The sequence below is a fragment of the Vigna umbellata genome, chromosome 1 (genome assembly GCF_029865625.1).
Source record: "Vigna umbellata cultivar VRB3 chromosome 1, Vumbellata_1.0, whole genome shotgun sequence".
In the NCBI taxonomy this organism is placed as follows: Eukaryota; Viridiplantae; Streptophyta; class Magnoliopsida; order Fabales; family Fabaceae; genus Vigna; species Vigna umbellata.
Window position 1 is genome coordinate 87,277,383 of NC_142165.1, and position 60,948 is coordinate 87,338,330.

Consider the following 60,948-nt stretch of genomic DNA (forward strand, 5'->3'; position numbering starts at 1 on the left):
TAAAATATAAACAGTTCCAAATAAAGTTAATTTAAAATGGAGAGCAGACCATAAAGCCCAGAGTATGGTCGCGTCTGATGAAGTGGACTTTGAAGCTGCAATCTTGTCTTTACAAGCCAAACAGGATTTGTGCACAGGCAAACCTGGTGAAAGGTAATGGAAACCAAAATAACTGGAAGTTTAGTTTTGACCCCTTACAGGTTTGTGCCACAGTATGTTTGACAGGCATTGGAATCCTATGTATCCAATTATCAAAGATAAGTAGGGTCACAAAGATAGGCACGTAGATAAGTAAATGGTAAACTTAATTATACTAGTTTCATTCTCACAACATTTCAAACAACAATTTTCAGTGCCAAATTCATCAATACAGCTCGCCAAAAGTAATTCATTGTGGATTTAGTTACTCTGAAGTGAAGCTAAACTAAGGGATTCACTTTACAGAGAAAACTACGGTGTTACATCCATCAACCAGAAATAAAATCAAGGGAACAGATTTAAATGATTTCATATTTAACTGCACATTTGCTGATTTGCAAATCACCTTTTTCCCATTAAAGTGAATCCCTTGCTTTGGATGATTAAAATCCTTTCATCTCTCCCACATCCTAATAGTGACAAAATTTAAAAATAGAAAACCTCGGGTGGCAACAAATGCCAGCAGGGTTGTGCAACATAATCACTAAGAATTATATGTGGATTTTATATTTGGATTTTTCTCACATACCAAACCTCCTGCTTCAGCAGCTGAGGCAAGATGAAGACCTGGGCTCAATTTCCCTTCCCCGTTCCTTGCATATCTTTGTTTGGCTTTATCATAGCTGCAAGTCAAAAAAGTTTTGGTACTATGACTTTGGTCTTCTCAGAAAGCAAGCGGATGGGTCAGTAACCACTCTAACTATAATAATTAATCACTCAATTCTGGAAGGTAAAAAAATTTAAAGGGAGGATAATCATCTGGCAGGATTAACATCTGTGAATTTGTAGAAATTGTTTGATGTTAAATGAAACTGCTAAAGACGGTAGACTAGGAAATGATGACATGCTGATTTGTGTTGGGTCTTTTTAGGAGGGATACAATGGAGGGATTTGACACCAATAAGTTATAAACAGATTCATATCAGAGATTACAACTCCATTTCTAACTCAAAACTCTAAGACAATAGGTTTGTGGGTGTAGGCACTAATGAGTCATTATGAGCAAATCCACCTAAGAGATTACAATACCACCTCCAATCCAAAATCTTAAGACAATAGGTTTATAGATTCTCTTACTAATATGTTACTCAACTTTCTCATTTTTATTCGATGTGAAATTTAAACTCATACTTAGATATCTAACATTGTATTTGTGACCAAGAAAAGTAATCTAGATATGATTTTTCTCCTGTATGAATGAATGAGTAGGCCACAAAGAAGATTTTCGAATTCATATTGAAACGAGTTCAAATTTAATTACAGAAGGTGCATATATGCACAAAACACCAGAACGAAACATCAAAGAGTTAGACATCTATATAATATTATTCTCTCCTAGTGAGGGTTAGTTATATATAACCGGTTTAAAAGTTCACTTCGATGCAATACTTATTGATGGAATTTAGTACTTACAAAAAGAAATATAAACCCCACGAAATAGTGGACCCGAGAGTCCCAGGAAGAAAGCCTGCATATAACCCTCTTAATCCCTGCAAGATAAAGCATGGCATATATGTAGTATATTCATACTAAGGCACACACACAAAGTACCAAAAAAAAAACAGAATATCCTCTGATTACAATTTGCAACCGATGTTAATTTTTTCAACACGAAACCCATCAACAATACGTGGAATGAACGAACATTGAGCAACAATCCCAGCCGCATTCATGTTAAAATTCGTCAAAGTAAGACCATGGACAAGGTGAAAAGTGATGTCCAACGAAAATAGGCAACCATTCATTAACAAATAAAATTGAAAAGTGAGAACCCACCCTTCCCCCATCCCTCGTCTTGCTAACTTTGAAACATAGACATTTAAAAATGGTTGTTTCACAAATGTTAGACCCATACCCTATTGGATACTTTCTATATTCTATTGAAGTTCTTTAATGTCTTCAAATTTTAGCATTCCACATTTGAATCTCACTGTGCACAACATACCTTCAGATGTCTAACACATTTGGATTCGAGGGGCAAAAGGGAATTTTAGCTAGCTCAGCGCAAGAGGGAAGCATGGCAACGGCTCCACCAAACCAAAAAAGGAGGAAAAGTGCAAGGATCAAAATAACCAATTCACAATTAAAGGATTTTGAGTGATCCAAGCACTAGTGTTTAGCATTCTATTAGAGAGAGAAAAAGGGGTGGAAGAAGTGATGTTGATCCTCTCTTTCTGAAATATTCTTTTATTATTTCCTTATTTTTACTATCTTTGTAAGTACAGTCGCCTTCTTCACTGTAATCCACATCCGACACATCAATAATATGTACAAAGATTCATATTCATTCTTAGTTTACTATTGCATTCATTAGCACTGTTACAATCGCAGGTCGTGTAATAATCTTAGTAAGCTTCTCTTCACTTTTCAGGAATACCAGAAACCATTGTACTGATTTTATCATATTCGTCAGATTTATTCGTGCTGCTGAACTTCAACTACACTGTTCAGAAAGTAAAAGGAGCCATGTAATAACTCTATATATATTAAGTTTAGAAGGTTCAGCAATCAACAACATTTAACTGCATGATTGTCTAAATTTTACCACAAATTCGCAAGTCTTACATATCACGTACATATAAGAACTTTAATTACTCAAAAAAACACTCCGATATTAAAATTTCCAAAGTGATTTTGTTCAACCTATTAAACTTTGATTAAAAAATAGTTTTTTATTAATACGAACCAGTTAAGAAACTTTACTTGTCTAAAAAACTTCACTCAAGTGATGCAATGCCATGTAATTTTCTCGAATTAATTTTTTTAAGCATCCTTCCTTAACTTTATATAACTCGCCTAAGCACCAGCGTCGTATATACTTAAGAGCACATGAAAAGCTTCCGGAATTTCATTAATTAAAAAAGAAGTTTGACAATTCAATCCTTAACTGAGAAACAACATTCGCGTTGATCGATTAGGAAATGACAAACCTCAGAGCGCGCAATGGTGAAAACGGCGTGAGCAGTGTTCTTGTAACTGGGAAGATGAGAAACTCGACCATCATTAACTGCAGAGTCAAGCAATACTTCTAAGAATGGAAGGCACGAAAAATCAGAAATAGTAGTTTACATGAGAAGAGAAAGAGGGAGAGAGAACCTTGGAACCTAGTGCGAACAACATCGAGTGGATACATAACGGCAACGGTGGCGAATCCGGCGGCAGCGCCCGCGGTGGCGTTCTCCCACTGCCATTTATGGCGCTTGGGCGCTTCCGTTGACATTTATATAGTATGGAAAACTTCAGATTCAGAGTTGAATTGATTGAGACTGCGACACTCAACTGTATCTGGATTTTGTTTGTTAGAGCGTCTCTCTCTCAACGAACTTGTGTTTTTGTCACGTGCAAAACATCAGAACTTATTTGGTGATCATTTGTACTTCTATGCGTAAAAAAAATAGTATAACATATTATATATGTAGAATGATCATATGATTATACAAAAAACAAATGAATTTTTATACTTATAAAAAATAAAAATTAAAAAAATAATGTCCAATGAATATAAAAAACTTATCTATATTAAAATGTTAAAAAAAATTCTGTTATTTTTATACAAACAAGTTTTTACACACATTTTATCCTATTATTTTATCTTTTCATTTTTTACTTATTTTAAAATTATAAAAAAAATAATAATTAAAATATCTGTAAAACTGAATTATCTAGATGTTAAAAAACAATTTCCTAAAAAGAGCTCGAATTAAAATATTTTAGATTGATAGATATATTGTTGTGTACGACCCACAACATAAGGTTGATTTGAATTTATCCAATAACAATTTGTTAAAATTAACAACGATTTGAGTGTTCTATCTTTTCAATTACATTTTATGTTTTCAAAGTACATAAAAACAATGATTATATCACCCTCTTTAAGTTCAGAATTAAAGAAATTGAGTTTATATGTGTTTTCTACCATCACTTATATGGAAAGGAGTTGTTGAATTAATAAATAATTTTAATTTCATCAATAAATTTGATATATAAATTATATCTTATATATATATATATATATATATATATATATATATATATATATATATATATATATATATATATATTAGTTATAAATAATGTTAAATTTTATCTTTATTAAAAATAATATTTTATTTTGTATAATGCATCAACATTGCACCACGGTTGAGTTAAAAACTAATTCATTAAATTTAGATTATAAATATTTTATTTGGCTTAATTTCTTTTGTAGATTTTTTATCTAATTTTCATATAAATATAAATAAAATTTTAAGCATGATTAAAGCTAATCAATTAATTAAATATCTATTTTATAAAGATTTATCATTATCAACTTCAAAATAATACTAATTACTCTTTTTTTTTATATTCTTACGATTCACTTATAATAGAAATGAAAAAAAAAGTAATTAACAAAATATTACAAACATTTTATTAAATTAAAAAATATATTTTCTTAAACAAAATCCTTAAACAACACTTAAAATAGGTAGTATAAAATCATTTTTTATGCATAATTTCGACCTCTATTTTTCTTTTTTCTTTTTATCATTGATTTGAGTTGTGACGAATAGATCATTTGTACAAGATGAACTTGATATACACAATATATCAATGAGAAATTTTAGTTTTTGTATCTCGTAATTTCTTTCTCCACCTCAATAAGAGAAAAAACAAATTTCTCAAATTATATAAACTTTTCACCATATTTTTATTCTTCTTACACCTTTATAGTTCAAGCAATTGTCATTTATCAGTTAGCCAACGTAAGTATTATTACATTTCTCTAGTTCATCTAGCCAACTTTATTAAAGTAGGTTTTCTTCTTTTTTTTTCTATCTTTACATTTCTAGGTTGATATTTATTTATGTGGTAAGAAATGAGTTTGTTGTTGAAAATCCAAATGTGAGTCTGAATTTTATATTGAATAGAAATGAAAAAATAAAGTACTATATAAAAATGAAGATCCATTATATTTATTAACTCGATAATTAGTCTGTGTTTTTTGAGTGAACATCTTCCTCAATAAACTTAACATTTGTTTGTAATAACATAATAAGTGTTATTCTTATAGGATATCGGGGAGTTAAAATTGGTGTCACATGCATGAAAGATGTCAAATGAGTAGAATGATGTTATAGTAGAGAATTTATGTTTGTTGGCCTTATAGAGTACTAGTTATGAGATGATAAAGAAAGGGTTCTTGTTTATGTTTATTGAGAGGGATTAAAGAGACCAACAACTCTTATCTCTAAATTGGTGAGAGATTACAAACATATTATGATATGTTCTCACTCCTTCACATTTCTATAATGGAAGATTTTCACATGTAGTTTAGGTGTAACTATGGTAATATGTGTTTAAGTAGAATTGCTTTGAGTAAAGTATGATGATGTGTTTACAAAAGCTAGAAAATGTTGTGGCAAACACTTAGTTTTGTTAAAACAGGTCACTCGACCCAATCCAGTTCGACCTACTACAGATTGACTACTTGATGAGTCAACCTAACCCGACTCACTTATTAGCGAGTAAAAAAAATTTGAATTTGACCCCACCCATCACGAGTTGGTGGGTTAAATAAGTTAGCTCACTAGCTCATTTAATTACACGTTTTTTTTTTCAATTAAAAAAATAACAAAAAATTTCTAATTTAAATCTAAATAAAGAGGAAAGGTCTTAAATTATATTTATGATCAATCAAATATAATATTTCATTCATATAAAGATATCACAAACTCTTCTCAACAAAATTTTTAGTAACTTCATAATGCTTCAAATTTGTTTTTGTATAAAAATTGAGTTACTAAGTATAGATTTGTGAGTTTTTCATATTATCTAATTATTCCATACAAAAAATAATTTCATACAAGTCTCTGTTTCAATATTTGTAAAATGACTATCCCAATAAAAAAATACTTATTACAAAAATTAGGTGGGTTTATGAGTCAATCCAGCTTTACCACAATCCGAATTCAAAATTGATCCATATCAAAATTTCAAAAAGTTTTTCAACCCAACTTAAGCTGTGATAGACCAATTTGGCTAATGGATTTTAGCCCATTTTAACAACACAGTCACGCTTATACATGTCACTACTTTAATGGTTTAGATTTGTTTGATATTACGTTGCAAATGTAATTGTTTTGATACATTGGTCAATACTCAATATTGTAATAGGTGTGAATATATAAACACTTTTCTAACATCATTTTCAAGGATATTAGTTTGACTTATGTTAAGGATCATTCTTGTACTGACAAATATGTGGTAGATCAGGCATTATCTGTTCTTAAAGAAATCAGGTTCTAGCTTGATGGTTTGACCTTAAATGTGTTCAAGTGAAGGTTGTATGAATAACATCACACCGACAAACCATTTGAGTGGAAATCCATGCCTTTAGGTACATTTGCTTAGGAACTCACAAACATCTTCATTTGTCTAAATGTGTTGCACTAATATTGTACATGCAAATCATTCTTCACCCACTTCCGTCCCACAAATTTGTCTTATAAGAGGGGAGTTACTGCTAGTTAAATGAAAGGTGGCTACATTTTGTTAATCACCTAATTATGAATCTAACAAAGGGGCGCGTCTAGTTGCATGTGTGGTCGTATACATGAAATGGTATCAATCTAACATTCACACTTCAATTGGTCGTATACACGCCTCACTATCGAAAATAGATTCCATATTACCAAACACCTCATGATATATTATCAGGCTGCAATTTAAAACAAAATTAACTGGCACTAAAAGGTTTCTAATGGATTCTCAAAATCAAAGCAATCGAGTGCTAACACACAACTCTGAATTTACCCTTGTTATTTGCTTCCACAATTATGGCCTATTTGTTGAGTGACTTTGAAGAAAAAGATCGAAATGATAAAGAAGAATGAAAGAGAACGAATTTTTTATAGTTTGCGAAAGGAGATGAGAGAAAACAGCTACGTGTAAGAGAATATGAAACTCATTCTAGCTGCTTAGCTTCCCTCCTCGCAAAACAAATCTGTTTTCAGAGATGGTCTACCTAAGCAATTCTGAAAAGGATGAAATTAAACCGAAATGAGGTGCAGTTGATAGGAATCTATCAAAACCACATAAAATAAAAGGAGATAAACAACAATGAGAAAATAAGATCTATTCCACAAAAACTGCAAACAACAGCCATGAGAAGCCTAAACTAAGGAGGCAGCATTGGGGGAATAAGTGTTTAACTTCAATTCTAGTTGTCCATTACAAATGATTGCGTGGCCATGGTAGTCCAGTAGATCAGCACGTAACATGTATATGATTCAAAAATGATTCCACTGTCATAAACCAATTCTACAATACATGCTAAAAAAACAATGAACAAAATTCAAGGCAAAAAAGTGGCTCAGTTAATGGAGAAATAACAACAAAAGAGTAGTGAGGTTTGGTCACCAAACTTTTCAAATACAATAAAGGACAACAGCTGAGAGTGAAAAAGTAAGCATCAAAGCAAAAATACTAACCAGAGATTGAGATTGCCAAAGACAAGACCAATGTAGTAAAATTTTCATCAAAATATACATAGAATAACCCTATACACCATCATCAAGACATACATATTGATTCAACCAGACACCCCACTTTATGTTGTCACAGATATTTCCATGTATAATTCATTGCTAATTGATAGTTCCATACAAGTCCGGTCATTTAACACATGCTATCCTCAAAGTAAAATCCATTTTGAGGAATGCTTGAGAAGTGCAATTGAATCCTGGTATTAAAAAAAGTTTCTTATAATACAATTCGACATACACGATAAAATATATGGTTCCTTTTTCATAGAAAGGGGGACTGTAAAATATTCGAGCTTCCACAAAATTGAGGATACAACCAATGAATAACACTAACCCAGGCGCTGCTGAAGACTATGAAGAAGGTTTGGGGCTTGGATCGTTCTGTTTGTAGAGATTATTATATTGTTCGAGTTCCTCATAATATATATCCCAAACGCATCGGACGCAGCCGCTTCCGCAACAATCGCCGGGCTCCGGCTTCTCCGGTGGCGGCGGAATCTCCTTGGGCGGATTGGGATTGTTGTCATCAACGAGGGCGTGGGGTTTGGGTTGGATTGGGTGCGGCGCGGGCGTATTTGCGGCTCGCGAGGGTTCCGCCATGCGATGGGGCTGGAGAAAGAAGGGTTGCGTGCGTTGAAGGGGAAATTTGGTGAGGGCGGTGTTGAAGGGAAGGAGCTTCTGGGTGAAATCGCAATGTGCTGTTCTCATTGTCTACGGCGCCGCCACCGTCTCATTCTCTTTTGGGATTGGGATTTGGGATGAATGAAGTCCACAACGACCAAGATTGGAAGCTGTCGTTTTAAGCAGTCTTTGCGCGTTTCGCTCTTTATTTGTCTGTTTTTTCTGACTTTTTTCTTTCGTACAGTAGGGATTATAAAAATTGAAAAATAAAAGTAAAAGCTAACACGGGTTTAATAGATTAAAATTTAAATATATAAAAACAAACACAGAATTTATTTAAGTTTAAAGGCTTACTTCTTTTCTTAATTTTTTTTTATACTCGATTTTAAAAATTGAATACATTTAATCCCTATTATAAAAATTGTATAAATAAAATCGTATAGATTAAGTTCATAATAACGACGTATTTTTTCTTTTTTTTCTCTGTAGTCCAACTTTTTACCCTGTAAGTATTTTCTCTCTTCTCTCCTCTCGTGTTAATTAATTCTTATCATAATTATTATTTTTTTATAACACATTTAAAGTACATACTAAAATGTGAGTGTAACATTGTTTGATTTTTTTTAAATATTTACAATTAATTTGTTATGATCGTATTTCACTTTTATTTCTTCTTATTATAATATAGTGAGTTAAAATTTATTAACTACACAGGATAAATTTAAATGTTGTGGATTTACTATATATTTTATACATCAAGATGAATTAAATTAACTTTTTTACACTAAATAAATGAAATAATGAATTAAAAATCCTTGTATAAATCTTAAATCTAATATTGTAAAAGACAATAAATATCAAATTTAAAATTTATTATTAAAATTCATTTTTATTTGAGAGAAAAAAATTGAAATAAATTTAAAGAATAACGGGTCATAATATTTTTAAAATAAGATTTTAAACATAAAATAAGTAGTATATACAGTAATTGCGTAATTTTTTTACAATATTTAAACTTCGTTTTAATAATTATCAGCATTGTACAAAAGTTATACTCACGATGCCTATCTATTAAACTAAAAAGCATGTCCTAAAAATTACAAATATATATAAACACGTCTATAGTAACATTAATTTATTTATTATGTGATAATTAATTATTAATATAAACAGTTATCATTCAAATATTTAAAATTTTCTATAAATATAAAATCCGTATTTTAAAGAAACTGAATGGAAAATAAACTACATTGAATATGTATATTGGTAAATATTTAAATTTGTTAATATTCATAATTAATATCGTCTATGTTTTTTTTTTATCTGATGCAGTGAGTGACTTTTGTTTTCTATAGTTTTCTATACGCCAGGATAGATCGTCTATGTTTCTATATGTCATGCAATTTATATATTAAGTGAATAAAAATCATTATTATATAATTAAGAAAAGATGAAAATCAGGGAGAGATTCATTGATTGTTATTACCTAATGTTCCGTCTGCTATGTGTTCTACAAAATTGATCTCTTGACCAAGATGAAAATCAACATCCTTAAAATGACAAAACACTAATTGTAATTAATAATTCAAAGGATCAAAAGCTGAATAATACAATAGAACACTGCAGAACAAAAAACTCGATAACAAAGGAGAGAAGAGGAAAAGTACGCCAGATAAGCATGAAATTAACAACGATATTGTCAACTTAACGGAGAGAACTTTATTCATATAATTTTCATAACATAGGAACCCAATATCTTCATTTATAAAACCAGATATAAAACAGAAATTCATCTCTTAACATGAAGACGAAGTAACCATTTAAACCATTTATTTATTTATTATTATTATTATTATTTAGTTTTACACATCACGCATAATCTCGTATTGGTCTGCACAGACACACATGTATATTATGTCTTAATCTTATAAATATATTACATAATATTTTTAAATTAACTTAAGTTATTCTTACGCTTATTATTATTATTTTAAGCAGTTATCAAAGAATTAAAAAATAAAGGCTATAAATATATATCCATTTATTAATTCTTTTTTATGTAAATAATTTTTGGTTCTGTTTATTTTATCAATCAATTTTTTGGTAACCATGTTAAAGACCAAGAAGAGGAAAAAACCATGAAGGAAAATGAAAAAACTCAGTCATTCCTTGTAGTCGGTTTAAGCAATTTTAGAACGTTTTCATACACAATAAATGTTATTGAAGAAGCAGGAGCGTTCTTCAACAGGTTTGCCGTAATTCCTCTGTAATAACCTCGGATACCTTCAAATCTGCAAGAACAGAAAAAAATATATAAAGGCAAGAAAAATAGTTCAATTTGAAATTATCAAGTTTCTCCGGTGCATAGTTGTCAATAGAGAGATGTAAACTAAATCTGGGTGAGCTTTAATGTGTAGTTATGTACCGTGCAGTTTCTTTCACAACATGCCAAGTGTCCATATATCTTGGAACACCATCACCACTAGGCCGTTGCTGCAGAGTCAGGAATTTCAGAACAACTCAGAGAAAGATGCAGTGATGCACATTTAATAGAATGGAAACACACAATGTATCTTTGAAAGGACAAAGCAGTACCTGCAATCGGGCTCGCATAACCTGAAAGAAAGGGGGTGAAAGAATGCCTCATAAGAAAGCAACTTCATCAATTACTGAAATATCAATTTCAAGGACTATATAAGATATACCTACTTTAAAAGAGGGGACAGACAGTTGTACCTGAAATGGATAAGTTAGCAGTATCGCAGCAAGTTTTGATGTTGCTCCAAGAACAGCATAATCAACAGAATTCTGGGAAAAATAATACAAGGTAAAAACATTTCAACTGTAAGCGTTGGATAAGAAGAATGTTTAATTGTTTATAACACAAAATCAATGGCAATCATTTGTAAACATTAGATAACAGTAAGTTAAGAGTACGAGGCTCAGACATATCTTATAAAGCTATAAACTTGAAACAAATAAAATGTAGGATATGCATAAAGCTACATTTCTCCATTTAAATGTCCCTGAATACTACATAGCCATTTGAAAATGGTGAATAAAAGCTGAGGTAACTAATATCAGCTAAAATATAGTAAAACCAAAAAAGTATACAATCAAGTCAAAATTATAGATCCCCTACTGACGTGCAGGAACTATCAGAGTCATGATCCATGACACGCATCATTTTGCTCTACCCAACTACCAGCCATGACAATAGAAGAATGACTTAGAGAGCAATGCATGTGATTAGAAAGGTCATTCATCAAAATAATCATTTGAAAAATGTAAATAGTCCAATGCATGTGAGCTCCAGAGTTAAATGGATCCAAGGTCCTCTAACTTACCAGCAATTTATCTGGGTTTTGATTATGTACTGTACTTCTCTCACTCTTAAAATCAACAATAACTTTACGTAGTTCCTCATATGCTGTGAACTGAATAGCACCATGAGAAACCTGTTGAGGCATAATGAAAAGCTGATAAGTATGATCTTAAGACTTTTGTCAATACTTGATATAATTGAAATAGGCATCGGAATTTTAAAATTGGCTTTCCACGCCCTAGAGTAAAGTAGCAACCTAACAATGGTTTTAGTGAATATAACTAAAAAACTTAAGCAAAAAGTTATCATAAGCTAAAGCTTTAATATAATTAGTTTTCAGATACAAATGCATGGAACTTTGTTATTACTAATATCCTGGTAAGGAAAGAGTAAACAAATTTAAATAAATATGCAATCCACCCAATGAATTAGATTTAATGACAAGCAGATTCGTCCTTTACTTTTAAGCTTAACACTATTCCAGCCACATTTTGTGCTAGGTACATTCTATTACCATGTTATCGCTGGTAATGAAGTGAAATTTTCTAAATTTAGGAATTTTAAGAAAAAAATTCCAATCTCAAATAATTTAGAGGAATGGTCAACATATGGTTAAAACAAGAATTTCCTTCACGTGGTTAAAAGCTATTTAGTTAAATGTTTCTAAGTTGTACATATTTTGGATAACGATTCCCAAAATAAAATTTGCTCAAAATTTCATGATGATATTGTATTCTGAAAAGTAAGGTTTTGGTGTATACTAAATTACACCAAATTTAGGAGAATTTTAATATAAAGTTTGAAAATAAAATGTACACAACCTGAAATTTGGGGTAGTTGCAACTTCTCACCTTAAACTTTTAAACTGTCAGAAACATCCCAACAGATCCCTTCGTCCTACTGCCACTAAGTAACACAGAATGTTTGTCATGCGATGATCACCTACCATGATCACCAAAATACATTGGCACTGGCATTATACTTAAACATAACAAGCATATATTAAATGTCATTGGGAAAAAAAATTCAGGAAGTGAGTTTTGTACCCTTTTATTTTAGTTGTACTTTTGGTCCCTAAAGAATATTGTCAATATTGCTTTATCAAATCCTCAACCCACTAATCTCTTCATAGCTCCAAAGTTCAACAAACTTTAGAAAAATTGCATCCACTCTCAAGATTACATACCTTAAGTTTCCATGAAGCTACAGGTAAAATAATAATTCTAATTTCACTCATGATTTGTACTTGAATAATTCCCACCTGACTGCTACACAACAAGGGAAAAAGGGTAGATGGACAATGGGAATTTTGTGAAGAAATTTTTAATCGTGTCCTCGCATAGAATATGTGTGAAGGCTGGAGATGATACAGCAAATCATTTGCTGATAAGTTAATGATCATGTAGCAATCACACAATAAACACATCCTTAGTAACTTACCAGCAATTTAATGGAAGGATCTGGGATCCGTTGTGATGTTTTTAATATTGTATAATAGTAGGAAGCACCCATACCTCTACAGAATATTGTGTTAGCATATGAGACAGATTCCAGACATGTGTCAGACACTTGTCAATTATATTGCAATTAAAATATATTTTGATTTAAACACTTCTTGGACACAGTTTGCGTGCAAGTAGAGTGTGTATGGTGATACCTATTCGTGACTAAACACTTACTTAACACAACTATAAGAAAAAAAGTAAAATGAAATAATATAATCAACTTAATTTATAAATATTAAATGGCTCATAATTTTTTGTGAGGTTTCTTTTTTTTGTGTGTGTGTGTGTGTGTCCCCATGTCCTATACTTCAGTCATTAGACATGTCAAGTCCCATGTCATGTACGGTGTCCTTGTCAAGTTGGTTATCAAAATAATGTTAATTGGAGATTCAGAGTTCATAGGGGCCAGTTGCAAAGGAGTAGTGTTCATGTTAAATTTACAACTAAAAATTTGAAGTGCCAAGATTGACAGTAAAGAAAACAAGAGCCAGCAACATACCAGAAACAGGCTGGGAACAATCCCTTTGTAAAATGCTCTAAATCCTTCTTCCCTCAGTATGGTCTTAAAGGCATCTGAAATTGCATTTTAAAATACAATTTCACAACTAGTTAGTAAATCATATATTGATGAATATAACCACAATAGACAAAACATGCTAACATATATAGTGATCATGAGACCGTCACATGCCAAAAAACATAGTAACCCACAGTTATCAAAAGGAAGCATCAATAATAGTTTCTGATAGTCTTTGGGGTTTGGCAGATAAAAGTGTTCTTAGTGGCTAGTTGCAAACGACACAATGTTGAATATAGTTTGGAGAACAAAGACCTAGACTTTTTTTAGATTGTTTACCTTTACGTAAGCACAACCCATGCATTATACTTAATTTGATTAAAATTTTAAGTTCTGAGATTGATAGGTAAAATAACAAAGAACCAGCATCATACCAGAAATAGACCAGGAACAATCCCTCTGTAAAGTGCACTAAATCCTTCCTCCCTCATTATGGTTCTAAATGCATCTGATATTTAATTTTTACAGATAAAGATTTTCATGACTGGTTAGCAATTTATATTGTGAAGAACATAACTATAATAAACAAAATGGCACAGTGACTATAATGTTTTAGGTAGTTGAGTGAAACATAACCATCCTTGTCCACAGATCAAAAAAGAAAAAACAAAGTCAACTTATGCACCTAACTCTCACATCTTGATCATTCTTTTCCTTTCTTAAAATAAGTGAAATCATCTATAACTAATTAAGGTTGAAAACTAATTCTTTAACTAGTCTCAGAATTATAGTAAGTTACTCAGCAAAAATATAGTTTTCTTTTCTTTTTCTGTACAGCAGTAGTATAGGCATAACTGTCGCTATAGTAGTATGATGGTCTCTCTATCTTCCTAACTAATTCTAATTTAGATTTATTATAGTTAGTTAGAGCTCCATATACTTGATTGTATTCAGTTAGGTTTGTGACAAATTAGTTAGCTAAATATAATAGATTGATTGCAGTCAGTTACTCTTGGGTTACCAATTAGTTTTACATGGAATCTAAATCTCTTATTCATTCTGTGTCTCAACCTTAATAAACATCGTCCAAGACAATGCAATAAAACAAATAGGATGAAAGAACATGCTTAATACTAGTTACTAATGAATCACTGAATACACATAATAGAAATATAGAATTGGTCATGATTCCAAGACCATTTTTGGGTGACAGAGATAGATGCTCTCTGTCAAATACTTCTCAAATTCAACTTTTAGATACTAATTTCAAAAAGAATTTAGAGTAAGGTGACTAAGATTAAGAATAGTCTAATGTAAAAGATAATAATTAAACTATGTATTATAGCTAACATCTAGAGTCAAAGCACAAATAATATGAATGCTGTAAAATCTAAAATCCCAAGGTAAAAAGTTAAAATAATAAAGTTAATTTTAAGATGGAGAGCTGACCATAAATCCCAGAGTATGGACGTGTCTGATGAAGTGGAGTTTGAAGCTGCAATCTCGTTTTTACTAGCCAGACAGGATTTGTGCACAAGGAAACCTGCAAAGGAAATGGAAACAAAATTAACAAGATTTAGTTGAAATCCCATCCCACACAAATATGTGCCACAATAATTTTGGCAGGCTTTGAAATCCTAATCATACAACTCTGCAAGCTACACAAGATCACGATGGATAAGAAACTTGAAAACTTAAGTGCTTTAGTTCCATCATCACAAAAAGTTCAAAGAGTAATTTTTACTAGCAAATTCACCAAATACAGTTTACCTAAAGTACTTCATTGTGGTTTTTATTCCTCCAAAGTGAATCTAAATTGACGGGATCACTTTAGAGAGTCTTAGAATGTGAGTTTTAAGCCTAAGTCATCTTCACAAAATCAAAATCGTTTGCATATATATATATATATATATATATATTTATTATAATTTGGTCGGTCTCGAGTCGAACATGGAGAAAAGTAATATATCCATCAACAAGAAAGAAAATAAAGGGAATAGATTTAAATGATTTCATATTTTATTATATTTACATGTATTTTATCACAATCTCAATTGTTGATTTTCAAATCAATGGCCATATCATCTCCCCTTTCCCTTTAAAGTGAATCACTTGCTTTGGATATGACAAATTTCTTCAATGTATCACATTTCATCTCTCATACAGCCCAGTAGTGACAAAATTTACAAAGCAAAACCTAAGGGGCAACAAAATTCAAGCAGTGTTGTACAACACACTCATCTAGAGTCATATATGTGGCTTTCTATTCATAAGATTGGGATTTTTCTCACTTACCAAACCTCCTGCTTCAGCAGCTGAGGCAAGATGAAGACCTGGGCTCAACTTCCCCTCCCTGTTCCTTGCATATCTTTGTTTGGCTTTGTCATAACTGCAATATAAAAAAAAGGTTTGGTACACTGACTTTGGTCTTCTAGCAAAGCAAGCAGATGGACCAGTAACCACTTAATGATAATAATTAATCACTCAATTCTGGCAGGTAAAAATTTAAGACAGGGAGGATAATCCTTTGGCAGGATATATAAATTGAATTTACAGAAGTTGTTTAGTGTTAAATGAAACTAATATTAACTGTAACTAAGAGATATTGACATACTGATTTCGTGGGTGAGTACGAGAGTGATTTTCAAACTTGTTTAAAAAAGTTAAAATTTAACTCGAGAGAATGCATATTTGTTGCACAAACAACAGGACTTGGACACCCAAAAGCCAGTCATCCTATATAATATCATTCTCTCCTAGATGTCAGACATAAAAATGATCAGATAAAACAAAATATTTGACTTCAATCAAATTATTGAAGATTGAATTAGTACTTACAAAAAGAAATATAAACCCCACGAAATGGTAGACCCAAGAACCCCCGGAAGAAAGCCTGCATATAAGCCTCTTAATCCCTGCAAGATGCAGCATGGCATATAAGTAACACATTCATAGTTACACAAAGTACTTAAAGCAAAAAGTTTCTCCCCTATAGCAATTTTGCCATACCAAATCAATGAATAATATGTGGATGGAAGAACATTGAGCCTTACTATTGGTCTTAACTGCAAGTGAAACAGTGATCATATTTGTGAAAGTAAGACCATGGACAAGATGAAAGATGACGTCTAATGACAAAAGCAACCATCCATTAACCAAAAACATTGACTCATGATTCCCCCACCCCCACAACCACCCTTGCCTGTTGGGCCAAAAGTGAGCAACAAACAACCTTGCCACGTACTGCCTCTGTTGCACTTTATATGGCATTTAAAGTTTTTTGATAAAAGTATTAAGAATGCAATGGGCAACAACCTTGTCAAGCTTCTCATCACTCGTCATCGAAGACCAGAAACCATAATGCTGAGTTCATCACATTTGCAGATGAAAATACTTACAACACAGTCTTTTATTAATTAAAATGATTGGAAATTTCAAAATCTTAAGGATCTCACATCCTTTTTAATGATAATTTCGCAATTTCCTACAAAATTCAATCAATTAAAGAGAAAGTGTTCGATGGAGTGAGTTACAAGTACTCCTCTTGTCAGATTTATTAGTGCTGAACATCTTCTGAAACTACCTAGGAAGGGAGTAAAGACGTCATGTAATTCAATACATTCTAACAACTCTATACCTAGAAGGTTCGGCAATCATTCTATCAGGATACTTTTCTTTCTTAAGGAATAAGGACATACGAAAATCATAACAAGTGGCATACTTCACGAACCACGATATGCTAGCAAAAGCCATGAGCTCAAACAAATGACTTAGGGCAATCTCCTTATGTATATAGTGAACAGCGAAAATATAAGTTCATTGAACAGCGAAAATTGAATCTTTGATTGACAATTAAAGAAGAACGTTGATAATTGAACCCTTAGTTATTAAAAAAACATAGACATTGGTGGATTAAGAAATGACAAACCTCGGAGCGAGCAATGGTGAAAACGGCGTGTGCAGTGTTCTTGTAACTGGGAAGATGCGAGACTCGACCGTCGTTAACTGCAGAATCAAACAAAGCGTCTTAGAAAAGAAAGCACGAAAGATCAGAAATCTTCAGTTATACGAGAAGAGAGAAAACCTTGGAACCTAGTTCGAACAACATCAAGGGGGTGCATAACAGCGACGGTGGCGAATCCAGCAGCGGCGCCGGCAGTGGCGTTCTCCCACTGCCATTGGTGGCGCTTAGACGCTTCCGCTGACATATATATGATATAACATGGGAAGATTCAGATTCAGAGTTGAACTGATTTCAACGTTAAATTCGAAATGGAGATAGTATGAATGGAACAGAAGTGTCGTTTGATTTTGTCTATTACACTAAAGAATAATATTGTGTCTACTTAGTCATTTCCCCTCAAGTTTTTCATTTTCTTTATAGCATTTAGACGACATTTCCAACGTGTGTAGGAAGAACACACTCACTAAATCGATAATTCACATTTCACAATAACAGTAACAACAGTGATTAGACAAAAACGCACCTCATTTAAATATGTCATTTTGAAAGATAATACAAAATATTAATCTTCGGTAATATACTCCAAGTGAAAAAAAAAGAAGGTATTTTAATTTTGTTAAAAAAATAAAGGATTAATACATCCTTTCATTCCAACTTAACTATTCCATCCTATACCACCCAACAATGCACCAGTTTTATACACCCATCTCCAGATCCCATCCTATATACTATTACACTCATTAATAACTCAAAAATGATATAATTTTCGAAACCCATAAAACTAGATATTTCATTGTTAGGACGACATCAATATAACTAAAACAAAGAATCCTTACTTATTAACAACAAAACTGTGACCATTAGATAACATCTGCACCTCTTTCATCAATCTTTATATCTTCAAAGAAAATTCCTTTAGCTTCCCTAGACCTATTTTATATACCCAAAATTTAAAATCTGCACAACGAAAACCTTAGCCTATAACCCTTCACCATTCTTATAATCCACCCATGCAACCCCAAAATATCATTTGCGTATTTTACCTATCAACAAGGGACGTAGCAGCACATACACAACAACAATTTCATGCACTTGGTATAAACCATATTATGATTTCCCTCCCAAGATAGGTACCACGAAAACCATTAAATGTCAATATCAATAACCCCTTCTAGCTCTCTGGATTCCAACGTCTACACTATATAGGAAGAAAATATAATAATTTTCTTCATCTTACCGTGACCCCCACATGCATTGAAACTCTTCACTTGCAAAAAGAAAACATGCACTCTGGAGAAATTTTTGAACAATAAATATATGTTCTCATTGTATCAACTCGTAGTATAATATCTAAGAAATATATACTCTTTGTATTTTTTCTGGATTACTTTCCAGAACATACAAATACACAGATAACACTTTAAACTCTCAAACTTATACAACATACAACTCACAAAGTACAACCCATTTTCTCTCTTTCTCTCGCGGTGATGCACAACTCACAAACAAACACATGACTCAATAATACATGCAACAACTCCACTCTGATTTCTCATGGTGGTGAACCTTTCTCTCTTTCTCACACAAATATTTAAAGTTTACCCAACACACTCATACCATCATGTGATGACAGTACATTACATCCATTTATACTACTTTCATACATTTAATACCCATCAAACATTCCATGCAATTACAAAATAATAATTTATTATACCCATAAACCCATGTTAGTATCTCTATTGAGAACACAACCCATCACCAATGTACTCTATTGTCATATTTCACTCATACAACGCGTTAACACTTCCTACTCTTATTTACATTCTTAACCTAGCCAACCTACGGCTACCCTCCAAAGATTCACGATATGCACTTTTCCCTTACTACAAAACCACATGCACTGTAATCCTTCAACTCGTGCATTCATATTCTGGGAATAACATCCCAAACCATTTTTTTTCCTTAGCAACCCACAACCTTCCAATTGGGTATACTATCTATCCATATAGTTTCTCAAGATTAACAAGTTTCAAAAGAAACACATCATGCTCAATCAATACATCAAAAAGTTAACTCCCCTTACCTGGGTTTTCTAGTGAATTCTTTAAAGGCCCCTTGGTTCTTAGAAAATCCTGTGACTGCAACAAAGGCCCCTGCACAACTCCTTGGTACTCACAATCTTCTCCCTATTACTCATTACACTCATGGTGGACGACAAAAAGTGGTGGTTTCTCTTTTGCGCACTCTCTCGAGTTGTTGTAGAATGTAACTCAAGGTTGCTTCTTATTTCGCACACAAGCCGTCGGAGGCTGCGCATTCTTCCTCCCCCGCTGCCGTCGTCATTGAGATACCTAGCTATTGGCTCCCCCACACTCTTGGGTCTCGCTGGATTCCCTCAAATACCCACCGGATTCTCATTTAAGATTCGTGGAGCTTATAATATGATGGCAAAACTTCCCAGGAAGTTGTTGGAAACGTGAGTTATCTGCTCTGCGGTGATTGTTATGTGAAGAGGGTTAATCCAAAGGTGATGATTATTGAGGTGGAGCCCTCTGATGCAAATGCAATGGCGTTGTCATTCCATCATGATCAGAGAGTGATTTTGGACCAGGTTGGAGGATTTGTAGATGGTGTGGCTATTGAGCTTTGCACCTAACATATCATTTTAATTTTTTTAAAATATTTACACAGTGCAACCTCTTCAAACGTGCCACGTATTCATAACGTCACATTGCACCGTTATGTTTTTAACGGTGTGAGCGAAAAGGACTGGATTGAACATTTTTAACGAAATATGAGGCTTTACTGAACTCTTTTAAAAGGTAGAATCACTTTGAACCAAACCCCTAAAAGTAGAGACCAAATGATGTATTAAACCAAAAATAAAACATAATCATATTTGTTCGCATACAATAGTCTTACGTCATTTAAAAATTAATTTTTTTAAAAATTTAAAAGAGTTTAAATATTATTTATTTTTTCTACATTTTGATACATCTTTTGAAATAAAATCATAAAAATGTTTCAGGTTGCAAAACAAACCATACTTTAAATATATTGAAAAACATCCTTCAAAATTAATTTTCTTATTTTCTAGTTATTTCTTAAAAATAATTGGCATAATTTTCTTATATTATCAATAATGAGAAATAGGCACAGTATATTTTTTAGGAAAAAAAAATTAATAATGATTGCATAGAAAGTATGAAAATGCTTTACAGTATACCGAGATATGAATATATATATATATATATATATATATATATATATATATATATATATATATATATGGTTAAATATGTTTTTAGTCCCTAAACTATTGGTCGTTTCTGGTTTCGTCCCTCTTTCAAAATAAGGTACAATTTGGTCCTCATTCTTTTCGAAACTCTAGTTTTAGTCCTCGAAACTTTGGTTTTAGTCCTCGAAAACTAACCTCGAAAACTACCACATTTTTAACGGTGTTAGTTTTCAAGGACTAAAACCAAAATTTTGAAAAGAATGAGGACCAAATTGTACCTTATTTTGAAAAAGGGACGAAAACCAGAAACGGTCAATAGTTTAGGGACTAAACATATTTAACTCATATATATATATATATATATATATATATATATATATATATATATATATATATATATATATATATAAGTGATTTGTTTCTAGTGTTTCTAATTTCATTTGGAGTTTATTTTTATTATTTTAAAATATAATTAAAGATTAAATAGAATCTTCTTTGTATATTATAATAAAGGGTTAAATATGTTTTTAGTCCCTAAACTATTGGCCGCTTCTGGTTTTCGTCCCTCTTTCAAAATAAGGTACAATTTGGTCCTCATTCTTTTCGAAACGTTCGTTTTAGTCCTCAAAAACTAACACCGTTAAAAATTTGGTCCTCATTTAGTCAACAAAACGAGGACTAAAACCAAAGTTTCGAGGACTAAAACGAACGTTTCGAAAAGAATGAGGACCAAATTGTACCTTATTTTGAAAGAGGGACGAAAACCAGAAACGGCCAATAGTTTAGGGACTAAAAACATATTTAACTCTATAATAAATCATTTGTCTTCCTATGTTTAATTAGAAAAAAAAAGTAAAATATTTTTCTTAAATTAGTCTATTTCTAAACTATTTCCTAATTTTCTCACATGAACTTCTCCAAAAGATTATTCTTAACTTATTCATAAACTAAATTTTTGTTTCTGGAAAAGTTTGTTTAATTTTCATTTTTTTCTTATAAATGATTATGAAAAGTGTTTTGATCAGGTTTTGATGTTCCCCGCTAAAACACTTTTGGTTGTACTTAAGATCGGATAGGATTGAAGACCAGACGGTTCCTTATGACTGGATGATCCTTTGGCAGGGTAGACGGATTCGTGGGCGACCGGACGGGCGTCTCTCCATGCTCCAGGTTGAAGACCGATCGGGCGTTGCTCCACAGACTTCAGGTAGACGTCCTCCTCCTCCTCCTTCTTCTCCATGGCGGGCGGGCACCTATCAAAGGCACTCCAACGCTCAAGTTAGTAATGTAACCGAGTGGTAAGTAATGCATGTATATATTGCATCCTGGTCTGAAGTCGACAAGAGTGAAACTCCATTCATCAACTTGGGTTTCCGTTGTAACCGAGCAGTAGTGGTTCTCTGGGAAGAACTCGTCGTTCATCACTCGGCCAAGTTGACAAGAGTGAAACTCCGTTTATCAACTTGGGTTTTGATACGTTTCGGCCGAGATTCCTCGGAGTATGGCTGACTGGTCGAGGGTGAACACTAGGGGCCGAATGGTTGGCTAAGTACCTGTGAGGCCAAGTTTGGTAGAGTACCTGGAAGGTCAAGATATGACCGAACAATTGAACGTTGAGGCCAGATGCCTGTTGTACTTGAGACCGTACGACCAAATGATCTGACGTTGATTCCAATTTTCACCATGTACCTGGAGGCCTGGTTTAAGAAAGTACCTGATTACTATGGCCGAACGGTTGAGGCCTTTGGAGGCCGAGTCCCTAAGGCCAGATTTGGCCGAACGGTAGGGGTCACGGAAGGCCTTGAAGCTGAGGCCGAACACTTGATGCCAGATTTGACTAAGTACTTGTGAGGCTAGGTTCAAGGAATTACCTGAGATCAAGGTATGGCCGAATGAATGAATGACCAATCATAAAAGCTGAGAGGCCTGATGGCCGAACGAACTAGGCCGAGTACCTGAACGGTTGACTGTATACTTGTGGTGTCAGGTTTGAGAGAGTACTTGAGGCCATCGTAAGGTCGAATGGTCGGGTGCTGGAGGCCAAACTTGGCTAAGAGGCTGAAAAGCCGAATGACTGAGCAAGGGAGGCTGAGAGGCCGAAAAGTGGAGACCGAATGGTCGTGCGCCAACTGGCCGAGTAGACAAGACCGTGTCGGGTATACGAGGCTGAGTGTAAGAGGTCGAAAGTTTGAGTTGACGTTCTTCTGAGGCACCACTCACTGGTTCCTTGCGGCTATAGTGGGGAATACCAGCTCGGCCTCACGGTGGGAGCTAAAATGTTTCGATCAGGTTTTGATGTTTCCCGCTAAAACACTCTTGGTTGCACTGAAGATCGGATGGGCATTGAAGACCGGACGGTTCCTTATGACTGGATGATCCTCTGGCAGGGTAGACGGATTCGTGGGCGGCCGGACGGGCGTCTCTCCATGCTCTAGGATGAAGATCGATCGAGCGTCGCTCCACGGACTTCAGGTGGACGTCCTCCTCCTCCTCCTTCTTCTCCATGGCAGGCGGGCGAGCACCTGTCAAAGGCACTCCGACGCTCAAGTTAGTAATGTAACCGAGTGGTAAGTAATGCATGTATATATTGCATCCTGGTCTGAAGTCATACTTGAGACCTTTATTTATACTGGTTGTAATGAGTTTTTACCTTTCGTCGGCCTAATGACGGTCCAATCACACCTTAATCTTCATTAAGGGCTTTAATGAGCTTTTACTGTTTATAATCTAATCATGCAGTCTGTTCGGCCGGGATGGTCGGTCAGTATGGGTGATCGGCCTGGTCGGCTGGGGTAGTTGGTCTGGTGTTAGCCTAAGAAGAACCGTTCGATCTTAGAAATAGTCGTTTGGTCTGGACCATGTGGTCGGCCAGAATGATTGGCCTGATGGTTGGCTCGGACGGTCGGCTCGAAAGGAGACCTTATGGTATCCTGGGTACCGTACGGTACAAAAAGTAATCCAATTAAGCTCCATAAAAATAATATTAATAAATATTAGTATTTAAGTTTATATATAGCAATATACTATAATTGTCTTAATTATTATCCATTAAAGTGTTATCATGTCTTTTTTTTCTTTTATAGTTTGTGTATTGTATGTACCTATCAATACATATCGATCATAATAATATTATGGCTTAAATACTTACTTCGTTCCCATGTTTTTTTTTGTTTGGAATGTTGTATTTATTTATATCAACCACTTTTGATTTATATATATGTGTATGTGTCCATGGCCAGAGCGTACAATGTTGTGGGATATGATGTTGGGAGAAATGGGTGGAGGGAATTGGGTGTGCCCATGGCTGAAAAGGGTTGGCTGGAAGTGGTTGCTTGGTTCTGGCATGGTGGCTTGCAGAAGGGTTGGCTTTGAATGGGTACTGGGGAGAGAAAAAAAGAGAGAGAAAAAGAGAAAAAGAGAGAAAGAAAAAGATGGCAGCAACAATAGAGGAAAGAGAAAAAAAGTGCAGCCAGGTCAGCACGGAGTTAACTCCGTTTATGTTAATTTAACGGAGAGGACTTCATTTATACAATTTTTACAATTTTAGGACTCAATAAATTCATTTTTAAAACCGGGTATTAAATAGAAATTCACCTCTTAACATAGGGATGAAGTAAGCATTTAAGCCTAATATTATTGATGGTATAGACATGGAAAAAACTCATTGATCATGATAAAAAATAGTTAAATATTTAATTAATCTAAATAGGTCAATAATCATGTTTAAAGATAATTAGACTTTGATTAGGCTAATTATATAAAAAATTAATAAAGAAAATTATAAATATAGGTCAAATTTATGATTGTTGAGACTTTTACTACGTATTTATTATAATATTAATTATTTTACGAATCAAACTTGAATTGATTTTAACATTGGATGGAGAGCAACTTATCCAAACACAAAGAGAATAGCATCAGAACATAAAGAAATTGTTTTAAGTGGACACTCAGACCCTACATTTGAAACAATTTGAATTTCAATATTCTTAAATATTTTTATCTTACAATCAATTATGTTTTTTTCTTCATAATATAATATGATCATATCATGTCACTCAAATAACCAAAGACGATCTTAAAATATATTGTTGTGGAAATTGATGGGTATAATGTTTGGATGAAGTATGTTCGATGAGTACAACATTAAAATGTTCACTTGATCATTTGAGTCAAGCATTAGATGAAAAATCAAATGATTCACATCTCCAATACCTATTTTAAATTAGATTTATCAAAGATAAAATACAAAGTGTTCTTGTAAAACAAAGATAACATTGATGTTTTCTCTATCGTTTGTATCTCACTCAATGTCTCATGCTCTCCAAGATTTCCTCTTCTATCGATCGATCCGTTCAATTGGTTACCTATCAAAGACACTCCAATGATCAAGTCAATGTTCAATTCAGTTAAGGCAAATTACAATAATTGCAGTAGATTTCTAAGTATCAAATGTCAAAACCTTTTTTGTCAGAGTTTTCCTCCATCCTGACTTGCTTTTTGAAATTTCTCAACTCCTTCACTTGCATAAACTTTGTTGCTATCGATCCTGGTCTCAATGAGATGTCATGTGGTGCATGGCCACTTTGTGACTCAAGTTTCTAATTTTGAGGGTTACCTTCCTCTACCGGAACATAAAGGCCCAAAGGGATTCTCCTATTTCTACCTAATATTTAATGGACGTCAATAAACGTGGCCTTCTAGTAGTGATTTGTGCTCCAAAATTTTCTCTAATTATGGCAAAACAATCAATGAAATTGACTAGCAAACGGGTAAACCATCATAATGTTGCTCCTTTTAAAGACATCGGGAAAGCCTTACACAAGATAGAATCATTAGACGTATACAATGCCATGTGTTACAAACATACTAATATGGTCATGTAGGTACGACAACCTATCATACTTGTCAAACGTTAATATCTTCCATGGTCCGACAATGGGGCATCCATAATTCCTATGGTGAAGGGGTGCATTCATTCATATCCATGATGGTTGTGGCAGACGAATTATAGTCTCTATTGGCCTCATCACTCCCTACCCGAATCGTCCGCTCTTGTTCTGCATGTCGTATCTATAGTGGTTGTGGCGGACAAATTATAATATCTATTGGTCTAATCACTTCTTCCCTGGATCGTCATTTCTTGCTCTGCATGAGGTTGTTTGGTTGACTTTGATTGGGTTGGAGTTGACGTTGTGAAGCCTTTGATATTTATATGTCGTCTTATTAATATGTTTTCCTCATGCAAAGCTTGTAGATCTTTGCACTCTTCTTCATGTCTCTCCTTTATCTCTTTCATATCCTTATTTATTCTTTTAATTATCTCCATCTGGTCCACATGCTGCTCTTCAAACACTTCTCCAAATTAATTGTAAAAGGACCATAATATTTTAACAACATTTTTTAACAACTTTTTGACAACAGATTATGTGTCACTATTTTATTGATCCATATATTTAAAATGGACCAATCACAAGCCACCACATAGGTTGTTGTAAAAAGTGATAAAAGAAAAGTTGTTAAAAAGACATTTTCCATTGTAAAATTTATCTTTCTTTAGAATTGGACAACCAATACTTGATTAACTTTTTTATTCATAAATTATTCTCAAATATTTTAAATATTCCAACAATTTTAATTAAAAAAATTTTTAATCCATAAAATTGAACTCAAATTGAAATTTATTTCTTATTCTAAAATTTGATATATTTTTATCTCCAAACTTTAAAAATAAATATATATAATAATTTTAATTTAATTACATTAACTTTTTTTTACATATTAAATAATATTCTAAATTGGTATTTAAATAGTTAAAACACCATTTAATATGTAAAAGAAAAAAACTCAATACCATTGGATGTATTAATTTATGTTTAAAATTTGAATACAAAAATGTATTAAAATTTAAGACAAAAATTATAAATTAACTTTTAAGTTTAGAAAGTAAAAACATATTTAATTATTAAAAATAAGACTAGTAACTGAGTATCTGGTTGGTTGTATAAGATATTCAAAATGTAGGCTTGGCCATACAACAAAATTTGCCTTTCTTCAAACGTTGGTTCCGTATTTAGGTCTTGTTTCTCGTGGCCTTGGATTCAATTTCTGATAAGTCACTTTGCTCGAGGTCATTGTTAGGTTGAAACCAAAAATAAAAGCCAACTGTAGACAATGATTTCGGTAAACCAAGATAAGCACACACGAAATTGACCACACTACTTTATTGACAGTTTCTTTCTTGGCAAGAAATTAAAATTCAAGGTAGCAATACGTCAGAAAAAACAGAAATTATTATTAATACGGTAAATAAACTGGAAGTCCAATCTCAGCACCACTCTTGGGAGCCAGAAGGCGTCTTTCAACCACCAATCGAGATAAGAGCTTCGTATAAGAGACTATCGAACTCATTCTTATTGCTTAGCTTTCCTCCTTGATAAACTATTCTGATTTCAGACTGATTTACCACCCGTGCAATTATGCACGTATAGGATTTAACAGTAGTGAGGAGCAATTCGCACATAGAAAAACTCTAGTTATTTCGGGGAGAAAGTATCCATCAAGAGTCAAATATTGTGACCCACAGCATATGCACTTTGCGTAAGAGCAAACAGGTGGAAGGGATGTATCAAAACCTCACAACGAGATAAAAAATAAAGTCAATACCAACCGTTACACTGTACACAACCAATAGATAGCAATTCTACTTGTCCATTACACATGATTGCGCGGTCATGGTAGTTCAGTTGAAAATCAATTGGATCTAGAACTTCAACATCAAGTAGCATGTATATGTTGGCTAAAAAATGATTCCATTGTCATAAACCAATTCTACAACATTGGTTAAGAAATGATAAAAAAAAATTCAAGGTAAAATGTGCCTTATGTAAAGCAGAAATCAATAAAAAAAAGACAGTGAGGTGGCAGCATACTGTGCTCTGCAAAGTTTTCAAATACAAGGGATAGCATTGTAACAACGCATTAATTGACTCTCATCACCTGCCGATAACTTGAATGTGAGGAATAAGCTGCGACACTTGATCGAAGCAAAAAATACTCTAACCCATGTTTTGTACGTCATCTTGTCTTTTCCTAGGCAAGTCCAAATAGTAAGTACTAATTAGAAATTGAGATTGCCAAAAATCTCTTATGGTAGCGTTGAAACCAAAATTATACACAACATAACACTATTCCCCATTTTCAGGACATACACCTCACTTTATGTTGTCACAGTTTCCCATATATAATTCATCGCGCTAGGCAAAATTAGTTGTCTATTAATAATCTCATAGAAGTTCAACCTTCCAATACTTACTCTTACCTTTAAAATAAAATCCATACCATTTGCAACAATCCTTTTATCATTAGAAAGAGTGTATGAGAAAACAGACAACTGTTAGCAATTTGCTTACGTACAGTAATTTGTCTAAAGGAGGGATAAGTAATCCCATTGAACCTAGTAGCTTCAAACTTTGATTGTTGTTAAGACCACGGCTGGAAAAATTTCTTTTTCTTTGCTCCCTACAAATGGCCATGTGGATAACTCACTACATCAAATCTCAACCATTAAAAAAAAAAGCTACTTAAGTTACTCTAAAATTATTTGTATCTACTCAGGATGCTTGCTTTGAGGTATATAAGTACATTCCCAAGTATGCTATTCTTGGATCAACTAAAATACATGTTTGGTTAGAATTTAATATTTATGGAAATACTATTTTCATAATTTAAATAATAGTAAAAAGATAAAAGGGGAAGTGGAAATGAGAGATACCAAATGTTATGGTTGGGTTATATAATAACAACATCCCAATCCGTAATCATGACATGGAAAATAAAGTCAAATCTGAGAATGACACATCAATGGCAATTGAATCAACAAGCCCAAAAAAATATCTTTAAAGCTTATGAAGAACACAGGAATGTCATATTCCTAAGTTCACATTTCGAGGAATAATGTTACATAACATGGAACAATCACACCTCGCAGTGCGTTATCATGCTCTAATTGTTCAATTAAACGTAGATATCCCACTTGGGCTGACAAATAGCCAGGCAGATGACTTAGTTGGTATAAACAAGTTCTCTAGATAAGCCTCATCCTCAGGTATTATTCCTGCTTGGTTTAGCGATAGTTTCAAATGTCATCACGCCAAATTCCTAAGCCCAAGTAAAAGCTATTTCCTGTAGCTTCTCATTTTCAACACCCGTCGTCAGCTTGGAAAGCACAACCAAAGATACACTTGGTCTTCTCTAATTTTACAAGCCGAAAACTTTCTAATTCTTAATTAAATAATGGAATTTCTAGCAACCCACCAGCCCCAGAACAAAATGTCATGAAAAACAACTAACAAATTGGTGGGCAAAAAGATTTTAAACTGCATTAGCGACACGCGAGACCCAGCTTGAGGCCAAAACTCCATAGTGCTTTACATGGGAAGAGTTCCATAAAAGTAACTCATTGTGCTGGTTGAAATAAAAAATTGAGTGATACATGCTCTATCTAGAGCTTATTGAACTAGTAACTAATGACCAAAAATACTAACCAATCTCTACTTTAACTACTAACTGACAACCTACGCCGGGAAAATGACCAAAATCACTACAAAAGCGGCTTATGGGGTCTGAACTATGGTGGCAATATAGTTGTGGAAACTTCCAAAACTATGAAAACCACGCGAGCAACATGTAAAAACATGAAAGCACACTCCCCAGCCACCCTAAACAAAACACATGATCCTACAAGAACAAAGCTAATCAGCAACATTTCATACCTCATTATTCCATGGAAACCTTTGCGCCAACCGCCTTCATCTTGGCAATGATGCTCTCAGCCTCTTCTTTCGTGACTCCTGTCTTCAACACCGCAGGCACCTTCTCCACCAAATCCTTAGCTTCCTTCAACCCCAAACTCGTGAATGTCCTCACCTCCTTAATCACCTTGATCTTCCCCGCCGCATCGAAACCCTCAAGCTTCAAATCAAACGCCGTCTTCTCCGCCACCTTCACCTCTCCACCCTCTACGCCGCCGCCACTCTTTGACGCACCCCTCGGCAAGCCCCGCACCTCCATTCCCGGCATCATCAGCATCATGATCGGAAGCTCGTTGACACCGCGCTTTTCGCGCATCACCTCCACCAGGTCTATCACTTCAAGTAAAGTCAGTCCCATCACTTCGTCTACGATCGCCGATACCTTCTCCGAAGTGTGCGACTGCGACGCGACGCAGTAGCCACGCGCGTAGGAAGGTCGTGGTAGGGGTTGCGCGTTGGGTAAGATCGAGATCCGCGCGGAAGCGAGGGGAGGGTTTTGATGTGGAGTTAGGGTTTGAAGGAGATGGGATACGTGTTTGAAGCGGGAACAGAACTTCATTGTTAATGGTTGTTGAGGAAGTTAGTGGTAAGTTTTGTTTCTCAACATCGCATTGAATTGGATGAGGGAATTGAAGAAGCTGTTGGAGTGTAACGGTCAGTCAGTGTGATGAGATGAGAGTGGTGACAGGGTCTCTGTCTTCCGCCTAAACCCTACACGAAGACGACGCTTATCTGTTTTACGAATTTGCCCCCTCCGTTCACACTGAAATGGAAAGTGATCGAATAACTACCCTCGAGTTTGGGCTTGGTTGGGCCGGCCTGGTTTCATTTCGGTGATGGCTCCATCTTCCTGCACTCCTTGATTGCCCATGCACCCTCCATAGACAAAGACGAAAATACTCTTAGGAAAACTTCATGAATTATGATATTTTGAGACACATTACATCCATTTCATTTTATACATAAAATAGTGGTATAAAAAGTGATTTTTTATATTTATAAAGAAATTAAAAATAAATAAATAAAATGAATGTAAAAAAAAAATTATGTTTGACAAACACGGAAACACTAATAAGATTCTTGGTGTTAGCAAGAACATGTAAAAGGTGATTTAAGTATATCTTTTTGTTCATACAAGGATTGCTATATTTTGTTGTGCCAATATGAATAATAGTCATACCTGATACGTTACCTATTTTAACAGCATCATTGCCATTATATGGAGTCTTCTTGGTGAAGGTTTTGTTGTCGATGGTAATATGATGAATTCACTAATGAACGTTAACAGTGTCACATTTTAATAACTAATAAAAATTAAAAATCAACAAAATACAATTTCAAGTTTTAAAAATATGTAAAAGTTAATTAAAAATTTGTGAAAGTATGAAGATCTAAAATTTAAATTTGATTACAATGTTGCAGTGTGATTTCTCTCCTCAAACAGTCAGTACCGAAAAATAAGACCTTTATAAATGAATTGGAATACACAAATTTCGTGCACACAAAAGTAATACAAAAAGCCTAAACCCCAGTGGAAAAACAATGACAAGGAGTCATGATGAATTCAACTTTTATTTTTCTGAGCAGAAACAAAACGAACATAAATTAAATGTTGTCACATATGCATGACTATAACATGTTTGATAGTATGCAGCAATGATTGCTTCTTCAAGCGTTGATCTTCCGGCAGTTCTCTCTGATCTCTCCCCTTGAATCTATCAGAGGAGATATGTTCCCCATCTTGATCATGGACTTGGCGAACTGTTCAAAGAAAATGTCATTACTTTCAGCATAGGACTTCACTAGTTCAGCTGATTCTTGGTCTGTGAGAAGGATTTGGTCAGAACTCAAGAGACCCTTGTAAGCCAAAAGGTTCTTGAAGTAGGTGTTGTCAAATTTATATGGGGTGGCATAGTCTAGGAAGAACAGGTTCTGGTCACCCCCAGATCTTGGACACCTATTGCGCAATGCGGCAGCATAGTATTGGTCAAGAGTGGAATCTAGCTTGCCATTGCCACTGATTTGGCTATAGAGTCTTTGCCTGAAGGTGGTGCATCTGGCATTTCCTATGGTATGACCCCCTATAGCAATTGCATAAAACTTGTTTAGAAAAGGAAGTATATCAGATAAATTTAACTCAGGTTGGTGCATGCTGACATGGGGATAGCAGAACATCAACAATGAAGTCTTATCTCAGTATTGCCATCAAAATTTACCTATGTACAGATTTGATCACAAAGACCAGAAACATGCAAGTTTGAGTTTAAGGAATATACCAGATAGAGCAACTAGATCAACAAGGTCAAGTCCATGAAGCCGGAATTTTGTAAGAATGGTCTGAAATGTGTTATTTGGGGCTGGAATGTTGTTGTTGGAGCCACTTATGCTTGCATCTCTAGAGTCCCTTCTTCCTAAAGGTACTTCCCAGCTTGGTCCACCACTCTGTACATGTATGAAAGGGATAGTGAATCAGGTTTGATAAAAATGGGAAAGTCAGGTTAAAAGATCAGAAAATGTTTTTATTTTTATTCCCTGATTTCTCTTTCTAAAATGTAAAGAAAACAGCAACATTTTTCTGAAACCAAATCACCATGAGAGAGGGTAGTGAGGTTCTTACAAGAACAACTGAATCTCTTGCAGCTAGAGTCAAGATGTCAGCACAAGAAACTGTAGAAGGGCATTCTCTCTCTAATGCAGCTTTAATTGCATCAATGACTTCAAATCCTCTGGCTGAATTACGGTTTGGGTTTGATCCCTTCTCACTGATGATGCTCTCACTGCTATCTAACAGCAACGAAGCATCACAACCCTGCAACATACCTTGGCACTAAGAATTTGAAAAAGCATCTGGATATATACATATAACATATATAAGTATATGTTTAATGAGACTTAGAAGAACAACATCACATAATAATTTAACTATATTTACCCATTAGGATTAAGAACTGACATATAATTATGATACTGATAAATGCTAATGATGCGAAGCTTTTGTCATATACAACTAACTTGTATAGTGTTAACAGGATTAATGTATAGTTCCTAATAGTAATCTTGTTAGAAAAAAGAAGGGAAAGACCTTGACAAAGCAATCATGGAAATGAAGCCTGAGAATAGAAGCTGGCAATCGGGGTTGCTGTTGAACATACTTGGCAAGGATGGACTTGACGATATTCTGAGCTTGTGGGCATGAATAGTCGTAAAACTGAGGGTAGAGTTTACCCTCTTGGTAGTAGTTACAGAAACACAAGGGAGCAAAGGCTAGCAAAGAAAGAAGCAAGAAAAAGCTCATGGAAGTGGCCATTGTTGTTTATTTCAATATAACTTCAAGCTACAAGAAAAATAGAAAGTGGTTGAAGGGAAGTAAGTTGTCAAACTCTGGCTGCATATTGCATGGTGCTGTGATGGGGAATGGTATTTATAGAAAAGAAAGATGGTGAAAAATTACTGCATTACAAAAAAGAGATGGGAGGAAGGAACGAAAAAGTTGGAGTTGGTAGCTAACCAATTTTCATATCCTTAGAGACAAGGGAGGAAGAATGGAGTTAGTAGCTTTTCAATAAAATATATTTAACTAGTCTGAACGATTCAAATATTGTCAAAATTTATAATGTCATAATTTAACATTGAGGTTTGCTATTTATATTTTAAATCCTAATTTAATTTTATTACAAAATTAGTTTATAAGATGAATTTATATATTGTAACTTTGACTTATTTTTAGTTGATAGTTGATGTGAAATTTTTAATATATTTTTTTATATGAAAACATATTTATCTTAAACATGAAACTAAACATTATTGAATATTTCGATAATAGACTCAACAAATAACTAATCTATAGATTTTAGATGATTCTTAAATTAAAAAGTAAATTTTAAATTTAATTCAACTTACAACTTATAAATTTGTTTTATATATCTAATAAATATAGAATCTTAATATCTTTTGAGAATAATCTATTGCTATATATATCACATTTCTATTGGATTAATATTGTAAGGAGCACGAGAGAGTTTGTAGTTGGCATGCTTAGTAATCACTTGAACCTATATTTATGTAAGCAAATAGTGTGAAAGCTTAAGATCTAAGGTAACACAGTTAAAGAAAAAAGCAAACATGCTTGACATAGAAATAGCATAAGTTTTTGAGCCTGTTCCTGCGGCAATGTTATCGTATTCTTGCAGTTAAAGTCATGTTTGATTATACCTAACTTGTGGTATATCTTATTTCAAGATCTGTGAGAATTCTTTTTTATTTCACATATACACAATCTTTTGCTTTACATTAACTAAGATCAAACCTAATTGTATTTTTTAGATTAACTTTTTTCTTATTGGAAAGTGCTTGTAAATTTTATAGCATAAACACACCTTAAGGTCAAAGACTAATGCTGTTTAATGAACAAGTAAAATAAAGATGATTTAGCAGGACCGAGCTATCTGGTTCCTGTAGTGCTTCCAGATGAATACGACAATACCAAATGGCAGCTTGGTCAATCTGCAGGTTATGATCTGTGTCTTATTAGAGAGACGCCATAATTAAAGTTGACTCACCTACTAAGTTGACTTTGTAAAGTAGTTTATTTCAAGTTTTTCTATATTACAAGAAAACATTTATTAAACTGTCTTATTAACTTTCTTACGTAAGATAGATTTTGTTTATCTTAATTTGGTTGCTTCACTGATGCTAGAATTAACATTATACTTCATATTTTTTTAACCATGCTATTTTTAACTTTATTGTTAACTATTTTGCAAATATTTAAAGATGTATAAGATATATAGAAAAATGTATAATATACAACAACTGAAACTAAAAATACGATTAAAATAATTAATCTACGAATAAAAGCTACAAGATTTTAAAGTTAATTAAAAAGTATAATTATCTTAAAATGTATTTATCAACAAAAAATTATATAAAAAGTCATATGATATTTTTTTATGTTAAGTTTATACCCAGATAACTTCAATAGTTAATTGTACTGAATAAGTATAAAATGAGTCAGTTAATGATATAACCCCAGTGAGATATATTTTTGAAGCTGCTCTGGTCGACCTATCATATTAGATGTGAATGCTTTTTGACTTCAAAACCTTCAACAATAGTTAAATTATTATGCATCTTTTGATGGGTTAGGATATACAAATAACTAAGCAAAAGTATAATAAGGTAATAGAAGATAAATTTGTGATAAAATGTGGTGAATGGAATAGGTATGGTTGGATACCAACTATGTTTTGCAGAATATAACTAGTTTAATGTTCAAGTGGGATTGTCTTCTATTGGTTTAGCATTATATGCATAGCCTTACTTACTATGAAGATAAATGTTGCCCAATGTATAGTATATTATGGTATGAGCATTCAAGAGAATAATAAGCTTGGATTATAAAGTGTGTTAGCTACAACTCTGTCCACTCTCCTTGGGTCTTTTATCATCATAAAATAACTTCAGCCACAGTTGTCAAATCGAATTCATCTAAAATTATGCCCTCAGTTATTAGCAAGCTAATTCAACTTCACTCGTTCATTTTTACCATTGCAATTATCAATTCGAATGACGAAGAATACATTTACAAAAAATATTTACATTTGGTGAGATTTGTTTAGCAGCATTTTGTTAAGAGTTCATAAAGAAATCACCTTTTTAGGTTTTTCTGCAAATTTAACCAAAAAAAACTGACGAAATATTTATAAGAAAAGTCTAACAAAATTTGAAAATTTTAATAATAATCATAACAAGTTAAAAAAAATTAAAACAAAAATCATACTATTCGTTATTTGTTGCATCCTCCTATTTCGTTAGGAGAGTGGCTTTACAAAACAGAATGAGTATATCTTTGTCATTATTTGATTCCATATATATGTATATATATATATATATATATATATATATATATATATATATATATATAGTTTAATCGTAAAATAAAAAATGTGTAAAGCTTAAATTTAGATGTATTTTATAATGTTGTAATAAATAAATAATATTAATATAAAGATAATATTACATTATATAAAATATTTTTAAATAAAAAAATTTATTAATAATGCATAATTATTTAAAATATCGCACTTTGTAAAAACATATAAAATACAGGACTAAGTTATAACTCAGTATAAAATTAATTCATTTACTATAATATTAGTAATTCGTTGAAGGAAGCATACCCACCACAAAAACACACATCACCATCAGTAAGACATATTTGGGAAATAAACCGAGATCGTAAGAAAAACTTGGGAAATCAACTGAAATGAAAAATAAACTCATTTATGCATATGTTGTCTGAAGGGGTTCTGATGTTGATAAAAGAAACACTGCATTAACCAAGTATGAGTAATAATATATATGCATAATTTCTAAATTTTTAAATTAGGTAGGAAAATAGAGATAAGTATAAATATATTCATTTCATCCGTGTTTCGATACTTGTTTCTATACCAATCTTCAATTTAAATCTCTAAAACATTAAGTAACTTAAACAAACTTATATTCATTATTTTTTTCTACTTAATCTCATATAATTTGAAAGTCTTATTTCTTTTGATGACCACAATTTTATACTCTCACAATTACTATTCAATTTATTCAATATTTACAAAATTTACTTGACATATGCTTAGCTTAAATTATCTTCTCAGAAATAATAGATCATATCAAATCTTTCAGGCTGATGAAAATTACAATTATTTCTTTAAAATAAAGTAAACCAAAAACACATTTAAGCCTTTTAAAATATGAATCAAACAAAAACAATAGAACCCTATCAGAATTTCTATAAAATTCATTAAATGGAATTCAGCAACTAGGTTGATACTATAACTACCCTTTTCTTCTATCTGTGATTTTTATGTTTACAAGAAAAAATATCAGAGGGCCTTCGAAGCCCTCGTAATGAGTTGATACAAACAACATATTTGGCAGAAGAAATTCCCAAAAAGTAGATAACATGATGGCAGATTGTGAGTAAACAAAACAAAATGAATGACGGTACACTTTCAAATGGCACCATATTTTCTTTCTGATGGTTTCCATGTACCTTGTGAGGGACCAGGAGGACGTTCCCAGGAGGCTTCACTGCCAAAGGCACTATTGACTTCTTCTGGGCGTGAGTAGCCATGCCCAACTCCACTAACCTATTGTCATGACACTCAACAAATGTTAGATATGCAAATGAAGTAGGCAAACCTGCTAAACAAACTTGCAAACTGCAATGTTGATTTTGCTGTGCATATGATGACATTTCATTCTTTTTAGTTTGAATCAAGGTAGGAAAGTACAAAATTTGGGAACAATATCAAAAGCAATGGTGGCAACAAAAGCTTGAACATTCTCTATTATTTGGTAAATTTTATGTGGGTCACACGAAAAAACAGTTACCCACTAATAAAATGTGTCTGAAGCTTGCGTTTTCTTAGTTACTACTGTAGTTAATATTTAACGCCATTGGTGATGTATGCGCAATACGCATTTCTGCATATTTAAATGTTTTTGAAATAAAAATCTCATTTTTTAAGTGAAGCTTAAACGTAACTTGCCATTAATGAAGAGAACAGGGGAGTGTTATTCTTAGGTTTTGCTAACAACCACCTCATGGGCACTATACTAAATAATAGGAAGTTTTTAAACTACTAACTTTCAATTGCTTAACCAGCGTGCTAAGAATACTTATTAACATTCTCTTTGCTCTTATTCATTTTTTTTTTCCATAAAGCTTAATAAAAGTTCTTATTCTATTGACAAGCCTTCTCAATTAGACCAATAAATATAAATATAAAAATTAAAGTTAACCTATCTAAACCAATATTCACTATATATTCTAATTTCTCTGCATATGTTCTTTTTTTATATATATAAATTATATAAAAAGAAATTGTGATGTTCACCATATGCTTAAAATTCCTCAAACTCATGGTATAGCACTTTAATGGAGTGATGTCTAATATTTAGTTTAATGAAGCTCAACCTAATAAGAGTAATTTGCTGACTCTTAACAAAGACCCAATATATTATCAAGTTCAGAGTTAAACAACTATTAGTCAACAGTTCCAATAAAAATTAACAAGTAGCTCAGAACTCACTGTCTCTAAGCACGCAGAAAGGATAGTCATGCCAGGCAAAGCATCAATTCCACGCTGCAAAAGGTTAACATGTTAGATATTCAAGATAAGCTATGAAGAAGTCGCAGAACACTGAAGAACACATTGGGTCTTATACTGGCAACTTGCAAGTGAAAGAAATATACTGACCTGCCGTTCCACTTTCGTCTTGTAAATGAACCCTCCACAGCAAAAGAGTGTTGAAAAGACAAAAAATCTGCCCAAACATAAATTGAAGATGAATAAAAAAGAATAATAAAATATTGTGATGTGTATATGATGACTACAAGAAATCTTTTTAAATCATTTATTAACCACTACAATATTAGCCCCTAATTCTTGGTTTAATTCTTTCATTTTGCATAATCGAATACAGATTAAATATAAGAGAGTTTCTATACATGCAGGACAGCACTCCAAATATTGCCCATCCTCGTGTGCGACCTCCCCCAGGATCCTGCGTATAATCTGCAACAATCAACAGGACTGGTCGTTCATTCAACAGAAACGGTAGTTGAAAGAAGGAAAGTAGGTAAAATTGAACAAACATGACCTTTTAGTCCGTAACACCTAAAAATCATCCTTTTTAGTCCTTAGACATACTATCCTAAGTCTCTTTTAGTCCTTAAGCATTTTAGAGTGTAAGGACTATATAAATTTAAAAATAATATGCAAAGCGGTGAAAATAGATTAAAATATTATTTGTAACGATTAAAATGAATAAGTTTTAAGTACAAGGACCAAAATTAAAGTTCATATAGCTCAAGTACTAAATTACTAACTAAACCATAAAATTTAAATACCATAAGCATAATGCCCACACTCGTTCAGTATTCATATTCATTAAATGCATATAAAGAACAAGAGGAATAACAGTAGAATTTAAATTTTCTAGCTTTACTATCACTCACCACATTGTTTTGTAAGCACAAACTGAATTGGCTCATAACCCTCAACAGGGATTGTGATATTAACTTCATATGGGGTATCACGGGCCACCTCACCTGGAAAGAGTGGAAACATTAAGTTTAGCGAATGTAACTCAGCAGGAAACTGATGCTCCTAAAATAAGTGGGGCCATACATCTCCAATCAACAATCAACATTGAGGGTGACAAAGTTGTCGGAGGCTTCCCTTTGTCAGCAGATCCAGACAATCTAACTTCCAGGCCATTATCTGGATGTACCTAATAAGCAGCAGTCAACAATAGTCACGTCCTCAGTGCCTTGATGAAAACCGAAAACAGTACCCCGGAGACTCTAATTCAATAAAAAAAAATGTACCTTTAAACTAGGCTTTTGAACCAGGGAAGAAAGTGAGGCAACAGCAGTCATAAACAGGACTACCTGAGTTTGCCCTGTATGAAAGCTGTAAAAAGAAAACAGAACATATTTGTAATAATAGAAGGAAAGCTTGGGTAAGTGAAACAATACCACTGATAACAAAAGAATAAGATGTCAATGATTAACTACAAGAAGTGATAGCAGCAACAATCCTGACCTAAAATCATGGTGGGGTTTCTCAAAACCAATTTGGGTCAAGCCATTATAAACCTACAATTTCATAAGAGGCAAATTTAGTATTATAATTCAATTTAATAGATAATGTAGTATCATAAAACTGCATGCAGATTTATAATACTAAATTCAGTCTTATAAATCTACATTTCATTTGGGTATTACATTAATTGGTTTGGCCCTTCGAGTGGATTTTAGCATCAAAACAGTCTCTACAAGTTTTTGTAAAAAATAAGGTCTAAAAGCTATTGTCCCAATGGGGACCAAATTGAAATTATTCAAGTTGCACTTAACTGGCAAACAGCATAGAATATAAAAAAAGACCATAATGCACTGCATACTGTGTTAGGAATCTTCAGAATTTAACAAGATCACCTGCTGAATTATGCATTCTCTTGTTAAAAATTGAATATCAACTTCAATTACATATATACCAGTCCTTTGGTTTAGTATTAATAAAATGAAAATGGCAATTTTTCATATATCATTCAGTGATAATTATTATACTGCAATTTTAAAATTTATTAATATTTTTTACTTCATACAAAAATTATTAATATTATGAAAATTTCAAACTATCTCAAAATGCTGTTGGTTATTAAAATAATATTTGAAGCAATACATGAAAACAAATCTGTAGACTACACTAGAAAATGGAGATGACAAAAAATAAAAGATAATGAGAACGAGAAACAAAATTCAGAAGAAAATATTTAGGAAATGAGTTATTGAGTGCAGACATAAAGAGAAATATCAGAAAAAGTTATTGGAAACAGATGCACCTCAGACAGGAGAACGTGATGATAAAATATGGGTGGCATGCCAGAATGTGATAAAGGGGAATCAGTGAGTGACCAGAAAGAGAGATACATCACACTTGATAATTAAAATAGTGAACAGATTAAGATTGTTTTATTCTTAGTTGATCTACCCTTTTTAATGGGACCAAATTGTCCCACTATTTAATTTCTATATTCTGTCCTGTTCTATTTTCTAAATACAATGAGTATATGTTATGTTTTGTTCTCCAAATGTATTTCTGTTCTCTCATTTTCCCTTTCTAAAACTTGTTTGGTCTCCTGCAAATGATTGGTAGTAGCAGAGGTGCCAGGCATGTTGGGATGCCTGGCTCTATTGTGATGCTTTTGCATGCCTTTTTGCGTTAAAAAATGATATGTTCAGTTTCTGTTCCAACTTGTCAACCAAACACTATGATAGGAATATAACTCCTATTAGGAGACTCTCAAATTACTTGCATTCTTGTACCATACTATACGTTCTTTAGGCCTGGTTCCACATTGAGACAGATTAGAACGAATAAAGTTCTTGCAAAATATTAAATTTTGTCTCCCTAGTTGGGACCAGTTCTATCACGGTCACCCTACCTCAATGACCCAAATTTATCATATAAGACCACTTTGATGTCAATTTTATTTTGGAGTAAATTGATGTTCCAATATTGTAGTGAGGACTGAATGAGAGTTCCCTCTAATTTAATTCCGTGTATTATGCATATTTTCTTCAAGCAAACATAGTGTAAGTGGTAGAAACTGCTCACAAGTTCCCATGATCTTGGATGAAAACCAACAGTGAAGCCTTGAAATACGTGAGGGCCTGGTTTACCACATGGTATTGCAAGATCCACTAAAACTCTGAAAGACATCAAGGATGACGTGATTTATACACATCCAAAAAACTAATATAAGAAATCAAGAACAGTAATAAAAAGCATACATTATTTCTGAAAATAGTAAGATGAAAAGAAGTACATTAACAAACAAGACAATCATCATGATATGGACTAATAACAGTTCTAAAGTAATTAGTTTAGTAAAAATATTTCTATTCACAATTTTTCTCCTTTTTCACATTCAAGAACAGAAGGAAACTGTACTGATTGCACACAAATAATCTGGTATTAATAATATTATATATATAGTATCATTACAACTCAGCATAATTATAGACAATAATTCCTAAACACCAGCTCTATGAGGAAATACACAACCATGCAGTGGGTCTAACTCAACTCTAAAATTTAGCTGAAACAAGAGGATTGCACCAAGACTTACTCAGACAAGGAGGACAATGGACATATTCCTAACCATGTAAAACATCTAAACATACCTCCCATTGTGGAGAATAATTCTTGTAAATAATAGTCTATTCATCAATAATAACCAATACAAATTTTTGGTCTCTTTAGAGCTGTACAGTTTTTAGCCTCTTTAAATTTCTTAATCAAACATAATCTAGTCTATACATGCTGTAATCATCTAATGAAGAAAAAAACATCAGCCAGTCAAGTTTTTTAAGTTTTCAAGTTTTTGTTACAAACTTCTCCATTGATTTTTATATTTCAGTGTTGGTCCCATATAACTCTTTTATTTGCATATTGACTCCAGTATTACCATTCATGTGGGTTTTAGTCTCACAAGGATCAATACCTTAATACGTGAAAACTATAGAAAGAATGAAATCCTTCATGGAAAATAAAGGGCATTACTTAAATGAGTTGTAATTGTAGGAGGACTAAAGCATATAAAGAAAAAAAAAACAGATACCTTATACGCTAAGGATCAATATCTAAATACGTGAAAAAATAGGGATCAATATCCAAAGGTAAAAACACAACACAAACACAATTGGGTTAATTTCCCACTCAAACCTAAGATATACATTTAAATGGGAGAGAGCAAAAAGAGAAGTCTTCAAACAAAGTGTTATTGCCTTTAAAGCACCAACTTAAAGAAAAGAACATTCTTTAATGTGACTCAAAAATTAACATAGTGAAATGCTTAATTGATAACAAACAAATGTAAGTTTTTGAAATCTCAATTTTACAATGAAAAATGAGAATCCAGAACATGTAAAGTATCAAAGACCTGCAGTTTGATTCATATGTGACATTACATATGCATCCAGGACGACCTGCAATAGAAAAAAAAACATGTGAGTGCTACTTGAAACGGGACTTAAGTAGAAAAAGTGTTTTCAACATGGCACCAAGACAGTTTATGACCAACATCTTGGAGAAATTTTACACAGATCTCTCAACGATTTGTTATTATCTCCCTAGATTTTTTCCTCTATTTTTCAGATTTATGTTTATCCTGTACATTTCAATTATTTTTGCTTCTAAACGGCCATAAATATAGCTCACCAAAAACAAAAGTGAGTGGAAAGGAATAAGGGTTGGATCATTGCTAGTACTAACAAATATAATAAAATATGTTCATACCTTTACATAGTCCATTCGAACAATTCCCACATACCATATTAACCTGAAAGACATAAATGTAAATTGAGAAAGACTAACACACCGCATAATGAAACCGTTGTGCTAACGAATTACATACTTCTTATGGTAATAGACCAAAAACGTGAAGTGTTTAGCACGTCAATAAGCTAGCTTCTAATTTATTGGACTAAATTATAAACTGTTTTACCAAGCAAACTTACCTCACTAGCAGACATCTTATATGATTGTAATTTTCTTCTTCCAGTTTTTTATTATTGTTTTAAATGCAGTTCCTTTTTTACCCTCTCTTTTTATTAAAAATTTGCATAGCTACTATTTAATACACTGGCTTATTTAGGGGGGTTTCTTCATGTTTTTGGAATGGAAATTGTGAATGAAGAAGTCCTACATTGGGTAAAAGTAAACAAATTGAGTAACATATAACAAAACATAAACTTAAAGCCGTAAAGTTTTAAGTTGAATGCAGTGCTAAGTTTACTTGTGTAATTCTCTCCTAGCTTGTTGATGAAGGTTTCCTCAATGTTATATCCCACTATGTATTTCATAAGATGTGGTATTGAAACCTTGGGAGCAATCAACTGACCAATTCATAGAATTACTTAAGTACAAGTAGTGAGTCCATGTGGGGGGTCCTTGTATCAAATCTTCGAAAGCTTCCTCAGAATGTTAAAGTTGGATAGTGTGTCCCATTAATAGTAGATAGCAACAGTATCAGTACAACTGTACAAGTAGTGTCGCCCTTTCTAAAACTTCTAGATGAAACAAATACAACTTGTACTTGAGGGTGAGCACAGCATATGAAAGAGATTCACTCTTGAGAGGGAGATTGTTGGAATAACAAGTCATTGAGCAAAAAAGTTCCATATTGGGTAGAAATAGACAAGTTGACCAAAATTAGGCGTGAAGGAGCCATATTCCTAATGTCTTAAGATTTTTGGGTTGAATGTGTTGTTAAATTCACTTGTGTAACCCATTAACGGAAATTTCTCCAATGTTTCTAACTCCCGCAGATTTTGTAACACAATACTATTCACTATAACTATTACAGTATTTGGTTTAATTTTTAACAAAGTATTGAACCATTACAAAACTAATAAGAAAAGTAAATTGACAGAAAATCGAAACTAACCTAAACATATTTTTTCCTACAAAACAAAAGATATAATCCATATAAAAAGTTATACAAATATGCTCTTTATTTCATTTTGACATTATATAAGCTCTACTTCAACAACTTTTCTCAAACATGTTTAATTCAATATGCTAATTTACAAATTTTAATCTAGCTTATAAAATTTAAGCCAGCCTATAGATTTTAAACTAGCTTATCAGCAAATTTTGGCATATATATCCTTAGCCTAATCGGCACTAGATTCCATCACAATTCCTTCCTCGGAACCTATGCTTGGTCATACACCCTTTATTCATGAGATCTATTCATGTTCAAAAGTCGTATGCTAGTAGATTACTTGATTTAAAGATAAATGATCAAAAGTAGAAATTTCAGGATTGCACCAACCTGGGCTGTTCGTCCCATTTTGTCATAACTTTGTTCACAACCCATAAGATCACCATTATAAAACTCCTACACATAGAGAAAATGGCTTAGAAAGCAGGGGTGACAGTATAAAAAAAGGATGTGGTCTGAGACCAATATGTAAAATATCAAGTTTGAAATAATATATGTTTTTGTGTATATGTCATGAAACTCTACCTATGCACTTACATTAGTACTGCTAATCTCTACATGAGGCCCATGTAGTCTCACATTGACCGTAAAGAAGATTGCAACAATTTTGAAATTAAATCCTTTGAATATCAATCATATTTGCAACATGAAATTGTTTCAGTCTTTCATAGATTTAAAAAACTGCTTGTGACTAAAAATATCAGCATGCTCCAAGGGGAATTTTTGAATCTTTCATTATTATATGAACACATTTAACATCTTGCAATATGTACGACACTGCTAAATATTCTCACTAAGAAAAGAGTTCAAATCGAAAGCATTGGAAGAATAATATATAAATTATAACAATTCCCTAATGTTGGAAAGAATGTAAATAGGGGTAACCTTAGCTCTACATATCTTGTATTTGTAGTAATTAGGGTAACCTCACTCATGGTTTTTATTTTGTTCACCTAAAAATAAAAATACAGAATAGGCAGAAAGATCTTACTTGCATAAAGTCATGTTGGCCAGAACCAGCAACGAAGTAGTTGAATTTATCAAATCGGCCAAAACTAACATATCCCTGATGGTTTTAGGCATCAGCTAATGAAGTTAAAATATATAATACACCAAATATAAGAAACAAGAAAGAACATTCTTATTCAATTGATTAATGTGAAACAGTACATCAACCTCTATATATAGAGACCTCTAACCCTATAGTAATAATTAAATAGAGATCTCTAAAATCTTCTAACAACTTCTTGTAGTACACTTAATATTCTACTAACAACAACTTGTATGTGCCACTCAAGCGGTGTTACTAGTGGATTGTTGTGTCTCAGTTTTGATAAAATCTTCAAATGTTGTTGGAGATGGATCAACCGAGCATGTAGGAACAAGTGGAAGTGGAATAATTAGACTCATCAATCTTCTTAGTACTCACAATATGATTAGAAGAGATGGGTGAATCTATTTTGGAGGTTGATGTGGTTTTGAGATATGATACGAGAATAAATAAAAATGTTCTTAATAATACATACATAATTTATATATTTTTTATTATATAGGATCAGTTCCTTATTCTAATATTCTTGATTATACAAGATTAACTCCTTATTCCCACAATTATAACAATAATAATAAAAAATGAAAGACGCGAATAAAGTTCCCATGGTCATCCTACGACCATTTTCTAAAAATAGGGGATGAAAGAAAAGGAAATAGAAACAAAAAATACATCAGCAGAAAAGTGTCCATATCCCTATGCAACATGTTAAAACCTCACGCCAAAAAAATAAACAAGTAGCCACTAAAATTAGTCTATTCAATCCCCAGCTTGTCAAGAGAAGGAAAGATAAATAGGTTGAACTCAGACACCTATCAGTAGAACATATAAGCAACTTGTGAGTTAACTGTGTACGATATGAATGAATCAAACAATGATTTTATGTCGCTATCCTTTTAAGATTTATTGTAATAATCCTGACCAAGTTAAATATGCTTTACATTCTTCAGACATGGTGCCTTAAGTGCTTGAAGCGAATTATACCGAGAGGATTATAAGATGCAAGAGAACACGCAAGTTCTTCCTCAGATAACACAATACTCTACACAGAAGAGGGAAAGGGGAAGAATTAGATGAATGATAATGAAAACATGGTGGCATGCACTACCGTTTGTGATCTACTCTCCACATCTTTGCAGAATCGTACGATCAGGTCAGGGCCTTGCTGCATCAACAGTGAAAAACTGAGCAGCATGTCTAGGTCTAAAATTGAACACATGAACATGATCATTCATATAGGCAAAAATAACACTCAGAGCATTACCTGTTGATCATACTCGAAAAGGTAACCACTCCAGCCATTCTAATTAACCAGTTAAGCAAAAACAAAAGCATAACTAACCGAGCCATCAGTATACTAAAACCCAAATCAATGAATCAACTACACAATTACGATTATGAATATAAAAAATGCAATCCTCGATAAAAGTGCACAACACGTAGAGCGTTTAGAAATGAAGGATACGAAATCAACTAAGCGACTTGAATTGTCGAAAGCGTAGCAGTTGGAAGTCGGCATCGAAACTGAAGCCATCCATGGTATCTGCAAAAGCACGCCTGAAATAAACCGAAGTAAAAAACGGCATTGGTTTTAACGAGACAGAGATAATGGCGAGACGTAAACGACAGACACACCTAGGCATAAAATGGCGAACGCCATCGAGCAACGCATTTTTGGAGTGATTGCTGATTGGGATTTTGGGGAAGGTGATGCGAGGTGGTGTCAGTGAAAATCTACATCTAAGAGACGAGCCTGAGACATGAGTAGCGACGGAGAAAACGGCATTCAGAGTGTTTTTGCGGGTTGCCTGTGAATGTCTGAGGCAAGTCGATATTTTATTCTCGTCGTTTCAGAGAATTTTTCTCAGTGACCTTAATGCAAACACCTTAGATGCCTTGGCGAAGTTTCCGTTCTGCGCACAATCGCAAATTCACCTGGATTCGCTTCGATTCAAATCGTTCGACCTGTTGGACCGTGTAAGATGCCCGTAGAGAGTGGGTTGAAATTTTTAGTTTCATTCGTACTCATTTGATAACAATAATCTTGTTATGATAGGGACAAGGGGTCGATAGTTTCAACTGGTTATTGTAATTTCAATTAATAATTATCTATACTATCTCTACTATTATTGAGACAAAAGAAAAATAGGAGATAACCAAAGAAAATACGGTAGTCTGGTGAAATACATCACGTTCCTCCGATAATAATATAAAAGATGATATATATATATATATATATATATATATATATATATATATATATATATATATATATATATATATATATATATATATATATATAGATTTTAAAGTTTTAAGGTTAAGGGTATTTTAATAATAATAAAAAAAAATCTTAAACCATTACTCACCTCTCTCATTCCTCTCGATCCTTTCTCTTTTATCTCTCACTCCAACCTTTTCTCTGTCATCCTATTGTAGTCCCAAGTGAAAAAATCAGAAACACTTTGCCTTTAAAAAATTTGCCTTTGTAAAGACTTGAGTCATTGACATATTCACCATCAGGCAAAGATTCATTCAAGATCTCTTCAATTTCACCATATTTACTAACCTCTCTAATCATCTGCGCATATGTTGAATCATCATCTCTAAAAAAACCCTTCAGGCCAATTACCAATTCTTCCGGATGTCATTATGCTTGTGAAAATTAGATAAAATTATATAAGACAAAAATTATAAAATGAAAACTCATTATAAAGTCATTTTTTTGTAAGAAATTGTTTAACAACTGAGTGTTTCTGATTTTTTTCCAGGCCAATTACCAATTCCTTTGATGTTATTATGCTTCTGAAAATTAGATAAGACAAAAATTATGAAATAAAAACTCATTATAAAATCATTTTTTTATAAGAGATTGTTTAACAGCAAGTATTTCTGATTTTTTACAGGTCAATTACCAATTCCTTTATGCTTCTGAAAATGGGATAAAATTAGATAAAACAAAAATTATAAGATGAAAATTCATTATAAAATCATTTTTTTGAGAATGAAAATTATTAAAATACACATTGCTAAAATGTACCAACTAAAATGTACCAACTAAAGAACAGGCGTACGCGTTAGCAAACCCTATATATATATATATAATTTTATACTAAGAAGATTTTCTATTTTGTTATACATATTTACTTTTTATATCTACTCTTTAAATGACTGTTTTTTCTAATTAAAATAATTATTTTATCAATTTTTTTTTAAGTGATCTTTTTAAAAATTGATATTTTTCATTTAATCATTTTGAAATTTAACTATTTTTTAAATCAAAATAATTATTTATATTTGCTTTTATAATTATAATAACAATAATTTTTTTTTTATTATCAAGTTATAAATAATGTCTGAAAGGGGAGGAGATAAAAACGAAAGAAAAACAGTGCACTAAAATACATAAACATTCCTCCTTGTAAAAGATGCCATTGTAGCCCTTCAAACATTCCATTCATTGATGTTGACGGACAACAAACTGATTAAAACCGTTCCAGCTTTGTTATGCATGTAGAAATATAAGTAAATTATAAAAAAGGGGTTTTGTATTTCATTTTTATTATACTTATTATCTTGTGACGATGTGATCGAGTTCCTAAGTTTTTACGCCTAAGTTTTAGCTCATGTAAAGGTTGAAGAGTTGCTTACCGTCACGATGTAAACAAGGTCCTAAGCCTTCACGCCTTAATCTGCTCTAGATTTGGAAACTGTGTACCAGTATAATTTGGAAAAACGCCTACACACTGAAGGCTTTGGGAACAACAATTAAAACCTTTTTGTCAAAGTTTGGGCTAAGTACACTTTTAACCCTTACTTAAGCGTCGTGTAAAGTGCTGGTAGTATTTTAGAAGAACAACTTATTATTAAAACCTCATTTACCCTAAAATCAGTTTTAGGCCGATTTTATATTTATTAAAAACAAATTTACGATCACTTCGGAAATATTGAAAAGATAATTTTAATTGTTAATAAAAACTAAAAGAAAAAATATGAAATCAGTTTTCAGTACCTTTTATCTTAAGAAATACAAAAGTTGTTACTAAATCCGTATCCATAGTTATAATTATGAAAATAGTTCATACACTTAAATATTTTTAAAATTGGTCATTATTAGAATTATTGACAGAGATGCGTTAATTAGGCTTCAAAATAATTTAATACAAATTATGAAGACTACAATAATACAGAGGTCTCTTGGCTTCATTTGTTTGAGTTGTTTAACAGCTCCAATGCTGTCTAAAACTGGTTCGGGGCGCATCAATACTAGTAATATCGTGATACGCAGCCAAAATCATTTTAACAGAATTTAACCTACAACTTATGGATAAAAAAAATTCTCATTGAAGCCATTTATCTACCCAAAAATGTCAAGATTAATATCATTGTGGATACTATTCTGTCAAGTAAATTCTAGCTATAAAATGGAGTTTTCCTTCATACAAAATAAAACTTTTAAGTAAGCATTTAAGGGCTCAGCCCTATTTAACTTTGGTTGCAAAATTAGGTAATGAATATATTACTACCATTGCAAAGACGACAAAATTAAACCTTGGAAAGAAGTACATGAAGGTGGATATAAATCTTTTGCTGAGATGAACAATCCCACCAATTCTTGTGTCTGACGAGTCGACATGAAAATGCTTTCAGCCGAATTCTTTGTTGCCCATTCCTCTATAATCCTGCATGAATTGTTCAAATTTTATGGAAGCAATTCACCGATAGATATATTGAGGATGAACCCATATATTATTCAAAGTTAATGGGAAAACAAATCATTATTTCAATCTGTTTCTAATCAAAACAATATTTTTTTTTTAATTATTGTCTCCTTATTCTAGCTTATTTCAAAATAAGGGGCAGAAATGAGTCAAAGCATCTCGTTATCAAACATGGACAATATCAAGAAAAACAAAAGCAAACCTAATTCTAAAGTTCAAACCAAAAAAGAAAAATGGAAGAAAACTCTTTACATATTATATATTTCAAGTTAATGGATTATCATGATAAAATATACAATTTCATAACTGACCTTGATTGAGATTCTGTTGCGTTGTGGAAGTCAGAATAAAGCACTTTGATGATGGGCTGTAACTTCAGTTTATGAACTGGGTCTTTGTCTTCTGTATCAGAACAATTACCAGAACAAGACCAAGTATCTGGATTTAAAAGAATGATTTGTAGAACGGGGGATTTGGTTGTTAGATCTCTAATCACAAACCGAAATAATGATTCGTCATTTGCACACTCCATCAACCGATTTGCAAACATTTTGCCCATTGTATATTTGCTGTCGACAAATATAATGCGTTACAATTTATTCAGGGTATATCCGAATTTAACAAACAGACATCAAAATATAATCCTTCTGAGTTTTCAAGGCCTCCTTTGCAACAAAAACAATATAACCCTTCTCTGGCTTAAATTACATATCAAAAAAACTACCTGAGAGGCCTTGCAAATAAAATGTAATATAATAGCTATTGTCTGGAATACACAGCATGCGTACAGTCATGCTCGTTCACAGGATCAAAAAGAACCAGCAAGGAAGACATCTTTCATTTTTCCTTTCGCCTATAATACATTTATTACAAACTTTTGCTTTCAAGAATATCAAGACCATGTTCACTATTAACACTGTCGTGTATAAATGCATGGTATTAGTTGGTAAAATCTACGCACACACTGTTATGGAAGTACTATGATATTTTTCCAACTTCCAAGGAATATAGATAAATCTGTCTTATTATGAGCCATACTTATTTTACTTCCCTGAAAATATTCATATAGTGCACGAACATAAAATTGTTGACAATTTGCAGTCACTGCCACGTCTTTCCCACCAGGCATGTATGAAAGAAAGACTCAATACCTTTTTTCCCCAATATAAATTTCTACAAACCAATTAATGTCAATCAATTTCATTAATTCTGTTAGCATTCCCCAAATTAGTTGACTGGACAAATCAAATTATCCATCGAGACATTAGTTTCACTAAAACAAATCCTATAAGCATACATGTTTCAGCAGAGCTACTTTCTCGTAGTCAACTGCAAAAGAGTTATAATGGCACAAAACATGGCATCTTTTTCTTTCTGATATAGAAGGAATTAAGACACAGTGAATTTATTCATTCTATGCTAACCTGAACATGTCCTCAGATCCTCCAAATGGCAAACAGGTTGAAATATAACATTTGAATAGCCGTACTCCTCCATCTACAGGTGTATGCCCCTCACAGCATGGGTAGGCTCCAATGAGAGACGCACATTGAGGGCATGTAAATTCACGCCAATCAATATCCTTCGTAAGATTCGATAATCTAGCCATGAAAATATCTTCAAGAAAACCATTGAGTAAAGTCTTTTGATTTTCCAGAATTTCCAGGGTCTCTGTTGGCATCCCTTCCCTTCCAGCAGTTCCACATGAATGATGCTCACTGTCTTCATCCCCAAGATTGTTTGTCATATGAGCACAACAACTCGGAATTTCCGTGACATCTTTGGTGCCATTTGAATCTGGATGCAAATCAGAGAAATGACCCGAATCAGGTTTACTCTTTGCAACTTCACTTCTCGAATTCATAGAAAGCTTCTCATCCTCAGAGTGTTCAAACCTATAATTTCTGTCAAAAGCAAGGGTCACTCCTCCATCATCACTGCAAATTGAAGTTCTTTCATCATTACTGCAAGTTGAAGTCCTTTCATCATTCAATTCGCAGCTCCTTGAGAGTTTGCTGATAACATCATCTATGGGGTTTTCTGCTACAGAAGTACACTCTTGCTTTCCACACCCTTCCGGAAAATTATATTCCACAAGATCATCCTTGCAAATAGTGATAGAAGCAGAAGTTAATAGACAGACCCCCGGCATGCATGTATATGAACTGACATACCTCATCACCATCTTCTCACTTATTCCTCCAAAAGAGCAACAACAAGCCCCAAACCAGTTGTCAGCCACTTCTCTCCAATTCACTGATGGCATTTCAACAAAATTCCTAAACAAGTATATCAAACCAAACCTCAGGAACAAAAACATTAATTAAACCATTAGCCCATGACCCTATCACTACCAGCACATTAACTTTTCTCTAAAACAATTCAACCTCATATATCAATCAACCATGTGTGACATAAGTATGAACTCTCAATGATACTACCCATTGTTTGGAGGTATAATGCACAGACACGCATATCACATGCGAGGCATATCAGTTAAGGCGATAGAGTAGTTCAGAAACTAAGATGATATGATACTGCAAAATACACATTTAGAAGTGTATAAAAATCCATCAAAAGACAACAAATATATAACTGAAATGGGACAGATCCAAATTAAAATCATATTTTTTAGACATTGCCGAAATAAAAAATTATAAATCACTGCCATCATAAATTATGTTTACTACTTACATATATGAATAACATTATCAATTAAATTACTTCTTTAAAATAATATATAATGAGTACATCTTCCCTCCTTGATCTATGAAGAAACAATGTCTATATTTATATATTACGCATACTTATATGTTTACTGTAACTTTATCGGATATAAATGCCTTAAAAACGTGGATACTTCACCAACATGTATGGGTGAAGTATTAAAAAGTAGCAGCATCATATCATCATATACATAAAACAAATAAAAGTATCGGTGCTTCGTAGGTTAAGACACTTCATCTATAGATAAAGTATCTTAGAGTATGAGTATCGGCAAACACGCGAAGCAAATTGAAGTACCTGTAATTCATAAATAGTTTCACGTTTTCAAAAAGAAAAAAAAAATTATAGCTATATTTAGATAAATTTCTGTTTGTGTGTGCATATATCAGAAGAAAATGTGAGAAAATGAGAAAAAAGAAAGAAAAATCTCTAACAAGCTAATTAGATTTAGTTTATGTACAGGTAAGTATTTGTTTCTATCTAGTTTCTTCCACTATGAGTGTTCAAGGTTAAAATTATGTATTTCTGAGAAAAAACAGAATCAAATACTGACATGCTACCTGAGAGGAATTTTGGTCAACTTGAAGGTGCAAGTTCTGCAATAAAAGTCAACTTCTCCAGCAGAAGATAATTTTTTGACATCTGCAACAAAACAAGAACAGGGAAATAAACACAAGTTATTGAACAAACATTTTAAAAAAAAAGTTAAACATAATTTTAAAAGACATAAATGAATAATCAGCAACGACATTTAGAGATTACCAGATTCTGGTATGAGAGGGTCCGGCAGCGGAGTTGGTGAAGGGTGAAGGGAAGAAAGGATGGGATGGTCGACGGGGAGGAGGAGGAGGAGCTTGACCTCGATGTGGTCGGAAAGTGCGCGGAATGTTACTGGAGAGTCGGCATCGAGCATGACGGCCGGAATCGGAACCCTAAGGGAGAGGGAGGAAGCTGTGAGAGTGAGGAAAGAGTGTGAGGAGTGAAGGTTGATGGAGAGGTCGTGGCATTGGAGAGAGGGGTTTAGGGTTTTGTCGTTGGGGAAGACCATTAAACGTATCGTTGGGATATGGGACTGTGCTTCCCATGTGTAACGCCATCCTTGTTCGCCCTTCCCGCCGCTCATTCTACTACCTTCCTTGCTCTGTGCTCCTCCAGTCAGATATTCAAATACACAGACATCATTACTCAGTAAGAATGGAATAAAAGGGATAGTTAAAAAGAATAAAATTTGAAATTAAAAAACAAAATATGTGTGGCTGCTGGGATTCGAGCCCAGGTCTCCACGGCCACAACGTGGAATTCTTACCACTAAACTACAGCCACTTTCGTTAGATTTTAACCTCTTTTGCAACAAGAAGGCGTAGAATGTAAAATCTACCATTATGTCACACCACCAACAATGGACCAAGCACCACTATAACATTACGAGCAAGAGACCAAAACCACCACCTCCGTAGTAATGTGACCACAACAACACGATTACGAAAACAATGCACCCACCACCACACTTGCAACAACAAAACTACCTCCTTCAACATACTGCAGCAGGCGACCAACACCACAATTGCAACAGCAACCAACACCTCATTCACCACAACTACAGCGACGGTCAACACCTCTTTCACCACAACCACCTACAACGCAACAACATATCAAACCCACAAAATAAAATGCAAAACATGAGAGGAGAATCCATTCCCTATCATAGCATAATCGATTCTTAGACCACAAAAATTTGTTCTCTTAAACCAACACAATTTATTCTTTAAAAAAATTACACAGAGGTGAATCGATTATCTTTGTCTAGAATCGACTCCCTCAAACATTTTGTGCCATAAATGCTTTTTTGATATCGTTCTTACTATATTTTCATACAACCATAATTATACCCAAAACGGTTTCTCGTTATCTCCATACACTAAACATCATGAAAAAAAAAACACTTGGGATAACACATGATGAAATTGTCTTTTTGTGTTAAATTCATCACTGACTAAAGATGCTTCATCCTCTTTCTCCCTAAAATCTGCACTCTCAAATCACTTATAATAGCTCGAAAATAGAACGAAAATATGTTATTCCTTCCTCGTGTACATGTGGAAACAAACATATATTTAAAGACTTAAAATGTTTTAGCATAAATAAAATTCAATATAACAAACAATATGAGTTTCTTTTGAAAATTAACTTTTTGTTCAATAGTATTAATTTATTCATCAGTACAAATTAAAAGGGATTTACTTAAGTATTATTCAAATAAATTTCATTTTATCATTATACTTTTAAATAAAAAAATGTCTAAACATAATCACATTGTAGTAAACTCGTCTTTTGTCTATCGATTTAACAAATCAATTTTAACCCAAACATGCTTTAAATAATCACCAGAAAAATTCACTAGAGCAAATCTAATAAAAAAAAAGTGTTCAAATATACACTTTTCATGTTACCACTCATAAGAAACTAATTAGTATAAATGGAACTCAGAGGGTCTAAAATTATGTTACCATGCATAAGAATATCAATAATTTATGATAATATTAAATGAATTTTATTAAGTTTCAAATTATTGATAAATTTAAATATTTTTAATTAAATTTCTATTAAATAGAATTAAAAGGATAACATTAATTAATTTAAATATAATGTGGTTATCATAGTTTTAATAATTACTAATTATACATATGGTTGATTTCTTATAAAAACAAAAATTTTTTCCTATTATATTAATTATATGATGTGTTAGGCAATGTGAATACCAGATTTCAAATTATATATATATATATATATATATATATATATATATATATATATATATATATATATATATATATATATATATATATTGTTAGCTCCATGACTGAAGGTGATGAAACTTAACAACAAATTGCATAAGGTTAATTTTCTTCCTGTATATATATATCTTTCAACCTAAAAGAGATATATGAATACAAATATTTTAAGAAAATTGTTAAGAAAAAAGTTATCTTAAATTTCGAGAAATTGAATGTCATAAAAAACATGAGTCAAATATATAGGTGTATCAATTTTTTATAATAAAAAAAATTAATAAAATTATTACTATTACAGTTATAAAAATATATATAAATAATTTTATAATTTTATTATAAATATTTTTTATTTAATTTTTAATTAATTGTTTATTAAAAATAATTATTTTAACTTATAAAAAACAAATTAAAAAAATCATTTAAAAGATAGAATTAATAAAAATTTATGTACACAACATTTCCTTTTATTAATATTATAGATAACATACCACAACAAAAACATAACATACTCAAATTATATTAAAAACAAAAGCTTGTTGAAATACAAATTCTTTTTAAAATTTAAATCTATTATAGTTAACCATCAAATAAAACATGTCAATAAATATATGTTTAGAATTATATATGAGATGTGGATTGTAGGTGCAAATGTGCAATCATGAGGGATTTTAAATTACCATTATAATAATTTAATAATAAACTATTTTATTACCGAATAAGTAAGTTAATAAATATTAATAGTAAAACCAGAAATAAAAATAAAAAAATCCTCATAATAATCCCGTTAACATAAGATAAAACAAATAACTTAAATACAATAAAATACTTTTTTAAAAAAAAAAATTAACGAATTAATATAAATATATTTAATTATATATTTTAAGAAAAAAAATACAACACTTAAAGTTATGGTTTATAAATTAACCATATTGTGATCATTGCTTGTTTTGAAAAGATACTATGATTCTTTGTAACATATATTTAATATATGTGGAGGCATATTTTAGAGAAGAAAGTATAAGAAACAAAAGAAGAATAAAACATGGAAAGGGAATTAACCACCGCCACAGATTAGTGGAACTAATATTTATTGCTAACAATAATTGAACAACATATATTAATAGACAGTAGGTAATCATAAGTTATATGCATCATTCCCATTCTTGCAAATTTTTCTCTACTTAAACTTTAGTATTCAGACTGAATTAAATAATATTTTGCCACTGAGATTATAATTACAAATAACCCGCTTAAATAATTCTTAATAATAGACTTATTAGGTCAAAATAGTTTTTATCTTTTATCAGTTAAATTAACTATTCATTTTAATAAATAATTGTTTTTTTCTCTTAATTAATTATCTATTTAAAAGTATAATACTATGTTATTTTTTTTATTTAAAGTTAATGTCATTTCTTTAATTTTTATATTTTCATATTTTTATTCACATGTCTTTCAAGAAAAAAATCATTATAGGAACATATATAATATTAAATAAACTTGAACATAATTTATATATAAGAGTTTTACATTACACTTATATTTGAATTTTTAACAATCATCTTATCATATATGAATTATTTTATATTGATATTTTTTCTTAAACTTTAGATATCGTCATATAGATATATTTGTCTCATTTTCTCTATTAAGAAAACTTTTAATATAATTAAACACAAAATAACCTTTGACTCTAATATGAGTTATGAGTTTTTGAGAAAAGATCCACGAAAAATATGTAATATACGAAATGTAAAACACTAACATTATCTCAATAAAATTATGGATCGTTATACACTACTAAACGTTTTATCTTTAAACTTGAAATCATTCAATTCTACCACGGACTTGATTTGGTTCACGGGTACGTAAAATGTCTTATTTGTTTAATTCTGGGAGAAGTTATTTTAATAGTTGCATTTGATCCTATGAGTGTATGAAGCATCCATTCCAGCGTGGATTGGCATTTGATGCCGACAAATGAAGACGCACAGACAGAGATTAGGGTTCCTACACTTAAAAATATACCTAAATGTGTCACCCTACAACATGCTAATAATAATAATAATATTAGCATTATTCTATGGAATCTATATACTCTATGCAAAATGTTATTTTAAACCTTACCCCTCACCTCCTCCTTTTTAAAATCTATAACATACATAAATACCTACCTTTTCTCCATACTGCTGTGGAAATAAAAAAATTAAATTTAATATCAGCACTATATCAAATTATTCAAATTTTTATTCAATCCATCACTCACATTTTTTGTCTTATCTTAATATTCTGTACTTTGGTGCAAATACATAGAATGTGACTGTAAAAAGGGAATATAACAGCCTTTTCCCAACTACTATTTTGAATTTCAGGCCAGTGAGAATAACCTTCTTTATCACAACTTAGCACGAGAGAAAAAAAAAAAGCTAATACATAGGCCGCAAAAGCAAAAGAAAAACACACATTCATTTATAAACGAGTGTTTGACCCTAAGCCTCCAACATCTCATTCTTGTATTTCTAAAAATTCAATTTTTGAACTTCTAACATCTTATCTTGTACCTTCTAATTCTTTTAAAAATTTTATTTTTAACTTTAATAAATATGTTTTCATTTTCTTCTCTTTTTTATTAAAATAAATTCTACACCACCTTAATAATAATTTGATTTAATTTAAAATTTAAATATTATTTAATATAATATTATATTTTAATAATTATTAAAATATTATTTATATTATAATAATAATTATATTAAATATAAAAATAAAATAATAATAAAAATAATAATAATAATAAATTTTATTTAATATATTCAAATATTAAATTATATTGAAATATAAAAAAAATTAAATAATTATTAAATTTTAAATAAAAACCAAAATTTTAAAAAACTAGTTTATCAAATATTAAAATCCGTAACTTTTTATTTAAAATTTAATAAATACTTAATTTAATTTAAAATTATAATATTATTTTCTAAATTTTAATATTTTATTAATTATTAAAATATGATTTATATTTTTATAATAATTTTGTTAAAAAAATTAAAATAATAATAATTAAAATAAGAGTAATAATAATGAAAAACTAAAAATAATATTTAAAATCACATTTAATATTTAAATATATTAAATTATATTAAAATATTAAATTAAATTTAATAATTATTAAAATTAGAAAAAAAACAAAATTTTGAAAAGATTTTTGTTAATCGGATCTGGACAACCGATCGGATCTGGATATCCGATGAATAATTGATTTTAAGATTTTATTTTTTATTTAATTTTTAATAATGATTTAATTTAATTTAATATATTTAAATATATTAAATATTTTATTTAACATAATTTTATTTTATATCTCACAAATAATTGTTTTTAAATTTTTTTTTATTTAAATTTTAATAATTATTTAATTTATTTTTATATTTTAATATAATTCAATATATTAAATATTTTATTTAATATAATTTTATTTTTATTGTTATTATTTTTATTGTAATTATTTTATTTTTATATTTTTAATATAAATATTATTATAATATAAATATTTTAATAATTATTAAAATATAAAATTATATTAAATAATATTTGAATTTTAAATTAAATTGTTATTAAGGTAGTCTAGAGTGTTTTTTAATAAGAAAAAGAAGAAAATAAAAAGATATTTATTAAAGTTAAAAATGAAATTTTTAAAAAAATTGGAGATGCATGAGTGTGAAATACTAAAAGGTCAAAAATAAATTTTTTGAAGGTGCAGGATGAAATATTGGAGGTGTAAGGTGAAACACTCTTTATAAATTGATATTGTAAAACTTTTAAAACGTTTTCTCACGTTTTGTTAACTTAACTTAATTTTACAAAAAATAATTTATAAAATAAAGTTTATATTCTCTTATAATATTCCATGTTTAATCGATATAAAACTTTTAAGAAAAATAATTATATGCTTTTGAAGTCAAAACCCACGTGAGTTCATGTTGCATAAATTATGATATCATAGTTTTGGTTAACATCTATTAGTGGATTAGTACGAGCTTTTATGTTAACAATAGTTTTTATTTTTCTCTGTATAATTAAACTCATTAATAAAAAAAAACTATAAACATTATTGTGATAAATAATAGCATTTTAGTTCAGATTCAGATGGTATCAGTTTTGGAATTCAAGTGGAACATGGTAGAGACAATGGCTTACTGAAGTACTGTACTTGCACACTAACACATCTCAGATCAAATTCTATGGATATTGCACCTTCCTCCTTGTCCATTATCTTCGTTTGAGTAATCATTTCAACTCCCTAAATACTTTGACATTCTACAATATATATATATATATATATATATATATATATATATATACTTAATTACCACCTAAAATAATATAATAATGTGAATTGAAATTTTAAATTAAAAAAATAAAATAAATTTAATTAAAATATTATTATTTTAATACTTTTTGTTTGAAATGGATGTGAATGTATTACCACCTTTCTACTGTTGTAATTGGATCAGTACTAATTATAATTACTAAGACTAATTAATGACTAAGCTAAAAAATGGTTTGGGTAGTGCATTATGCCAAAAGCTTGCCATCATTGGAAGTGATGAACAATAAGGTCAACCCTATACTTATTTATCCATATAATTTATGACTTATAATATGATGGAAAAATTTCATTATATAGAAAGAGGGAGAGAGAAGGAAGGGGAGAAGATTGAGTAAACATATTTTTTTTATGTTTAATTTAATTTAAAAAAAACATTATAATGCTTTCTCGAGAATGACTTTAACCAAATTTTCACAAAATAATTTCTATCAAGGAGATAAAAATGTAATTCTCTTGAGTTTAAAATAAAAAGTTTTACTTTAGAAAAAAATATAACATGGTAGAACAATTATTCAATGTTTGTACATGTATAATGGTTGGAGGAAAAAAATTGGGATATTTAATGGATGGGACCAATTTTCTTGCTCTAAAAGAGAAGATGGTGGTAAATGGTATGTTGTAAGGAAGTAACCAAGTAATTCAAGTGAAAAAATATCGAAGGAATTAATGTTACAGTGTAGTGTAGGTTGCAATTTGTCACTAGTATTGTCCTGTTAATAAGCTTGGCGATCAAAAATAATCATCACAATAATGACCAAGGACACTACAAAACAGGAAAAATTAAATCACACTACTACACCCTAACTGAAATAAAAAATACTAAATTTTACCAATATAATTTAGATTGATTATCAAATTATACATATTAAATTATATGTAATCTTTAATATATGGTTTTTATGTAAGTTAAAATTGGAAGTTTAAGGATTTAAAAATACAAAAATGTAAATTGAATAATAAAGGTATATAGCAAAGTCAAAATACAAATTCATAGATTAAAAAACCAAATAATATGAAAATCATAGTTTTTTAAAGGTTTATGTTAAATAATTAACCAATTCAATTAATTGACTAAACCGATTTATACAAATTAAATTTTAATATAATTCAATTCATATTCAATTATCAAATTGTAAGATTCAATCAATTCCTTATTCGAATTTTAGTTTCAAAAATGCAATTTGCTATCATAAAGAACAAAACTGAAACTAGGAAATAGAAAAACAAACTCAAATCAAAGAACAATTAATGCAAAATTCAATTCATATTGTTGATAAGCTCTTAAAATAGGCTTTAAATATGAATATTAATGTTACAAATTCTAAAAAATAATGAGCTTAATTAGGTTTAGAAACCCAATTAAAAATGTGCAAAACCGGCAAGGTTCATTTATAGCAAATATGCCTAAATTTCAAAAAATTGGAAATAATAATATAGGAGTCCAAATCCAACTATATTGATTTTGAAGTTATGAAAGTGTA

At 31.8% G+C, this 60,948-nt stretch overlaps 7 protein-coding genes and 1 non-coding gene across 15 annotated transcripts in view; all 8 read right to left on the bottom strand.

The window, feature by feature from the left end:
• The window catches only part of LOC124832801 (folate transporter 1, chloroplastic-like), a 7,154-nt gene extending 3,612 nt beyond the window's left edge, over positions 1-3,542 (bottom strand). Inside the window, exons 1-5 of one of the 3 annotated variants that reach the window (XM_047307101.2) lie at positions 3,295-3,542; positions 3,129-3,205; positions 1,612-1,688; positions 728-821; positions 50-143 (exon numbers count right to left, since the gene is read on the bottom strand). In XM_047307101.2, the coding sequence (XP_047163057.1) occupies positions 50-143; positions 728-821; positions 1,612-1,688; positions 3,129-3,205; positions 3,295-3,418 (466 nt within the window). In that variant the 5' untranslated portion in view covers positions 3,419-3,542. The remainder of the gene's footprint in view (positions 1-49; positions 144-727; positions 822-1,611; positions 1,689-3,128; positions 3,206-3,294) is intronic. The other 2 variants (XM_047307100.2, XM_047307102.2) reach the window with 2 other exon arrangements.
• Positions 3,543-6,865: 3,323 nt separating this feature from the next.
• Positions 6,866-8,522, bottom strand: LOC124832802 (oxidoreductase-like protein, amino-terminal protein). 2 transcript variants are annotated; one of them, XM_047307104.2, is made up of 2 exons: positions 8,056-8,522; positions 6,866-7,211 (listed from the first exon to the last, which is right to left on the bottom strand). In XM_047307104.2, the coding sequence occupies exon 1, from the start codon at positions 8,427-8,429 to the stop codon at positions 8,073-8,075; it is 357 nt and encodes a 118-aa protein (XP_047163060.1). In that variant the 5' UTR covers positions 8,430-8,522; the 3' UTR covers positions 6,866-7,211; positions 8,056-8,072. The 2 variants fall into 2 exon arrangements, with proteins under 2 accessions (XP_047163060.1, XP_087960727.1); XM_088104601.1 differs by lacking the exon at positions 6,866-7,211 and adding an exon at positions 7,651-7,918.
• A 1,959-nt stretch (positions 8,523-10,481) lies between these two features.
• On the bottom strand, positions 10,482-18,073 carry LOC124832799 (folate transporter 1, chloroplastic-like). 2 transcript variants are annotated; one of them, XM_047307099.2, is made up of 11 exons: positions 17,774-18,073; positions 17,618-17,694; positions 16,528-16,604; positions 15,985-16,078; positions 15,139-15,232; positions 14,124-14,197; positions 11,690-11,821; positions 11,079-11,150; positions 10,938-10,958; positions 10,768-10,835; positions 10,482-10,633 (listed from the first exon to the last, which is right to left on the bottom strand). In XM_047307099.2, the coding sequence occupies exons 1-11, from the start codon at positions 17,895-17,897 to the stop codon at positions 10,501-10,503; spliced, it is 966 nt and encodes a 321-aa protein (XP_047163055.1). In that variant the 5' UTR covers positions 17,898-18,073; the 3' UTR covers positions 10,482-10,500. The 2 variants fall into 2 exon arrangements, with proteins under 2 accessions (XP_047163055.1, XP_047163049.1); XM_047307093.2 differs by lacking the exon at positions 14,124-14,197 and adding an exon at positions 13,672-13,745 and having other exon boundaries at positions 11,690-11,800; positions 17,774-18,068.
• Positions 18,074-27,090: 9,017 nt separating this feature from the next.
• On the bottom strand, positions 27,091-30,477 carry LOC124832804 (Ribosomal protein L12 family protein). 3 transcript variants are annotated; one of them, XM_047307107.2, is made up of 2 exons: positions 29,669-30,477; positions 27,091-27,529 (listed from the first exon to the last, which is right to left on the bottom strand). In XM_047307107.2, exon 1 carries the CDS (start codon positions 30,264-30,266, stop codon positions 29,673-29,675), a length of 594 nt encoding a protein of 197 aa, XP_047163063.1. In that variant the 5' UTR covers positions 30,267-30,477; the 3' UTR covers positions 27,091-27,529; positions 29,669-29,672. The 3 variants fall into 3 exon arrangements, with proteins under 3 accessions (XP_047163063.1, XP_047163062.1, XP_087960728.1); XM_047307106.2 differs by lacking the exon at positions 27,091-27,529 and adding an exon at positions 27,688-27,986 and having other exon boundaries at positions 29,669-30,475; XM_088104602.1 differs by lacking the exon at positions 27,091-27,529 and adding an exon at positions 28,186-28,415.
• Positions 30,478-31,155: 678 nt separating this feature from the next.
• Positions 31,156-33,113, bottom strand: LOC124832803 (peroxidase 72-like). Its single transcript, XM_047307105.2, has 4 exons — positions 32,790-33,113; positions 32,325-32,516; positions 31,984-32,149; positions 31,156-31,788 (listed from the first exon to the last, which is right to left on the bottom strand). The coding sequence occupies exons 1-4, from the start codon at positions 33,012-33,014 to the stop codon at positions 31,376-31,378; spliced, it is 996 nt and encodes a 331-aa protein (XP_047163061.1). The 5' UTR covers positions 33,015-33,113; the 3' UTR covers positions 31,156-31,375.
• Positions 33,114-36,424: 3,311 nt separating this feature from the next.
• On the bottom strand, positions 36,425-46,913 carry LOC124832806 (G-protein coupled receptor). 2 transcript variants are annotated; one of them, XM_088104603.1, is made up of 17 exons: positions 46,473-46,913; positions 46,303-46,380; positions 46,102-46,140; positions 45,946-46,002; positions 44,778-44,852; positions 44,117-44,182; positions 42,577-42,619; positions 42,221-42,266; positions 40,894-40,987; positions 39,319-39,371; positions 39,102-39,186; positions 38,902-39,004; positions 38,730-38,822; positions 38,220-38,286; positions 37,969-38,035; positions 37,801-37,854; positions 36,425-36,855 (listed from the first exon to the last, which is right to left on the bottom strand). In XM_088104603.1, exons 2-17 carry the CDS (start codon positions 46,369-46,371, stop codon positions 36,718-36,720), a joined length of 1,149 nt encoding a protein of 382 aa, XP_087960729.1. In that variant the 5' UTR covers positions 46,372-46,380; positions 46,473-46,913; the 3' UTR covers positions 36,425-36,717. The 2 variants fall into 2 exon arrangements, with proteins under 2 accessions (XP_087960729.1, XP_047163064.1); XM_047307108.2 differs by having other exon boundaries at positions 46,303-46,394.
• Positions 46,914-49,229: 2,316 nt separating this feature from the next.
• On the bottom strand, positions 49,230-53,471 carry LOC124832807 (HECT-like ubiquitin-conjugating enzyme (E2)-binding protein). The gene is made up of 5 exons (XM_047307109.2): positions 53,048-53,471; positions 52,846-52,927; positions 50,983-51,837; positions 49,870-50,127; positions 49,230-49,519 (listed from the first exon to the last, which is right to left on the bottom strand). The coding sequence occupies exons 1-5, from the start codon at positions 53,406-53,408 to the stop codon at positions 49,360-49,362; spliced, it is 1,716 nt and encodes a 571-aa protein (XP_047163065.1). The 5' UTR covers positions 53,409-53,471; the 3' UTR covers positions 49,230-49,359.
• A 65-nt stretch (positions 53,472-53,536) lies between these two features.
• TRNAH-GUG (transfer RNA histidin (anticodon GUG)) lies at positions 53,537-53,608 on the bottom strand. The gene has a single exon. It is a non-coding gene; the product is annotated as a tRNA-His (tRNA).
• Positions 53,609-60,948: the final 7,340 nt, after the last annotated feature.

What these genes read in the sequence shown, in the direction of transcription:
- LOC124832802 (XM_047307104.2), bottom strand. Translation starts at nt 8,429, where the DNA reads ATGAGAACAGCACATTGCGATTTCACCCAGAAGCTCCTTCCCTTCAAC.
- LOC124832799 (XM_047307099.2), bottom strand. Translation starts at nt 17,897, where the DNA reads ATGTCAGCGGAAGCGTCTAAGCGCCACCAATGGCAGTGGGAGAACGCC. An exon ending in TCCATACTCTGGGATTTATG is followed by an intron (nt 14,198 to 15,138) that starts GTCAGCTCTCCA and finishes ATTAAATATCAG; the next exon opens with ATGCATTTAGAACCATAATG. An exon ending in GTTGTGAAAGAAACTGCACG is followed by an intron (nt 10,634 to 10,767) that starts GTACATAACTAC and finishes CTGTTCTTGCAG; the next exon opens with ATTTGAAGGTATCCGAGGTT.
- LOC124832804 (XM_047307107.2), bottom strand. Translation starts at nt 30,266, where the DNA reads ATGAAGTTCTGTTCCCGCTTCAAACACGTATCCCATCTCCTTCAAACC.
- LOC124832803 (XM_047307105.2), bottom strand. Translation starts at nt 33,014, where the DNA reads ATGGCCACTTCCATGAGCTTTTTCTTGCTTCTTTCTTTGCTAGCCTTT. An exon ending in CAAGAGATTCAGTTGTTCTT is followed by an intron (nt 32,150 to 32,324) that starts GTAAGAACCTCA and finishes ATACATGTACAG; the next exon opens with AGTGGTGGACCAAGCTGGGA. An exon ending in TGATCTAGTTGCTCTATCTG is followed by an intron (nt 31,789 to 31,983) that starts GTATATTCCTTA and finishes CAATTGCTATAG; the next exon opens with GGGGTCATACCATAGGAAAT.
- LOC124832806 (XM_047307108.2), bottom strand. Translation starts at nt 46,509, where the DNA reads ATGCGTTGCTCGATGGCGTTCGCCATTTTATGCCTAG. An exon ending in ACATATGAATCAAACTGCAG is followed by an intron (nt 40,988 to 42,220) that starts GTCTTTGATACT and finishes GATGTCTTTCAG; the next exon opens with AGTTTTAGTGGATCTTGCAA. An exon ending in TGTGCTTACAAAACAATGTG is followed by an intron (nt 38,287 to 38,729) that starts GTGAGTGATAGT and finishes TGATTGTTGCAG; the next exon opens with ATTATACGCAGGATCCTGGG.
- LOC124832807 (XM_047307109.2), bottom strand. Translation starts at nt 53,408, where the DNA reads ATGAGCGGCGGGAAGGGCGAACAAGGATGGCGTTACACATGGGAAGCA. An exon ending in CCCTCTCATACCAGAATCTG is followed by an intron (nt 52,928 to 53,047) that starts GTAATCTCTAAA and finishes GTTTTGTTGCAG; the next exon opens with ATGTCAAAAAATTATCTTCT. An exon ending in GGATCTGAGGACATGTTCAG is followed by an intron (nt 50,128 to 50,982) that starts GTTAGCATAGAA and finishes ATTTGTCGACAG; the next exon opens with CAAATATACAATGGGCAAAA.